Raw genomic sequence first — 53,339 nt, 5'->3', positions numbered from 1 at the left:
CGGAGTCTGCCAGCCTCAGTGCCGTCGGAGGAGCTTCGGTCTAGGAGCCAGAGGACGTGGGTTCCACCTGTAATTTTCTGCTCCGGCCCCTGGTTTCCTCGCTTGCAGAACAGGGAAGTTAAATTCAGATATGTCAGTTTTCCCAACCCTGACTAACGAGACGTGTTTACAAAAGAATGATTTCGAACCAAGGCTTCTCCACCTAACACTAGAAGGCTGTGATTATTAGGACCTGGGTTTATTCTACCAAGATGTCTATTTTTTTTCTTCATCTTTCTCCTTAAAAGGGGGTAGGGAGGGGGATCATTGATATTTGGCTGAATTAAGCTTAAAGAAACAAAATTTAAGTGACAAATACTGTTTCTATGTGAGGCTACCAGAAAGAGCATAAATACTTTAGATTATAAAATGCATATGAAAAAAACATGGGCTTTGGGTATCTAAAACAGATCCCCCTGCCGAAATCAGTCACCTGTGCTTCATATCAGATATTTTATCCTGCTAAAATTCAACCCCTTCAATATCTGAGAAAGGGGAAGGGTTTTTTCTGATGGTAGCTGCTGTTCTGCCCAGCCAAGCGAAGCTACAGAGAGACAATGAGAAAGCTCAAGAAGCTCGTTTAGTTGGAATACAAGGGAACTGCCTCTGTGTGCTATTAATACCGGTTTCTGTTCTCATCACAAGCCTTCCTGAAGGTCGTCAGCAGGCCGACACAGTTGCGTAAGTTACTCGATATCCAAGAGGCCACACTAGGGATCGTTTTGCAGAGCTGTCCAAGAGACGACCAGAGACTGTCCGGCTCCATGACTTGAGAACAGAGATGCCCGGTATCCAAGTGGCAAAAGTATGGTGGCGGTGCTTTAAAAATAACTCCGGGCAAGGAAATGTGGTCCCATGCCTTATCAAGAGAAAACTGGAACCCCAGGAGCATGCAAGAGGCAGATAGCAAGTGCCCTGTGCAGTGCTAAAAGGAACATAGAAGTTTCTGATTGGAGACCTGGAAGTAGACGTAGTGAACTGGTCGTTCTTAACTGGAGGCTTTTTGGACTCACGACTTCACACTGGCACCAAATGGCTCATCTGTTAACCTACTGGCGGGCGGGCGTGGGGGCCGTGCTGTTTTTGAACTTAGAGGAATGATCTTAGTCTCTTCTTAAAACTGGTATAAACACAGGCCACTACGAGTTCACAGGAGCCGTATAGAGAGAGCACCTGCTACACTGGGGGTTCATATCAACCGTTTCTAAAGTTAGAGGCAGCTACGTGCCCAACGGGAGGACGCAGCTGGAACGGAGCAGTTGGCTCCCCAGCTTTCAGGCGCGGGAGCTGGAAATAGCACCCAGGTTAGGAGACGCGATCTCGAGTGGCCGCTGTGGGCGCAGGGAAGCTGGCACTGGTGGCGCATTCCGCGGGAGCTTGAGATGCGTGAATGGTGTGTGATGCTCAGGCCTGACAGAACAAGCACGTTGTTGGAAAACATTGTTACTATAAATTCACATTTACCACTCGGTCCCAACATCCCTGATATGAAGGTGTTTTTTTTTTTTTTTTTAAATCAGTGGAATGAAGCTGAAAGACATTTTGAAACAGATCAAGAAATGTCAGTTTATGCTTGTTTTCATAAATCTGAGAAGTTCGGCCTTCAACATTAAAGTCCAAAATGAAACCCGCGCAGCAAACGAACGGGCATCAGCAGGGCCTGAGCCCCTGCCGCCCCACCCTTCTGTGGCCGCTGCCACGTTTGGGTCCCGCTGTGAGGCATAGCCACGTGCCCTCGCAAAATGTGCCCGTTTCATCGGCCCAGTGAGTTTTCCTTAGGACTTTCCTTCCCAACTCAGGTAGCAGGTTGTTGTGGAGCATCTACTGCGTGCCTGGGCACCGTGCTGCTGAGGGCACACAGCAGTGACTCCGATAGCCGGCCGTTCCCTGTTCATCTTTTATATTCAGATGAGGAGAAATCTCCAAGACAGAATTTTTCAGTTGTGACCCGGTGATTGTTTCACAGGAGAAGGACGCAGTTTACTCGGAGACATCACTTGTTTAACCCGTGTCCCAGCTGCCACCCTCTCGACGCTGCCCAGGGCCACCCCTCCCCACTTTTCTGAGGTTGCTCGGGCCTCATTGCATGAAAGACGGACTCATCTTGTATTTGAACCCAGTTCTCCCGGCGTCCGATCCCGTGCTCTTTGCCTCCCTGGTTTTCTAACCAAGCTGCTCAAGGCCGCTGGAGAGCGGAGGGAGGTGTTTGAGAACGGCTGAGCAGGGGAGGCTCTGCTCTTCCCCCCTTGAACCCACCCCCTCATCCACGGCAGTCCCACTTTCACCAGTGAGGCTTCCAGTCAAGATTTCATTGGAAGATTTCTTAAGTTAAACTTTAAATACCACTTGACTTCAATCGGTTCCTACAACCATCTGTCGAGCCGGGAATCACCGTATCACCTCCTGTCTCGTCCAGAACCCGCCGGCCCCCAGGCACACTCATGGCCAGTGTGAGGGCGAGCGTGGCCCAGAGGTACCAGGACCCCTGGGCAGAGAGCCCACCTCTGCCACTTAGTAGCTGAGACCTCGGGCACATGGATCTGTTGTGCCGGCATTTCCTCAACTGTAAAATGGAGATAATAGTTCCTCAATTTCTATAACAATAGTTCCTCAAAACAATACTATTGTGAAAATTAAATGATTAACATACTTAAAAAAAAAAACCTTGGAAGAGTGCCCAGCATTGTTGTGGTGGCGCAGACCCCACAGCTTGCCTCCCTCTCTACCCACAGAGCTTGGAGCTTAGATTGTTTTGCTCAAAGCAAATTGCTGAATTTCAGTTCCATTCAAGAGACAGGAAATAAAGTCAGTGTGTCTCATGGAAAAAAGATGAGTCTTACAAATTTGACTTCTTTATTTTTAGGTATGCTTGGGAATTATTACTGACAGGAAAATGGAGCTGAATCCAGAAAAATACCATAAAATTCCACAGGTTTAGTTGTACTCGAACTTTTAAACTCATTCCTCAGGTATAAGATAGACTGTTTATACATCTCTAACCGGGTGAGAAAAAAAAGTCTGTAGTTTTTGCTGCTGGCCAAAGAGATGGATTCCCAAACCAGAAGTTGTAATGAACTTGGACTGCCTCCCACCATGACCATGTAACAAAAGTTAACCCTGGAAGCGTGGCAAACAGGGGCCCCACAGAACCCTGAGTGACAGGGCACTGAGGGGGTGGGGTGAAGAGCTGGTTGGTTGGCAGGGGGCTGGGGGGCAGGGTTCACAGCAGGGAGGGAGGCCTCCTGTGGCGGAATAGAAGGGCTTCCTGGGCAAAGGAAGGCAGGCTGCACCAGGCACAGCTCGTTTCTGTCAAGGGTCATCTTCCCACAGAGCCTCAGGGTACAGAATCTCTACCTTGGTGAAGTACAAGAAATCTCCCCTTTAAAAAACACATTTCTCAGCCCTGACTGGCGTAGCTCAGTGGACTGAGTGCAGGCTGCGAACCCAAGTGTCACAGGTTCGATTCCCAGTCAGGGCACATGCCTGGGTTGCAGGCCACGGGCCCCCAGCAACCGCACATTGATGTTTCTCTCTCTCTCTCTATCTCCCTCCCTTCCCTCTCTAAAAATAAATAAATAAAATCTTAAAAAAAAACACACGTTTCTCACTTGAAACCTATATAATTTTATCAATGTCACCCCAATAAATTCAAATAAAAATTTTTTAAAAACACATTTGTAAATTTGTTATTTGGAACTCTGAATGTGCCATTGGGATGACATTCTAAATGATGGTGAGGAGCCCAGATTAGCTCCAAAGAATGTAGTCTGTAACACAGCTAAAACAGTCAAATTAACAATTTTTTAAAGATTTTATTTATTTATCTTTTAGAGAGAGGAGAAGGGAGAGAGAATGAGAGGGGAACACCAATGTGTGGTTGCCTCTTGCACACCACCTACTAGGGACCTGGGCCACAACCCAGGCAGGTGCCCTGACCGGGAATCGAACCAGCAACTCATTGGATTGCAGGCTGGCACTCAGTCCACTGAGCCACACCAGCCAGGGCACATTAACAATTTTTAAAGGGCACAGAAAATAATACTTTTCTTTTGCTAGAAACTAAGGCAAAAAGTAGAACTGAATGAGACTAGTTTGTGTTATATCCTGATGCTTAAAGAAAAGCAAGCTCAACCACGAAAGAATGACTAGACGGAGACTTGTCCCACTGAAGGAAAGTTCTGGGTGATTTTCTTGAAGGACTGGAATTTGTGTTGTTTGCTTTAAATTCAGGTTTTGTTTTGGGTTTTTTTTTTTCTTCTTCTTACCGATAGAAATAATACTTGTTTGTGGTAGAAAATTCAAATAAACCAAAAGAAAAAAATAACCATCCTCCCATACCCAGACAGAAGGGCACTGGTGTAAGTCACTGGGGCTGTTTTTGTTGTTTATCATGATATATGAATTAAATGCCTTTCCGTTTTTTTAACAAAACAAGATTATATTGTGTATACATCTTTGCAGTAGGCTTTTTCATTTAATAAAATTGTTGAATGTTTATGTTAAAATATATTCATCTACTTCATGTTATGGTTGTATCACACTTTGATCAATCTTCTATTACAGATATGCCAGCTCTTCCTACCTTTTTTTTTTTTTTTTTGGCTGCCATAATGGTTTGGTGACAACGCTCTTGAAATACATCTCTGTGTACTTATATAATAATTTCCTTCAGAAGAAGTCATGCAAATGAGATTGTATCAACGGATATGCACATTTTTAATGTTTTGATAACTTTATTGCCAAGTTTCCTTCCAGAAAGGCTAAAATATTAAACTTCCACCAGTCACATGTAAGAATGTCTACTTCCCCATATACTAAACATTGAGTAGTATCAAGAAACTAAGCCCTGGCTGGTTTGGCTCAGTGGATTGAGGGCCAGCCTGCAAACCAAAGGGTTGCCGGTTTGATTCCCAGTCAGGGCACATGCCTGGGTTGCAGACCAGGTCCCCAGTTGGGGCCCTTGCAGGAGGTAGCTGCTCAATGTTTGATGTTTCTCCCCCTCCGTTTCCCTCTCTCTAGAATCAGTAAAGAAGAAAATAAAATAAATAAGACTTCTGCAACAGTGTGGTGGTCACAGAGGTGGGAAAAGAGGCTCTTAAGTCATTTTTGTCAAACAACGTTGATTTTTTTAAATTAAGTTTATTTGGGTAACACTGGTTAGTAGCAGCATGTACTTTCCAAGTGTGCAAGATTAGAATTTGACATCCGGGTGCTCTATTGCACGCTCACCACCTGAAGTCCGCTTCCTCCCGTTACCACATGTTTGACCCCCTTTGCCCCCAGCCCCTTCCCCTCTGGTTACCACCATTCTGTGGTCTGCATCTACGAGTTTGTCTTGTTGGTTTTTTGGTGTTTGTTTTATATCCCACATGTGAGTGAAATCATATGATTTTTGTCCTATTCTGTCTGAATCCACTTAGCATAATACTTTCAAGATCCATCCATGTTGCTGCAAATGACAGTAATTCATCTTCTTTAACAAGTCCTCTGTCCATGGACGCTTCAGTTGTTTCCATGGCTTGGCCATTGTCAACAATGCTGCAATGAGCACAGGGGTGCATGTGCCTTTACACACAAGTGTCTTCATGTTTGGGGGGCACACACCCAGCAGAGGCATTGCTGGACCACATGGTAACTCCAGTCTTGATTTTCTGAGGGGCCTCCGCCCTGCTGGGGAAACAGCCATTGAGAAGACAACGAGGTCGTCTGCCATGAACGGAAAGGGGAGGTTTGAGGGAGACATAAATACAAGAATCACTGAAGGAGGAGCGGGTTTGGGGAGGAAGATGTTCGGTTTGGAAGCATCCGTCTGTGGATGCCACTGGGAAGTCCAGGTGGAACGTCACGGAAGGGGCTGGAAAGGAACGCTGTGTCTTGGCTCTGTGACATTTTGGGTTCCTGCATTGTCGATTGAAAGGGGACAACGGATGCAGGCCAAGCTGCGAAAGAGTCAGTTTGTGCCAACAAAAAAGGCTGGTTCCAATGTTTAATAGTAAGTGGTTAATAAAACAAATAAAAGAAAAATTTATTTTGTGCCCATGATTGTTCCAAATCTGAAGTTCTAACCTGTTGCTTCCATCTTGAACATAAGCTGTTATGATTCATAAATGCTGCTGTGTCTTTCTTTACCTAACAGTAATTATCACGCATGTAGCCATAAGTAAGACTGTGTGTTATTGTGGGAAATCACGCTATTTTGATTCAGAGACCCTTGGCTTTGCCACTGATGTGCAGATGACTTTGGGCAAAGCACTTGCCTTCTCAGAGCCCCAGCTTTCTTATCTGGGAAGCAGGAATAAGGCACAAGGTTGTAATTAGGATCAAATAAATAATTTTTGCAAAGTGGTGTATAAACTACAAAATGTGATACAAAAGAAAGGGATTATTCCTCTTATAACAATATATAGAGTAGGGGTAGTTGAGCGCTGTAGATGTCACTTGAGCTTCAATAAGGTTTCAAGTAAATTACTATTTAACTTATCAAATAAATTCCTCAGAGTAAACTTCTGCTAAGACGGGGATATTTCTAATGAGAAGGTGTGTGTGTGTGTGTATGTGTCCAGAGCTTGATGACTATAGCAGCGTGCTCACCAACCACAGAAAGCTGTTCTCATCACTGAAACCCTGAGCACCTCGACTGTCCAGGAGCCTGGAAGATACGACTGTATTTCACTAGGCTGCAAGGTAATCCTCAGCGGTCAACTTGCACAAGACAACTACACTTGCAGAGAATTCAGTCCGTAGGAAGACTTAGAGAGGACAGAAATGCAGACCTGGGCTACCGCCGTATCTTTCCTGAAGTCCCAGAGGAAAGATTTAAAGCTTCACATGTTTTTCGCTGGCTATTGCCTAAACCTATAAATAGGTCTAAAGCTCATCTGTCTCCTTTTAGCAGAGAAGGGTCAGATTACAGGGGCGAAGCGAAAAAAGTAAAATAAAAGACAGGCTCTTTGATATTGCTAGCCAGTCCCCCCCTCTGCTCTCTCTTCCTTCCCACTGTGCTATCCTAGAAGCAAGGACCCCAGCAACAATGCCTCTGTTGAAACTTACAGGTAGGTGTGCAGACGTGTCTGGAGAGCACAGTGCTTTTCCCAGGCAGCCATGCCTTTAACTGTCACATCTGCTCTGGCGGTCCTTTATTTAGGATCTGTAGCAGCCTGAGGAATACATTTCAGGAAGAGGCAAGACACAGTTTTCAAGTTTTGGGTTTTGTTTTGTGTTGTTTTGTTTTGGGAGGGAGGTAGTTTTCTAAAACTGTCAGGTGGTAGCAACTTTGATGGTCCCAGTAGAAAACTAAGATATTTAGTATCTATCCTGCTAAGACAACCCAAAACCTGTGCTGCCATACTTCTGAGAAGGGTCTATACAATGTCTCTAGCTACAGTATCAGCTGAAAATCAAGAGCATAAGGGAAATATTAACCCAAGCAGTGTATTCTGTTGGTTCACAATCCGGGTCTGTACACGGAGTAAGTCTTTTTCATTGTAAAGGTAACACATGTTTCACATGAAATAAAAGGAGAGATTGCACCAAAAGATAAAAGTAATAAACACTCATTCAGAGAAACTGGGAAATGTAGGAAAGTAGTAACAAAACAAACAAACAAACAAAAAACAACCACAGTTCCATCATCCAAAGATACCACTTTTAACAAGTTAGTGTTTTTAAATAATTTTTACTCACTGATTTTAGAGAGAAAGAGGGGAGAGAGAGAAAGTGAAGAAAGACAGAGGGGGGCGGGGAGAGAGAGACATGTCGATTTGCTGTTCCACTTATTGATGCATTCATGGGTTGATTCTTGTGTGTGCCTGACAGGATATTGAACCAGCAATCCTGGCATATAGGGACAATGCTCTTAACCCACTGAGCTACCCAGCTATGGGCATTGGTGTTTTTCTTTTCAATCTATGTCCTTTGCAAACATAAAGATTTTTTTAAAACACAATTGTGATTATATTACATGTCACTTTATATCCTGCCTGTTTTCTTTTTTGCTTAACATTATAACTTAATCATTTACCATGGTCCTCCAAAGCCTTTCTAAACGCCATTTGAAATGGCTGTATAATATTCTAAGCTTCTTACCTAGTCCCCTAGGTTCTTTATAGTTTTTTTGTAAGTATAAATATACTCTGAGAATGATATTTGCACCTAAAGTTTTTCCCATGTTTAAGGGTTATTTTAGTAGGATAGATTCTCAGAAATGGTTGGTAGGTGTTGCTCAATTATTTACCAAATGAGCTGTTCTGGTTCACCTGCTACCAGCATCTCATAACGGTTTCCATTCCTCTTGACCAGGTGTTTGGGTTTTTTTAAATCAGATTTCTAGAGTACCACTTTATGATTACAAATTCAGAGACATGTTAGAAAGGGAAAGATGGATAAGGGCTATATTCCCAGGGTCTTCTAAAGGCAGCAAAGTGTGGGTCGATGGACGAATGAGCTGTAATAACACATTCCACTGCCCCCTTTTGTTCCACTCTACATACTTGTATTCCAAAGCACTGATTAATAGCCACTATGATTTCTGAAAGTTGTTCATATATTTTATCTTGTTTTATTTCACTTGATACAGCTGAAGAAAAACGTGAGTATTTTGGACTCTTTTTCCTGCCACTTGCCAAAGTATCAATTTTTAAAAGATACTATCTTGAATTCAGAAACATGGGTGTTTTTCAGCAGTGTTTAGTGAATGATACCACGGGAAGCCAACGAAACTTAATAATGACCATAGACACACCCCACAGCCTAGCAAATGAGCTCATGGATTTTTTTTAGTCTAAAAAAAAAATCCATATTTTTAAAAAAGAATATCATTGGACATGTATTTCATAATTTGAAATAAAACAATATTCTTCAGACATAGATTAGCCAGGGGAATCTATGGAGTCTCGCTTTTGTGAGCCCTCAACTCCAATGCAAAAAACTAATGTGGTAACTTTTTGTGATCAGATAGAATAAAAACCAGTTTCAGATAAAACCATAACTTTAAATGTAGGTTCCCCTGCAGCTCAAATTAGACCTGTCTGTCCTTCGGCTGACGGCTCGCAGGCCTGCCTGGGAGTCCGTCCCTGAGACGTGGTGTGGGAGGGGAACGCCCACAACCCGTCTTTCCCGCCCCCGAACACAGCACTGCTGAGAAATGAGCATGCCTTTCTGGATCTGCCGGGTGGAGAGCAAGCATGGTATTCCTCTTCTCCAGTCTGCACCCCCTGTGTTAATGATAATAACCACCAACTTCTGGCTAGGAAGGCGTCATTTTCAAAGTATTTTTCAGTTCGTCTTTTTTTATTATTATTACAGTCTACATTCTATATTATTCTGTTCTGGTTTAATCCTTGTAACAATTCTCTGAAGTTGACATTATTATTATTACTAACACTCGCCTTTTATGGTGATGAACACCGAGGCTCCCAGACATCGCGTGGTTTGCCCAAGACCACCCTGCCATCAGAGAGTTTTTCTCACCCCTCACCCCGTGTTCTCTCCCCCTCCCCCTCTACTTCTTGCTTCTGTGTTCTTGTCTGCTCTCCATCTAAAAGTGGATGTCCTGACCTCGAGACAGTCCCCCTGGGGTGCTCCGTCCTCAGGCCTGGCCTGCCCAGGAAAGAGCTCAGCGATTAGCTACACAAGCCACGGGTGCCAGCTGTCCTTCAGTCCGTGCATTCAGGTTGTCACCAAATCTTATCGACTCATCTTTTGAAATACCAGTTCCCCTCCTTCCTTTCCATAATCGCCACCGCTCCCTGAAGTATTTTTAAAGGCAGAGCTCTTGAATTACGAGTCAAATTTCAGCTGCGGTTACATGAAGTCAGAGCAACTGGTTGATTCAGTGGAAGGCAATATACCAACCATATAATTTCTGGTCGTCACATAAATGACTTCTCGAGAGTAGAGTTTCTGCTTCTCAACTGTTTCTGCTTTCGGAAGACACCACCTTGGTAAAAACAACAACGTTTAAAAACATGAAACAAATGGATGTGTGCAGCCCCAGATTAAAAAAAAAAATAAATGCTTGTTCTGGAAGAGCCAGGTCTCAAACAAGCAGGATTTCAAGCCTGAGCATCCGTTTCACGCGGTCCTTCTTGAGGCCGCCAGCAGCATTGCACCGACCCGGAGCTGCATCCTCATCCTCACCCTCATCTTCATCCTCATCTTCATCATCACCCTCTTAACCAACTGGCCTACTACCATTTGCCCTTCGTGATGCATGGAGCCTCTTCTAACCTCTGCCTGCCATTCACCCTGGAGGTGCATGTGCTTGCTCGTGATGCTCAGGGAGGAATGGCGGCTTCTAGGGGTCAGCTGGCGGTGGGGTGGGGAGGCCTGCTCAGGCCACCAGACATCCCTACTTAGGATGCATTTGTTCCTTCATGGGTCACGGTGCTCGCCGCAGAACTACTCAGAGCACCTGGGGGGTGGGAAGGGCCTGAGTTTAATGGAGCAACAGAGGCGTGAAGTTCAGCCGATGCAGTGGGCTCCTCTGTTGCTCGGCTGAGATGAGACAAGCCAGGATCTGAAGCCTGGCTGACTGACCATTCGTGCTGGCGAAGTTACGAGTCAATGACTGTCATTTCCGACGTGTGCTTCGGCCCATACTAAGTCACACCATTCATCATTTCCTTAATAGCCCAAAGCTAACCCAAAGTACCGATGATCTGTCTGACCGAGGCTCCCAAGTTCCATCACACAGTTCCCTTCGGTGCCTCATTCCCCTCCAAGCCCTTCCACGCACATCGCCTCTCTTCGTGTCACGGCCGCCTCGTGGGGGAGGTTCGGTGGGCGTTTGTGCTCTCACTGCACGGATAAGGAAACTGAAACAGAGCAAGGTGAGGGGCTGGTGAGTGCAGAACAGACACCCGGACCCATTACACTTAAGTTAGGATTGACAACGCGGTGTTTTGGAGACCTGTACGGACGTGGATGGGGCAGGAGTGGCGGGATCTTTCTCTTTGCACGCACTTTGCTTTGTCGTCTTGCAGAGAATGGTTCTGTCTTCGACTGTTGCTCCAAATAGCTGTTTGCCATTGTTATTATTTGCTACCTGCATTTTGCTGGGAAAAACGAGAGACTTTTAGAAGCATTAGAGAGAATGACTCTTCAGATGGGAACAACGGGGTACCTGGAAGGTACAGGGGAACATTTGGTGGACATGGCCACCCTCTCTTGCGGCCCGAGAGTCTTGGGGTTGTTCCTGGCCGAGCTAAAGGTCGCCCTCCCACCCGTTTTAAGAATGGAAAAATAAAAGCAGGTGAAGTCAAAGTAGCTTTCCAAGGCCCACTCTTTATGAAAGCCACGCGTCCATGGAAACGGGGCTCCCCACACGAGGTAGTGCATTTCCGTGGCCCCTTCCCCCCCACCCCGCACCAGTTATCCCCAAGTTGTCAGGATTTGGGAAAAAAATAAGGTGGTGACGTGTGAGAGAAACAGAACACCTAACCTATGAGGAAGAAAGGCCCTAAAGAACAGTTGTTGTTGTTTTTCCGTAAGTACTTAGAGCACTGGTTTTCTTCAGGAGGAAAAACTCCAAGGACCAACAGCCCTATGTACATCTCAGAAACACCAAATATGTATATATGCCGCATGGTTACTACGGCATCAAACTTAGCCCGGCCAGAAAAGGAGGTCTTACATTAAGTGCTAGTCCTGCAAGAACCCAAACCCGTCCTTAGGACCTTCCCGAAATGCGTTCTGAGAATCCGGCCTGTGTTTCTGAGAGTGGGTCTCCGGGCTGCCCACACAAAGCCGCTACAGAGAGAGCTGAGTGGGCTCCACGAGTTTCTGGGACACTGGGCAGGGGGCAGGGGCGCTGGGCCTTGCCCCGGGCGCAGACCCTGGACGGCTCCCGGGAAGGGGCTTCCCTTCTCACGTGTGAACGCCTCTTTTAGAAATCGATGAAGCAATGCGTAGCTTTGCGGAAAAAGTGTTTGCCTCCGAAGTCAAAGACGAGGGGGGCCGTCAAGAGCTCTCCCCCTTTGATGTGGATGAGATCTGCCCGATTTCCCACCTGGAGATGCAGGCGCACATATTTCACCTGGAGTCTCTGTCCGCCGCCACCTCAGGCAAGAGGTCAGTGCTGCGGGGGCGCTCAGCGCCGGGGCACGAGGAGGGGCGCAAGTCAGGGCGGGTGGGCCGCCGTGTCTGCATGATGCTTCGGCCGGGAGGAAGAACTCCCCTCCAAAATTAAAAACTCTCGCCCCGCCCACGCTATGTACACCAGGGCAAGGGAACGGGACTGAAAAGAAGGAAAATAGTGGCCCTCCTTCTGCCGCTCACAACTCCCTTATTCCAAACCCAAGCGGCCGATGGTTGCCACACACACACTCACCTGGCGCCTGATGGGTAAGGAGCTGGGACTACGCAGCCTCCTCTTCTGGCTTCAGCCCGCCTGCTGCACTGCTGCCTGATGTGAATCCTGCCCTCGGGCCAGCTGGGCCTCCTCCTGAGTCCCCCACGTTTCTGCCCTCGGGCCCATCTTCCCTTATTGGAAGGACTCTGCTACTCGGTGTCTGCCAGGATTTAGTCCTCAACCCATATCAGCCACTTACCTGGAACCCCTCCTCACAGCCCTCCCCCAACCCTCCCATCCCAGCTTGAGGGGGAAAAGGTCATTCTGCTGTCTTTCCCTGGCTTTTATGTCTTTGAGGAAAAAACAACCACCCACCTTCTTTGGCATCCCCCATAGGACCCAACATCGGGCTTGGGTCGAAGTACAAACTCATTAAACACTTGTTGCTTTGAAGAAGTCATATTGATTAAGCAACTTGTAAGTGCCAGGTATTGTGCTAGGCATTTTATGCACGCGACAGCTTACAGAAATCCCGTGAGGCAGGCACTGTTACATCATATTTTGCAAACGGGAAGACAGAGGCTCACAGAACTTAAGAAATATTGCACAAAATGACACAGGTAGAGACTGTCTAGCCTGGGCTTACTGCAGTCCCCAGAATGCCTGTTCTGCTGGGAGTGGACACCGGCGAAGAACGTCATGCTGGGAGGCTTCTAGTACCTTCCCTGAGGCCCACGAGTCCAGGGAGAAGGGAACATTGTCCTGTGATAGTGCTTCCCAAATGGAAGACCCTATTTCTAACACCCAGCCCACGCTTTGTCACTTTTTGTCCTCAGAATGAAATTGTATAGTGAAACATCAATTCAGCACAATGAAACTTCCAAGGATGACAAAGATCAATCCTTTCAGTTATTTATTTTTTATTTCAAACCTAGAAAAAAGCGTTTCTTCGGACGGAAGACTGTTAATCTGTCCCTTCCAGAGAGTGCAACGTCCTCCACCAAAATGTCCCACATCGACGAATGCATCGCTTCCTCTCCGACCTACGAGACCGTGCCCGACTTCCAGAGAGTGCAGATCACCGGGGACTACGCCTCGGGGGTGAGTCGCTCCTCTCCCCTGGGGTGCGGCTGCTGGGATGGCAGGCAGGCGGACTGTGTCAGCCAAGTGTCTTCCTCCCTCTCCTGTTGAAGGAGGTGTTAGCTCACCCGCCCTTCGTCTCCCGTTACCGCATTTCAACACCAGTACACCATGACATATTTCCATCTTGCTTTCATCATCCCACGTCATTTCTCTTTCTCTATCTCACTTCCCGTGCATGCAGTGTGTGTGTGTTACAGAATACAGGGGACAGATTTGGGCAAAAGAACCGAAGAGAGCAGCTGCTTTTTCACGGAGCAGGAAAGGGAGCCTGCAGGGGGCTCCTGGGCAAAGATGGGCCCAGGGCAGAACTCGAACAGAGAGAAGGGCAGCAGGCAGCATCCACCGGTCCAAGGAAACAACAGATCGGGAGAAAGAAGGGGGAGAGAAAAGAAGAGAGGAGAGGCCATAAAAAAAAAAGAAGAGATGAGAAAGAGCTGGGAAAATTCTGACGAGCTTATTGCGTTGTAACCAACTGTCCTCTCCAGTTTCACTGCAGATGCTTACGTAATAGAGTGTTGCTCGGGGCAGACTCTGGGATGCCACAGGGAGAGTGAACTCCTGTCACAAACAACGTGACCTGCCTGCCCTGCCCAGAACAGTTGGTCAGTTAATAAATCTCCGCCGGCTGGACTTGCAGAATCAGCATCGCATTGGAGAAACTGCTGTGTAGTCATCAGTCTGTGCTCCAAATATAGTTTTCATAACCAGCCCTGACCCCTTTCGAATGTACCTGACCCACTTAGAGTTAGTCCTGAGATACTTAAAAGCGACAGGGCAGAGTTGAGGTGCAATGCACACTGTTGCTCAGTCATTTTCTGTACGACAACATGGGCCCTCTGCCAATGGCAGGGCGTTTAGATGCTAAATGACCGAAATAAAGTGTTTTGTGGTGACGTGGAAAATGAAATTTGGAGAACTGTAGAGTTCAAACAAACATGAAAATGAGGAGACAAATTGATACCTAAGTGCTTGGGAGGAATGAGACCAGGAATAAGAAGGAAGGACATGGGAGGAAGGACAAGGTGCACAGAGCTCAGGGACAGGCTGCTCCTCCTCCGGAAGCGGAGGGCACCTGAAACCTCGGCCTGGAGTCTTTGGAGAACCCCGTGCATCGCTCCAGCTGCTGCACGGATGTGGCCGAGCTGCTGAGCGACACCCCACCTGGGCGTGCTCTGCAGCCACGTCAGCCTTCACCCTGTGCATGGAACAGAGAGGGGAAGAGGAATCAGGGCTAAGGTCTCGAGGCCCCCGGTCCCCGATAACGACTGATTCAGTTCAGTCACTCCTCACAGAGCACCTACTGTGTGCTAGGTGTCGTGGGCTAGGTGCTGAGGACACGAAGGGAGGTGAGATCTAGCTCTTGTCCTTTAGGAGCTGATAGGCTGATCACCCATTAGGTGGCAAAACAAGCACACCGGTGAAAGCAGGCTCTCTGACCTAGCACCCGTGCCGGGCTCTCTTGGCCAAGGTCAGCAGGTCTTTAAAAAGAGTTCAACAGATCAGAATCAATATCTGGACCCCAGATCATTGGGAACCAGCTTACGTTGGTCCCAGGAAGTGTCTGGGCTCTGACGATGTGCACACAATGGCTTCAAGTCATAACTGCTCGGGCACGTCGGGCTGAGCCAGGAGCCGGGGTGGGGTGGGGGACAAAGACCAGTCTAGGAAATTTCCAGCAGTCCCAGACTTACTCTAGAATCACTCTACTTTTAGCCACAGATAAAGTTCTCTTTAAAATCACCCAAAAGAATGATTTCTCACAGGATGACGTTCTGATCCATTTAAAGCTACAGAAGGCCCTGCGTGCATGTTAGGATTTGAGGGATGCGTGACACCCTGTTCATCCCAGAACACTCCCTCCCTGACCACTGAGTGGTTTGAATTCTCAAGTGAGAGTTATATTGTCTTCCAGTTGTGATATTGTTTTCACGTGCCCATCTTTAAAATGTTCATATGTTACCAGGAAGGAAGGAAGGGAGGGAAGATTTTTCATGTTGATGGGTTCTTTTCATCATATTTGCCAGATAACCACTGCTCTCTAGCAAAAACCAAAAGCATTCACAGGACAGTAGGGCAAGATGTGTCCGACAGGTAAGTTTTGGTAGAAGTGGAAGAGTGAGAAAATCTTCAGGACCTGCTCCGGGTGGGAGACCCGGGGCCCAAGTCAGTCAGGGAGCAGCCCCGTGGGCAGGTGGGGCTCGGCATGAGCTACGGCACCCAGGGCAGCAGGCAGGTGCCAACGATGAGCTTTGTCCCGTCTCCCGTGTTCACAGGAGCGATTCTGATAGCCTGAAATGTTCTTGGCAGGTCACAGTTGAAGATTTTGAAATGGTTTGTAGGGGTCTGTACCGGGCACTGAGTATACGGGAGAAGTACATGCAGAAGTCCTTTCAGAGGTTCCCCAAAACCCCTTCCAAGTACCTGCGGAACATCGAGGGTGAGCCTTGGGTAGCCAATGAGAACTTCTACCCAGGTAAGTAATTTTCTTCTATAATGTATGGAATACATTGTTAGGTTTAACTGCCAACTATAAAACATGCCCCTGGATGATAAATAATCCAGGCTAAAAATATCACAGCCACCTTTGGCCACATTCTGTCCCCTGCCCACGTGTCCGTCCAGTTCCTTCGGTCTGTCCAATCGCTCTTGAAAACCTCCTTCTCTTCACCATCCCCCAGACCTGATTAAAGCCTCCTGTCTCCTTGTCCACGTTGTCGCAGTGGTGTTCCAACCTCCCGCTAAATTCTCATCTCACCCGCCTTTGGCTCCTCCTCACTTTGGAGCCAGTTATGAAAGCACAGATTGGAGCTCATCCTTGTCAAACAAGAGCCTCGAACTGCTCCCCACCACCTACAAAGCTGGGCTCCATTTTTAGCGTAGTGTTGAAGGCCACCACCATCCGGCCTCCCAACTCCGTTTTGTTTACACATTTCTTTTTGGACTTTAGCTCTCCACTTATTTATAAACTCACCCCCTCCATTCCACCTTTGAACTTTGTTCTGGTCCAAGTGTCTCCTGCAGCTGCACTGTGGCCATGCTGTTCCCTGTGCCTGTACTGCTCGCTTTCCCGCCGTGTCCCCAGACACCCACATCCAACCTCATGCTTCCACATGCGGCCCAAATGCTCTCATTCCCTGCCTGCCTCCAGCCTCTGGACGAAAGTGAGCGCCGTGCTTGACTTCCCGCGGCACTTCACTGACACACCTCACGTTTTACTTTCTGCTTTGTATAAAGCCAAGCATGTATTTTAAACACTCCAATTTTAATAATTTCACAGATTTCTGCTGTATAACTATATCACAATTTATTCAACCAATTCCCATTTTTAGGCATTTAGAATTCTGACTTTTAAAACTTATTTCCAACAAGGCTGCAATAAACATCTTTATACCTTTAGGATTATACTTCTAGAATTGAAATTTCAGAGACTAATACTAAAGGTTTTTGAACTTTCAAATTTTTATATTGTTAAAGATTTCCAGTCCTACAACTTCCTCTCTGTAATTCCTTTTAATATTAAATTATATTAACCAGGTGTCCAGATGGGTGACTCACAAAATTAGTCTATCTTCTAAAATAATGACATCTAGGATATTTGACTTGACTTTCTTTCTCCTAGATTATACTTTATCTCTCTAGTATCTTTAAGTTGAGGAAAATTGATATTTGATGTAGCAATATACTGTTCCACTTCCCTTGTGCTCTTTGCCACCCACTTTTGAATAGAAAAAGGCGCGAACGTGTTCTTTCTCTGTTTTCCCTCCCTCTGGTGTCTCGGTCCCACTTGGAAACAAGAGACTTGCTGCTGCGTTGGGTGAGCGCTTGCTGAAAGTACATGGCGGAGCGCCTTCAGGGCTGTGCCACTGCGGACTCTGCACTCCGTGTCTGACTCTCTTAGGTCAAAACTGTAGCAGTGGACAGGAGAGGTCATTTATCGCTGTGATCCCTTCTCAATTCTTTTAGTTTTAAAAGATGGGAAATATAGCCCTGACTGGTGTGGCTCAGCTGGTTGGGCATCCTCCTGCAACTCGAAAGGTCGCCAGTTCGATTCCCTGTCAGGACACATGCCTGGGTTGCAGGCCAGGTCTTTGGTGGGCGGGTGTGCGAGAGGCAACTGATCAATGTCTCTCTCCCTTTCTTTCTCCCTCCCTTCCCCTCTCTCTAAAAATAAATAAATAGAGTCTCTAAAGAATGATGGGAAATACAATTACAGTAAAAATTGTAATTATTATTTTCCTGTTTTTTTATTTAAAAAAAATCTAAACTCCTCTGATGATTCCGTTGATTAAAAAATAAGCACTCTAAATTTAGACTAATAGAGAAGGTTGATTTACATAAGGAAATGATCCAAACTCTCCTTTTTAATTGTAGTTTTACTTTTATTTCTATGCAACTACCTCATAAGCTAATAAAATGCTCTAAATAGGAAGGCTTTGATAACTAATTTTAGTAAATCATTAAAATTATTGGTAAGTGATATATCGATAATGTAAACGGTATTTCTGAAGAACTTGAAAATTATCATCCCACTAGATGAAGTGTCATAGTTGTTTCATACCACTGATTTTTTTTTTTAAGAGAGACTTTTTAAAAAAAATATTTTATTTATTTATTTTTAGAGAAGGAAGTGAAAGAGAGAGAGAGAGAGAGAGAGAGAGACACATCAATGTGCGGTTGCTGGGGGTTATGGCCTGCAACCCAGGAATGTACCCTGGCTGGGAATCGAACCTGGGACACTTTGGTTCCCAGCCCGAGCTCAATCCACTGAGCTACGCCAGCCAGGGGCTCATACCACTGATTTAGTCACCTTTGAGCAACAGTGTGAAAGCGAAACTTCGGTGCAGCTCTGGATAACGAACGACAAGACACCCTGTGTGCACAGATAGGACTGCCAGCGGATGAGATGTCCAGTATTTCATATTTTGCTTATTTTTATGCGGTCGTTCATCCTGTGTGCTGATATATTACTCTGTGTTTTCCTGAAAAAGTCTTCACTCCTCCCGTGAAGAAGGGAGAAGACCCCTTCCGCACAGACAACCTCCCGGAAAACCTGGGTTATCACCTTGAAATGAAGGACGGCATCGTTTACGTCTACTCTGACGAAGCAGCAGCCAGCAGAGACGAGCCCAAGCCACTGCCCTACCCCCACCTGGAGTCCTTCCTAGACGACATGAACTTCTTACTTGCTCTGATTGCCCAAGGGCCTGTGTGAGTGTCCAGTGAGACCTAACCTGCTACTTCACTACTGATGGTAAAAATGGGTGTTTATAGCCCTGGCTGCATGGCCCAGTTGATTGGAGCATCATCCTATACACTAAAAGGTTGAGGGTTCAATTCCCAGTCAGGGCACGTTACCTAGGTTGCAGGTTCAATCTCTGGATGGGGTGTGTATGGGAGGCGACCGATCGATGTCTCTCTCTTTCTCTCTCTCCCTTCTCTCTCTCAAATCAATGAACCTATCCTTGAGTGAGGGTTAAAAAAATAAGTATTTATTAAGTGCCTATGATGTTTAAATGCTATGTTAAACCCTGCATATATGTGATTTCTTTTACTCCTCCCAATGATTGTAGTCGGCACTTTTATAATTCCAGTTTTATCAGCTGCAACTTTGATGAGTTAAGTAATTTGCCGGAAGGCACACGGCTGACGGAGCCAGGACCCAAGCCTGAAGCTGCCAGCTCCAAAGCCGGGCCCTCACCGTGGGCCACTGAGTCCCCCTGACTTGGAAATGCCTTGCCAAGTCCCCCACTATTATTATGTTGGGTGTCGATGAAAACATAAGCCCTCGGGACCCGAGCAAACCAGAATGTTTGTTCTCATAACTGTTTCCTGTGGCGTGAAGGGTCCTTGTGGTTTTGCAATCCTGACTGCTTCCCTTAAGCGTCTGGGATTCCTCACAGTCCTGTGATTTGGTTTTCCACAGTAAGACCTACACCCACCGGCGCCTGAAGTTCCTGTCCTCCAAGTTCCAGGTCCACGAGATGCTCAACGAGATGGACGAGCTGAAGGAGCTGAAGAACAACCCGCACCGGGACTTTTATAACTGCAGGAAGGTGGGCGTTCCGCTGCTCGCTGACCCAATTAGTGTTTCTTGAGCAGGACAAGGAAGATACTGGGTTTTTTCTGATTAATGTCAGGTTTCTGCAGATTCAGTGGGATTTGGTGAAAGCAGGCAGATTATGTCTAAACAGTTGGAAGCCTTTGTATGGGTTTCCACAAAGAAAAATTTACCACAATCTTACCCATAAAAAATTGCAATCCTCAGCAACAAAAGTAACAAAAGCAAATAAAACTTGAAAACCCACTTTTCTGGGATTTGAAAAATCTTCATTCGAGTCCTTTTTCTTCTACTTCCCGACTGTAAGACGCTGGGGGAAGCGATTATATATTTGTGAGTTTCATACCGCTCATTGGGAAATACATCTGCTCGGTCTAACTCACAAAAGGACTGTGGGTATGCAGTGAGCTAATGACTGTGGAAAACTCATCAACTAGAAACACTTTCAAGATGTGTTCTCACCATTTAAGTGGCTGCAAGGAAATAGGAATAAGAAACATATGAGCAGAGATTTGGGACCAAATCCTGCCTCAGCCACCTTTATAACCTTGGACAAATAATCCATCAAAACTCCATCTTATAAAATTGTAATTATAAAAATATCTAACACACACTGGGCCATGGCTTCATCATTTCAATCCTTCCACTCTTTGGGGCTGAAAACTGGGTACCTACTTTACTTCCAGATGTGTCTCGGCAGAGAGGGTGGTCCCCAAGAATCTTGTGTGGATCAAATGTGAACTGGATGTACAGTGACCCAAGAGAAGCAGGCATTATTATTGCGTCCAGCGTAAACTTTCACATCCTTGCAGGGACACGAAAAGGTGCTAGGGGTCATGCCCTGTGGCCCCCCCCCTGCCCCCACCGCAGTGGGACGTGCAGGCACCTTGGCCTCTAACAGGGCAGTGGAGCTGCAGCTGATCGTTGCTGTTCTTTCTCTGAATGTGCACACAGGTGGACACCCACATCCACGCGGCTGCTTGCATGAACCAGAAACACCTGCTGCGCTTCATTAAGAAATCTTACCAAGTGGACGCTGACCGAGTGGTCTACAGCACCAAGGAGAAAAAGCTGACCCTAAAGGAACTTTTTGCTACATTAAAAATGCATCCCTATGACCTGACTGTTGATTCCCTGGATGTCCATGCTGTAGGTTGAAAAGATAATGTCAGTTTCACTCAAACATTCCGAACCCCGAACGCCTTTCTCCTACAGACTCCCCCTTCTCGGAGCCACGTTAGCTTACCTGCTGACTTACCGTGCACCACAGACCATTCTGAGGTTCATTCGTCATCTGTCCCAGATTCCATTCTCGGAGTCCAGCCACCAGGCCCCTGTTCCTCAGGGCCATTCCCTAGCTCTCTGTGTCCCGACAGCTCCGGTAATGACACGCTTGTGTTCCTGTTTCCTGATTCAGGGACGCCAGACCTTCCAGCGGTTTGATAAGTTCAATGACAAGTACAATCCTGTAGGAGCAAGTGAGCTGCGGGACCTCTACCTGAAGACAGACAATTACATCGATGGGGAATATTTTGCCACTATCATCAAGGTGAGAAGGGACCACCGGGTCTATGGTGCCTGGCCTGGTTCTTGAAGAGGAGGAAGAAGAGAAGGTGGAAATGAAGGAGGGAAGAAAGAAAGAAGGAGAAGAGGGAGGGAGGGAGGGAAGGAGAAAGCTTGCTATCCTTGGGGCCAAGCACTACACAATCATAAAAATTCCTTCTGAAATGTCCACTGTCGGGATTTTAAAAGACCTCTCTTCCCAGGATAGAGAAGCTGAAGCTGCAGATTTGGGATTAAGGACCCGGCTGTCTCAGGCTTTGGGAGTTATAGATTCAGGAAGAGCTGGGATTGGAGTCCACCCTCATCTCCAAGATGCCTGGGCGTTAGGAAGCAGGAAGGACAAGTGGAGTTGGGGGATGTGTGTTTGGGGAGGTGGGGGCATATGAAAAGCTGATTTTTTTTTGCAGGTGCCTGGGATATCTCATCACACTTAGTCTGATTTTTTCACTCTCTAGACTTCATCATGTCCTATCAGTCTTTTACCCCCACTTAGGTTCCTTCCTCCCGACTCGGTTCCCTGCGATCTTAACCTTGACAGTTTTCTACCTCTCACATTTCCTCCATTCTTCTTAGTACCCGTCTCCTGTCCGAGACCCCACAGGCCTGATTTACCTGTGGGGATTCCTGGCTTTGGACTCCTCTCTTGGCTTTGCAGGAGGTGGGTATGGACCTCGTGGAGGCCAAGTACCAGCACGCCGAGCCCCGCCTGTCCATCTACGGCCGCAGTCCCGACGAGTGGAGCAAACTCTCCTCCTGGTTCGTCCGCAACCGCATCCACTGCCCCAACATGACGTGGATGATCCAGGTCCCCAGGATCTAGTATGTACCGGCTCCTCGGAAACCCAAAAGCCTCCCCTCCCCTACACGAACAAGGAATGCACAGCTCATCTAGACAGAAACAAGCTTCGTTAAACAGCCCTCAATACTCAGTGCTGCGGCCTGCGGGCCTGGATTTGTTCGCTCTGGGCTCTGCACCCCCGACCACAGACAGAAGTTAGGGAGATCATTTCAGTTCAGTTTTCTAACCAGACGGTTTTTTGTTTTTTAAAGTGCAGGACCTTATGCAGATCACAAACTAACTTATTGAGGATGATTAAAACTTAGCTAGGATCAGAACTATATACATTTTACTATACATTGTCTTTCTCCTGCTCTTCATCTCTGTTCATTCTTCCCCATTGACATCTGTGCTGGGATGTAGCTTCCTTGCATCAGAACCAGAACCGCTTCCACTGTCTGCTGATTGTCTCATCAGCGAGGGCTCAGGGTCTCAGTGGTCAGTGGGTATTTATCAGTGGTGTTACCACCCGCTCATTATTCATGGCCCTCAGAGATGTTCAGTGTCATTGAGTGTTTATCTAACTTAAGTGTTTATATATTTTTTGGCAACCTACCTTCATATTCTGTGTGCCCTGTGACAATGCAAGAATTGTATCCTGTCTCTTTAGCCAAAAAAAGTAACTTTTTGACCGGGATAGTACTTCCCGTCTAGCACTATTAAGGCAGAGAGGCAGTAGGTGTGGTAGTGAGGGGTGTGGACTCTGGGCCCAGACTGGCTGTGCTTGAATCCTGGCCCTACCACTTACTAGCTGTGTGACCTTGAGCAAGTTACATGACCTCTCTGTACCTTGGTTTTATCATCTTTAAAATAGGGTAATAACAGCACTTAACTTACTGAGTTGTTATGAGGATTAAATTAACTAATATTTCCGGCCAGTTAGAAGAGCGGCTGCCACATGCTGAGGGCAACACCAAGAGTTTGTCAGGTTGCCCTGGCGACAGCACATCAGAGTCGTTCTCGGTAGCTGTTCCACGCTCACCCCTGTACGCCACACAGATAAATGACTGAATCTTTTATGTTATCGTCCCTGTACTCCTCATCCTCCCCCTGGGTTTAGCTGTGAAGGTTGGCTTTTCTTACCAGCAAAGGATTTGTAGAAGAGATGGGGGCATGTGGTCCAGCAAGCAGTTGGCACTTCCTATGCCCAGCCCCAGCTGACTCCCTCTTTATGGGCAACCAAGAAGAGTGCCCCGGAGTGGATCTAGGATGATCACATCAGGTCTTTTCCTGAACGTGGTGTTGGGTCCCCCTGTCCTCTCATCCTGGGGCAATCTGTCCTAACAATCCTCCCGTCCTCTTAAAGTGTCCTCATTCTTGCCTCCAGTGACGTGTTTCGAGCTAAGAATTTCCTTCCGCACTTTGGCAAGATGCTGGAGAATATTTTCATGCCTATGTTTGAGGCCACCGTCAACCCCCAGGCTCACCCAGACATCAGCATCTTCCTCAAGCACGTAAGCATGACCCTGCCGGCCTTCATCCGGCTGCCCATGAACCAGCCCACCTGCCCGGCCGTGGTTAATCCTGGCTGCTTCGGGAGCTAAAGGTTTGCCCGAGGGCTGGGCCCCTGCCATGGGACTGAACCCCTCGCACGGCTCGCTTTTCCTGACAGATCACTGGCTTCGACAGTGTGGATGATGAGTCCAAACACAGCGGCCACATGTTTTCCTCCAAGAGCCCCAAGCCCCAGGAGTGGTCGGTGGGAAGTAATCCATCTTACACGTACTACGCCTACTACATGTATGCAAACATCACAGTGCTCAACAGCCTGAGAAAGTGAGTAGGCGAGACCTGGAGCTAGGGGAACCCATCTGACACACCTCTCCCCTCGTGTATGGGCGCCCAGGCGGCCGAGGGCCAGCGCTGCTTTGCTGGGGTACTCCCAGCTGGCCCAAGTCAGACATTTCTTCCCCTGACTTTTTTCTTCAGTTTCTTCAATTATATTTATTTAGGGGCAGGAGTGGACATTTTGGAGCCTTCAGTAAAATTCACAGTTCTTTTTCTTTGGACCTTGACAGTCATTTACAGTAATCTCTGGGCAATTGATCATAGAACCCCATACATTTTCTCCTTCTTGATAGATCTAAGTAAGAATAAATAGAGGAATTTATTATGGGGCTTTTGGAAACCTTTACCCCCTGCAGTGTGAGTAGGGGAAATGATGAAATGCTGATGCTGGTGAATTTCCTGTTGAAACTGAAGATGTTTCCCTTCAGGTAATCAAATCCTGGCTTTCTTCTGTACCTTCACATCCGCTGCTGCCTCTTTTTCAAAATTCTGTGTTCAGGGAGAATTGAGATTAAGATTCGGAATTGCTGTTTTTTCTTTTTTAAAGATTTTATTTATTTATTTTTAGAGAGGGAAGGGAGGGAGAAATAGAGAGAGAGAGAGAAACATCAATGTGTGGTTGCTGGGGGCCATGGCCTGCAACCCAGGCATGTGCCCTGACTGGGAATCGAACCTGAGATACTTTGGTTTAGCAGCCCGAGCTCAATCCACTGAGCTACACCAGCCAGGGTGGAATTGCTGGTTTTGCCAAATCCTTTGAATGCCCACATTAACACCCTTCCAGAGAGTTCATTTTTCTACTGAATTTTCTTGTAGATCACTCTGTGCCCAGAATGGCCGCCAGGCCCTGGTCAGCCGCCTGCCTGCGGTTTCTATAGCAGTTCCATTTCTCTAGGGAGCGAGGCATGAACACGTTCCTGTTCCGACCTCACTGCGGGGAAGCCGGAGCGCTCACCCATCTCCTGACGGCATTCATGACTGCAGACAATATTTCTCACGGCCTGAATTTAAAAAAGGTGCGTCGGAGGCTCTCTTCTCAATAGTCGAGTTTTTAAGCGAACAATTAAAATTGAAACACACTCCTAGATACAGAGGACAGTCTGATGAATGCCAGAAGGGGAGGGGGCCGGGGGACTGGGTGAAAAAGGTGACGGGATTAAGACATACAAATTGGTAGTTATAGAATAGTAAATTTACATACACTGGGCTGTAAAGTACATTGTAGGGACTGCAGTCAATAGTATTATAACAACTATGCATGGTGCCAGGTGGGCGCTGAAAATATTGGGAGAGAACACTTTGTAAGGTGTGTGGATGTTTAACCACTATGCTGTATACATGAAATAATACAAAATAATATTGGCTGTAATTAACAACAAAATTTTTAAATATTTTATTTATTAATTAAAGAGAGGGGAAGGGCAGGGAAAGAGGGAGAGAAACATTAATGTGTGTTTGCTTCTCACATGCCCCCAACGGAGGACCTGGCCCACAATCCAGGCATGTGCCCTGAGTGGGAATCGAACCAGCAACTCTTTGGTTTGCAGGCCTACAGTCAATCCACTGAGTTACACCAGCCAGAGCAGTAACTTTTATTGGAGCTAGTCACCAGTCATTACCAACACTGACATCAGATCAAAGCAGGACAAAAATGGTTTTTGAGATTATTTAGTGCAGCTCATTGTACAGAGGCCCAGGGAAGCAAAGGCACTTACTTGCTCAGGACCACCCGGTGGCGGGTGGCAGAGATGAGTCAACACAGCTCCCTGACTTCCACTTAGAACCCCGACAAAGGATCATTCAGAGGCGGCACAGCTCACCTGAAACCAGTTTTCTGCCAGATTGCTTGTTATAGCATGCTTTAAAATGCCTCTCGTCAGAGTCAGAACTTCCTTGTAGGGAAAAAAATGTTTCTAGGTGAAGCCTTTTGCCAGAGACAGACCATCTAACTCAATCATCTGAAAACTGACGATCCCAAGTCATTTTATTCTAAATAGTATTTACATGTGAACACCGTTCATCTTATTCACCGGGGGGATTTAAAAAACAGGTGTTGGTTTGTTGAAAGCTAAGACTTGAGGTAGACCATGGGGCTTTAACATTTCTTGTTTGTCTTCCTTTTTCAACATCCTTAAATATTTTTTTTTCCTTTTCAGAGCCCCGTGTTACAGTACCTGTATTTCTTAGCCCAGATTCCCATCGCTATGTCGCCATTAAGCAACAACAGCTTATTTCTAGAATACGCTAAAAACCCTTTTCTAGATTTCCTCCAGAAAGGGCTGATGATCTCACTGTCTACAGACGACCCAATGCAATTCCACTTCACCAAGGTACGTGTACGGAGTCATGAGTTGCACGGGCTGCTGTTTCCCACCCAGAATTTAAAAATCAAGTCAAGTTATTTCGTTATTCTTTTTGCGCAAGATGCCATTCTTTTAATGCATTTCTTTTCCTTTCTTTTGTCTCATTTAAATACGTAACCGAAGGAGCCCCTAATGGAAGAATACGCCATCGCTGCACAAGTCTTCAAGCTGAGTACCTGCGACATGTGTGAAGTGGCGAGGAACAGTGTCCTGCAATGTGGGATTTCTCACGAGGTAGACCTGTCTTTGGCTGGCTGGCTGCCTTTCTAAGTTTAGATCCGGTCACCTGACTATTGAAAAATGACTTGGGGATACACGTGGAAAAGAATGATCCTACAAATCACAGGCAGTTGCTGTGGACAGGGGCTAGAAAGAATTATTTCTCTGCCCATGTCATTTGGGCAAGGGAAACAAAATGCACTGTGTCTCAGAAAACCACGCACACTGAGGTCGTGGAGAAATGCTTTTTTTTCCCTTGTCACACCACCGATTGAAGCGAAACAACACGACACGCTGCCACTTCACCCAAAAGCGGTGCTTTCACTTTGCCCTTTTTTGACGGCTCAGTGGGAGAAGCACTTTTAATGGTTTGGTTGTTTCCTTTTGCCGATGGCTAACCAAAGGAAGGAATCTTTGTGGAGGATGTAATTATTGTCTCTATCAGGGTAAAGAGAGACAACAATCATCCTGTTTACTTTTCTCTTACAGGAGAAAGCGAAGTTTCTGGGCAACAACTACCTTGAGGAAGGCCCCGTTGGAAATGATATCCGGAGGACAAATGTGGCCCAAATCCGCATGGCCTATCGCTATGAAACCTGGTGTTATGAACTCAATTTAATCGCTGAAGGCCTTAAATCAGGAGACTAAAATAAATACACCGAATAATAATATGGGTGAGCTTTGCATTGTAGCGTGTGAATAATAGTGGTTACCAGTTACTGAATCCCTACTATAATCCCAGGATTATATTACCGTTCCACTGACATCATTTCATTTAACTCTTTTCACAACTTCAGGAGGTCGGCATTATTATCTCCCCTTGAGGAAGAGGAGTAAACCAAAGTTAGGGAAGTTAATAACCTGCACCAGGGTACACCTAAGTGAGCAGCAGCAGTGGGGACCTAGGTATGTCTGATTCCAGAATCTCCGTGACTTTCAGGCAAAACAGTTATTAAGGCAGGGAAAAAACACAAGCAATGACTTGTTATTGGGAGAACGTAGGCTTTTGGTTTATAGAATGAAACTTGCTTAAGGCGCTTGGCTCATTGAAAAGTCCTTTTGACAGACTATAACTGAAGAGTTTCTTAGACAAAAATAGAACAGGTATAAATATAGAAAATCTGTACTTACGAGTTATTAAGGTTGGTAAAAATTTATCTTACAAAAGGATTCTTAGCTTTCAGGATTTAATGGACAATAAAGTTCCAGTCAGTTGTAGTGATGCATTTTAAATGACTTTACTTACCAAAATAAGATATAAGGTAACTTTCTAGAAATTGCCTGTTATACAAGTCAGATGAAATTCCAATTAGCTGACTATATTTATTGCACATACAAAATCATGTTGCCATCTAGTGGTTGAGCTGATACTTCATTCAAATTATTCAATAAGTACTGATCAAATATCGACTGTATCAGGTACTATTCTAGATACCAAAAATAAGATTTCATTCCTACTCTTAACTAGTTCACAGTGTGAGGCTATAGGATCTGCAGATGCAAAAGTGAAGAAGAGCATTTTGTGAAACATCCCAGACAGTAATGACGTTTCAAATGGAAAAATAATTAATAGCAAATTCCCATCTGTCTCCACATTCTGTACAGGTAACTGTAAGCATGGATGTGATCCCTGTCTGTACGAGCCCCAGTGAAAGAGTCCCCTCCCTGGTTTCTGAAGTTGTAGTTCTGTTAGCTGAGTATTTGTAAGTCCTTTAGAGAAGCTGATTTTATTTCACCTTGGCCTTCTTGTCATCAAAATAATACAAACTGCTAAAGGAAACATTCCATTCTCAGACTTAAAAAGACACTACCATTAGGTATATCTCCATATTACCCACAGAGGGCAGTAGAATACATACATGGTAAGTCATTTATTACATCTATTGAACCCATACCAGATTTGATTTCATACTTGGTATATGTACTCACTCTGCCTTATTTGGCCAAATAATCTTACCGAATACAAAGTTTGAAATTTGAAATAAATTTCAAATCCACTCTATGCTAGCCCAAAATTTCATCTAAGACAACAGTTTGGGAAGTTTTCTAAATATGTAAGGATTCAGTGGCGGGCGGGGGGGGGGGGGCAGGGGGCGGGGAAGACAATCCATGAAGATCAGTGTTCAAAATTTACTACAAACTATACATTTATTTTCTTGTTTAGTCATGGTTTTATAACTGTCTTGTCATGACTTTTTTTTTCCGTCATAGAAAGTGACTCCTGTTCACAACTCAGTTTCCTAATGGTTTGGGATATGAAGCTTTTACTGCTGTGGCTAAATTAGCTTGTGACAGTCATCTGTGATGTGTAACCAAACACCTCTCTTTCTGGCAGTCTTCTATTTTGGTACCTCTATGTGAACAGATGTGGGAAGAGTTTGGTCTGGCGGAGTGGGTGGAATGGGGAGGGGCGAGGCGGGCGGGGTGGTTAGCGACTGCCGGGGGAACAGGCTCAACTCATCCCTGGCGCGCAGCTTTAGTGAAACTGGGCTGCCGCTCGCTGTAGGCACAGCACCCTACACATACCTGAGCAGGAGCGTGTTACAGGCGTAGCGCTTCTGCATTTGTGTCACAACAGGGCGTGGGGCCGACCTCAGGCTCTGGGAGTATCAGAGGCACCCCTGCTCTGGGATTTCAAGGCTCAGGTATTCGGAGTGGTATTTGCACCTATGTTTCAAGTTAGCACTACACTGCAATTGCCCGGGAAATGTTTCCTCCTTGAGCTCAACCAAAGAAACGGTGACACCAGGCCTATTGCGTCCAGTGGCAGGAGACAATTCCATGGTTCCCTTGAGTGGGGTGCTATTTGGATTCACGGATAGGCGTGAAGTTATGTAAAGTCCAGGTCCTTCGCGGAGGGGCCCGTCGGACCGCAGGCACGGAGAGGACCCTCGAGCTTTTGCTAGAGGCCCCCGGCTGGGCCACTGTGGCGACGGTGGCCTGCAGCGGGGTCCGCAGCGTCGCAGCACCGAGGTCCTGGGCAAAGTTCTGGCCCGTACGCGGACTCGAGCGGGGGTGGTTCCCCTCGCTAAGCGTCAGGGCGGTGCCGGGGGCGGGCCCGAGCGTGAGGGGTGGAAGCAGCACCCAATAAGAAAAGGGCTTGGCCAAGCAGGGGCGGGGCCTTCGGCCGGGCCTGCAGGGGCGGGACGTTGCCGCTCCACTCCGAGCGGGACAGACGAGACTTAGCACCTCCGCGGAGGAAAGGACGGGGACCTCGCAGCCCAGCCGGAGCGGCGACGTCGCGGCCCGCTCAGGGCAGGTAGGAGCGGGGTTGACGCGGGGCGGGATCCGAGGCCGGGGCTTCGCGAGCGGGCTGTGGGGCTGTCCTGCGGGCCAGGCGGGAGCGTGCTGGCGGAGGCGTCGGCCCTGGCCGGGCTGTCTCGGCACATCCCGGGCCTCGAGGGACGCGCGGGTGTCCGGTCTCACGGACGCCGGCCTTGGGGAGCTCCGCCTGTCGCACGCGGCGGTTTTGGCGGAGCCGGACTGAGAGTCGCCTCGCCACTCTCCTCCGGGGCGCAGGGGCCGTCGACGCGGCGGCGGCCGGGGGCCCTCGGTCCTCCAGGGGGACAAGAGAGGGAGCGCCCGGCTTATTAGGGGAAACTCGGGGCTTTGGCCAGATGAGCCAGTTTTACCGTCGACAGGCTGAGATGAGGAACTTGAAAGCATTTTTGGTGTTTGTGTGTTTTGATTCTTAACAGAATCTGACAAGCACAACGCTGAAAGTCAAGTAGGGTTTTGGTTTAAAAATCTGACAATGGAACATCTAAGAGCTTTTGAGTAATTAGGATGGCAGAAGATTAGATGATGAGTCAAGGGCTCGAGTCTTGGCCGGGACCCACAGACCAGCAGTGATACCGCGGCCAAAGTGACTTTTGTGGGCCTCCCTTTCCTTAGCTGTAGAATTGGGATGCTCAGGTCTGGGTGTATTCCAAGGGTGGAAGGAGATTAGAGTATTACACAAATATTAAGTATTGTTATTTGATTGTGCACCAGCCTCGTGCACATTGACTAATTGCCAGACATATAGTAGGAACTCTGTAGACCTTTACCCTAAAACTGGAGATTGACCTACAGTGTTTTACATAAAGTCCTAAGTCTCTGTTGACTGTGAAGGTAAACTCTTTAAGCCCATTTTTCCACAAAATCACCATTGTTTGAAGTGTGGTCCACGTTTAACTAATTACTAATGAATTTTTCTAGAATAGCACATGTTATCTGTAGAGTTATTGGATCATTTACTATGAAGCAGGCAAATAATCGACTTTGTTTTAGGTATATAGTTGTAGTTTAATTTACCTGGGAAAGTAAGCTGGCAGTGTTTCTTCAAATCAAGACTTTCATTTGTTTTTTTTAAGATTTAAGGTCTCCAAAACAAAATTAATGTTGCTTTTTCTGTACAGCCTTTATTTTAGACATTTGCAGTTTGTAACCAGCAGACTTACTGGGGTTACTTTTGGGCGTGTTCTGAATTAGTTTCCCAGGCAGAAACCAGGAAATGTAGTAATTGTGTCTCTTGGCCTTTTATTAATTTTTTGTGTGTTGAACGTGGCAGTGGATTTTTTTTTAATGCAGATATAAAGGAAGAATTTTTTTCTGATGTGACAATGGGCAGTTTTCTAAAGCTGGAAATTATATTTACAGATGAGAATTTTAGGTCACTACATACTGAGATGAAGTTAAATGGAGGAATAAAAGGGAAAGGACCTAGTGAATATAATTTTGTGTTGCTTTAAACGTTTTACATGCTTTAAAGGTTCAATGGGAGATGGATGTTTTGAAACTACTTTAAAACCCCAACTTTAAATATGTACTCCAAATATAAATTTTGCTGTGATTTATAACTTGTTGATATTAAAAGTCTTAAGCCTCACATTTGCATTATTTACTGAGCACCTGTTATATTTCAAGGCACAGTTTTAGCACTTACATTGTACAGAATTCAGGTATGGGCAGGATATAACTCTTATACCCTGGAGATTACACTATAACCAGTGGGCTAAAATAAGTACCAAGAAAGCTGTTTTTAAAACTGATAACGACATCCACCAGCATTAATTGGGACCTACTCTGAGCCAGGCAGTGTTCTAAATTCTTTACATGCATTAGCTTATTGAATCCTCACACAACACCATGAGGGGTATTATTATTATGAGCTTCTGGCTGAGAGACACAGAGAGGTTGAGTAACTTGCCCGTATCAAACAGCCTAGGTAGCAGAGGTAGGATTCAAACACACATTTGGGCTCCCCCAAAATCCTGATCTTAACCTCTATACTGAGTTTCAAATTCTCGGAGATACAAATGAAATGAATGGGTATTTAAAAGAGTTCTGTAAAGAAGGTCTTCAAAAAGAAGGAAAGAGAGACAGAGGGAGAGAAAAGAAACTGGTATTGCAAGATAGCAGATTGAAGGCATGTCCAAGCTACAATTTAATTATGCTTGGTATATAAGAGCATTTTTTTTCCCCTGGTGAATGACATGGGATCCTTTTTGTGTCTAGGTTCTCAGTCACTCAGTCACTACAATTATGGCATTATCTTAATAACATAAGAAGTGATTATTTTTCAATAAGTTTAAAATGTCAGTTCTTGGACCATAAGTTAAATGTTAGATTGAAGAAATGAAAATGCTTCCGTATCTTCAACCGACTTATAACCAGACATGTAAACAAGTCCCTACAATTACAGTGTAATTAGAGTTGAAACAGAGATACAGATAGAGCGTAATGGGAACATTGATGGGGGGAAATAATGCTATATATGATAGGGAGGAAGGTTAGAGAGAAGATAGCATATTTGAACTTGGCTTTGAAGGATGAGTAGGAGTTTGCGGAGTTGGGGAGGGAACAGAAGACAATGGCTGAAAATCAGGACTATTACGTGAAAGTATATGGTATGTTTGAGGGATGTGTTTGTTGCTGTTTGTTGTTCCTGGGGTCAGAGTGTAGAGTGATGAGTGGTTGGGCTAAAGGGGGTGGTGCCTGGAAATGAGCTGGGAAAAGAAGTTGCGGAGCTTGGATGCTCATCGCGTTCGGATCACTGAAACTGCTAGAAAGTAGGTTAAGTGCGGGATCTCAGTGCCTCTCATTTGGAATAGATTTGTCCAGTTTGGCAAAATTTAAAGGTGGTTTTAATGCTTTGAAGTACAGGCTATCTTATAAAACAGCATACAGCTTAGGTAAATAAAAAGCTATGACTCAGAAAAATAGAAAAAAGAAGTCCGCTGGTGCCATGTGGTGAAGAGCTTGTGCATCATGCTAAGGACTTTGGACTTGATTCTAAAAACAATGGAGAGCCTGTGAAGGACTTGAAGTAACTAGGGAAAATAATAAGGTGGTATGGTGTGGAGGCTGGATTGGATGGAAGGAGATGAATGAAGGGCTAGCCTATTGGAATAGATAAGAGAGGATGAGGGCCTGGAGTAGGAGAGGAGTAGAGGTGAAGAAGAGAGGACAGTGGAAGTGCAGCATTTACAGGGCTTAGAAACTGACTTCGAAGGTCAACAGAAAAGTACCCAACTTAGTTCCTAAGTGTGAGAACCTGTGGATAGAGGAACTTGTTTTATGTTTTTTTAATGTGAGAGGAAGATGACCATTTCAGTTTTGAGCATGTTGAGGGTGAAGTGTCTATGGAGCATTCAGGTGGAGATTTCAAGACAGAAAGGCAGGCCGAGATTGGCAGTTCAGATTCTGAGTTAGACGGTGGGAGGTAGAACAGATGGAGTTTCCCAGGGAGTGCACATGGAATTGGTGGAGAAGAGGGCCAAGGATAAATGATTCACTTTGAGTGGAAGGGACTGATTATTTATCTATTATTGATTTATTTATGCTGTTGTCTTATAAATTATGATTATAAATATCAATAAAATGTCCTTTAATGGAAGGTATAGCCACCTTTACAAATGAATCCTGTTTCTTTAAAATTTAATTTGGGTATCACTCATTTTTTTCCAAAAGAGTATTGCCCAAAGTATTATTGCAGTTTCTCTGTTTAATAAAAAAATAAAATAAAATAAACTTTATAGTAAATTCACAGCCACAGATCAAGAAAGTTGACCTCCCAGTTCTGTTACAGAATTATTTTTCCTCCACTGTACTTTCTGTTTACCTCGAATCAATGCTATGAAAGTTCATGGTGGTAGCTCTTGGAAGTCAGAGACGGTGTTTTTTTTTGTTTTGTTTTGGTTTTTTTTTAAAGAAATCTTTGCCTCCCATAAATTTAGATTTTTAGTAAATGCTTGCTAGTTGATTCATCTAAATAAACAATCTTATTCAACTTTGGCCTCCAATAGCTTAGCTGTTTCCAAAATTCGTTTTCATCTTCAAAGAAGGAAGGTTCGCCACCTCTGGTGAGACTCAAAAGAATGTGTTGTGGCTTTGAAGGCGTTTTCAGAAAAGGAGCCTCACAGATATTTTCCTAAGTTGTAGTCTCATTAGAATGAGTGTATGGTCTTCTGAGGAAGGGATTGGCAAACTTTCTGTGAAGGGCTAGATGGAGAGTACTTTAGGCTTAGTGGGCCCACACCCGATTCGCCCAAACAGAGCCGTAGACAGCCCTTACATGAACCATCACTGGTTGTGTTCCAGTTAGAGTTTACTTACGGACACCGAAATTTGGATTTCATACAATTTCCACGTGTTGCAAAATAATATACTTCTTTGATTATTTTTTCAATCATTTAAAAATGTAAAAACCTCAGAGGCCGTGCAGAAACAGGGGGTGGGCCACATTTGGCCTGTAGGTAGCCCTGAGGCCTGTCCTCAGGGCTGTTCTTTGAAGGACTTGAATTTTGCTTTTTAATTTATTTTTAATCTTCACCTGAGGACATTTTTTTCACTGCTTTTAGAGACAGCCTAAGGGAGAGGAAGAAATGCCGATTGAGAGAGAAGCATTTGTGGGGGAGGGCGCACCGAAGTATTTGAGGGAATGGTACAAGTGAAGGACGTAAGTGGATGACTTGGTTCACGTTATAGGAAAGGTAAAGGTGACCCCAAGGTGCACACACTGCTCCAGTGACCAGGAAAGTCACCCCCGTGGCTGGGGGAAGGCAGCCTGGGGCTTAGCTGTCTTTACCGTCTCCCAGAGGGGGCTTGTCAGATACGCTGCCATGCCAGGTGCAGGGGCCCCCAGCCTGCGCAAGTTGGTAACGTGGTCACCCATTTCTTTGATGGATTTCACCTTCTCATCCAGGTACTGAGTCTCCATGAAGTTACATAAATGAGGGTCATTTTTTCAGTGAGCAGCTTGTGGAAGTCCAGTAGTAACCGATTCACACTTTTTTCCCCAAGTGTAATGCACACTCCTTTGCATTCAGCCCATTCTCCCAGTCATCACGGTCTGGTTTCTTGATGTCCTAGCAGGGGTGTCCAGCCTTTTAGCATTTCTGGGAGAAATGCTAAATACCACACTGGAAAAAGAAGAGTTGTCTTGGGCCACACATTAAATACTAACAAATACTGATGAGCAAAAAAAAAAAAAAAAGTTTTAAGTAAATTTACGATTTTGTGTTGGTTCGCATTCATAGCCACCCTGGGCCACACGCAGCCTGGAGGCTGCGGGTCGTACACCCCCTGACCTAAAGGAAGATTCTGCCACCTCCTTGGTTCTGCAGCTTTGTCAGTTTCTCAGCATGTTTCCTTTCCTTATGAAAAGGGTGATGAAAATATTTGGCAAAGTTCTTCAAAGCCACATCACCATGATCAAAGTAGGAAGACATGGACAGGTGGACGTAGGCAACGTATGGCTCCAGGATGATATGGCGGTTGATGGAGGCCTCCAAGTGGTAGTTCTGGTGCACCAGGGAGGTGGTCGTCATGATGGGCCACTGAAGACAGGCAGCTTGTGGTGCTGGAGCAGTGACGGGCCTTGGGGAGGTCCGGGCGTGCTGTGAGGAGGTGGCAGAAGGATGAATCTGGGTGGCTGGCTGGGGTAGGGGTTAGGCGCCAAGTTCTGTTCAAGCACTGTTGAAGCAGGAGACCACGCCAACCCTCGGCGAAGACTGTTGAGAGAGACGCATTGACTGGTTGCCTCTCTAGGATCAAACCTGCAACCCAGGCATGTGCCCTGACCAGGAATGAACCAGCAACCCTTTGGTTACAGGATGCTGCTTCAGCAAAGAGTCACGCTGGCCAGGGTTGAAGTACTTGAATTTCTAAGTTTAGGGTTTTAAAAAATATTTATTTATTTATTTATTTATTTATTTATTTATTTTTAGAGAAAGGGAGAAAGAGGAAGAGAAACATCGCTCAGTTGCCTCTCACATGGTCCCAACCAGGGACCCAGCCCACAACCCAGGCATGTGCCCTAACCAGGAATCAAACCAGCAACCTTTTTGTCCGCAGGCTGGCACTCAGTCCACTGAGCCACAGCAGCCAGGGCTCTAGGTTTAATTTTTTAAAAGTGGTTCTCCAAAGCTGTAGCTCCTGTTTCTAAACTCTAGTACTTTTCTTAAAACAGCTGAAAAGTGTTCATTCATTCTCCATTTATTGTATAGAGTAAGTGGAAAATATTTTCCTCACTGATTTGGAACCTGAGATACAGAGAAATAGAACTTCTGCAATATCAGAATCAAAAATAGGTTCAGAAACCTTTTTCAATATTCAGTACTCCTTACTGAGCCAGTAAATCAGTGGTCTCTTGCCTCAGTGGAAGTGGGAACATTGAAAGCTGGGCAGACAGGATGAAATCTTTTGTCTTTTTCCTCTCTGACTTGGGATAAATAATGTTTATCCCAAGGAAAAGAAAACATAAAGTTTTCTTCACTTCATAGGCATACAGCAGATTACATTGTAACCAAATGCAGGGTCAGCCACCTGCCACTATGAGAGCCAATATTGGATGACAGGTGCTGATGAAAAGGAAAGTGGTTTATTTCCAGGTGCTGGCAACTTGGAAGATGGGGGACTCATGTCGCAAAGACCATCTCTACCTTGCACTGGAGGCATGGGTTTTTCTTAGGAGGGAGAGGGGAACAAAGCAAAGAGATCAGAGAAGGGGGTTGAAAAGTTACCTGTGTACAAAGAAGCACAGTCCATTCCAATAGGGCAAGTGATAGTCTGGTGCGTATCATCCTGGTTTGGTCCTCCTGGCTTCATGCCATCCCGGTTTCATGTTGTCCCAGCTTCCTGTCTTCCTGGCTCCATGGATGAAGGTCAGCAAATCTCCGGGAGCTGGGATGCCTGAAGGTCAGCATCTGTATCTTTTGAAGTTAGTTCCTAGGATTCTTCCACAAACATGCCATTTATCTACAAGCTCCATATTAGTCAGAGTCCACATTTAGAGAAACAGTGTCAAAAGAATGGTGGGGTAGGTTACAGTTTCTCACCATTACAATTTTCCACGGTTACAAATCCCCACATCAATTTCTCTTTCATATCTATGGAAGTGAGATAGGTGAGCCAAAACATTTCAGAAAACTAGAAAAATTCAGGATTCAGTTTAGTTTGTTGGGGAAAAATAAAATTTTACAGACAATTCACTGAATTAGAATTTAATATTCATAATTGTATATAATAGGTTTTATTGAAACACAGTTTTTTCCCTAAAATTACCCTCATTTTTATCAAAGAGACTAATTAAGACCCATTCATTTAATGTATTAACTCCAGTTTCAATTCAGCCTGATTATTTGCACAAAGACAATAAGAATAGCAATTGATCATATAGGCTCTCTTAAATCTACTTTGCTGGAATGTTATAAGGAATTTTCAGATTGAACTTTAATTAGCCCAGCCGGGCAGAGAAGCCAAGCCACACAGGTGCCATCAGGCTTTGCCTGTGATATGTATAGATTTGAGTAAACTCAAGTTCTCGAGGCCCTCAAAATGTCTTGAGGTTCTTTCCTCTCCATCCTCAGGAAAACAACCTTAGCTTCTTATCTGGAAAGACTGCCATGAGCCATATGAATAAGCAAGGTACCAGGCCATTTCTCCAAGGGGATTTTATTGACTTCAAAGTCAATTTTTATTCCTTGAAGCTTTTGCTGACATCCAGAGTCTAGGCATGTCTATTTCAGACATGACATTACAATCAAAATCTTAGTTAATAAATCCACAGTTGGATACTGGAAGAAATCGGATTCCTGTTGGATCCATGCAAATATAAATATTACATTACAATATACATATCGAAAATAATAATACTTATTAAGAGTTTCCAAATTCTGGAGAGATCAAGAAGGGAGAAAAATATAAATCATTCAGTATTGCCACAATTTACCAAGTTGTTCTAAGAAATCAATTTCTTTTAAGTAGCAATATTTTCAACAAAGTCAAAAGAACTATAATTATCCTCAGTTTATTCAATCCTAGAATCAATTTTTGTTTATGCTGATTATCTGCCAGCATTACTATGATCGTAGTGATTCCCCAGGGCCCCCCGAACCACCATCTACTTCATAGGTATGATCTTAAAATTTATTCTCATAAACTTATATTTCAGAATAAATCAGAAAATATAACATTTTTGTAAATACACCAGAGTAAAACAATGACTATCTCTAAATGACAAAAAAAACAAACTTAAAATGATGGTTATAGATCAGATTACAATGCAATTGACAAAGGAATTTGCTTTTTTCTTTGTAACAATATTTTAAGATAAAAATCAGAATTACAAATGAAAGTACAGCAGAAATCAATTAATTTGCCCCTGCTGTCAGTTTTACCTGGGGTTTCTGTTAGGAAATAACACTTGGTTTTGGAAAATCAAAGGGAACTTCGTCGTTTTTATTTGTCATTAAAATTATCATTTTGTTTTACCATTTATCTGTGTAACTTTCCTTTCCCTTTTTTTTCTAAGATTTTATTTATTTATTTTTAGAGAGAGTGAAAGGGAAGGAGAAAGAGAGGAAGAGAAACATCAATGTGTGGTTGCACCTGGCCAGCAACCCAGAGCATGTGCCCTGACTAGGAATTGAACCAACAACTCTTTGGTTCACAGGCCGGCACTCAATCAACCGAGCCACAACAGCCAGAGCTCCTTTTCTTTCTTATTTCTTTTTTATCATTTCCATTTCCCTTGTTGAGAATTCCTCCTCTAATGTCCATTCTTCCTGTGCCCCTTTCCTTTATCCTCTTTCACCTTTTTTCACTTCCTCAGTTCCTCCTCTTTTTGCTACTTCCTTCAACACAATCTTTCTTCAACTTGGACAGACCTTCTACACCGTATGCAGACCCTTTCAGCTTTCCTCCCTCTTAGTTCGCCCTTTTAACTCATCTAGAAATAACTAACCCACTTTCAGTTCTGTTTCCTTCGGAATGCATTGCCATAACTTATACCTTTTATTACCAAAACCATGTATTTCCCCCAACTTAATTAGAATCTTCCATATTTATTGGAAAAAAGTAATTAGCATTCTTTTTTAAAAAAATATTTTTTAAATTTATTTTTAGAGAGGGAAAGGACGGGGAGAGAGAGAGGGAGAGAGAGACATCAATGTGCAGTTGCTGGGGGTCATGGCCTGCAACCCAGGCATGTACCCTGACTGGGAATCGAACCTGCGACACTTTGGTTCGCAGCCCACGCTCAATCCACTGAGCTATGCCAGCCAGGGCTAATTAGCATTCTTTAAGCTGACAAATTTATGAATACATATCAGAATTTTCAGAAACAGTTTTTTCACCCCATTGGCAAATATACTCACGTTTTTATTCTTGGTGATTACTGCATTCCTTTAGTGTGCTCAAAAGTGAGTTGTTTCATTATCTAGCGCCCTTGACAATTCTAAGGAGGCTGGAGAAGAGGCAGGGGAGTTAGCAGCCTTGGGCTTGTTCCTGAGACCACAGCTTTGGCGACTCCAAAAGGAGAATTCACAGTGTATAAAAGATGTATTTTTTTCCCTTTTCTTCCTGAGTTTTATTGTCTCTGAGGGGAGTGAGATCTGTTTTCTTCTGTAAACCATCAATTTAAATCTGTTCTGAGTATAATCCTTATGCTGTAAGCCTGAAACCTTGCGTAATAAAGGTCTTACCCATTTACCAGACCTTTGGCAAAACAGTTCGAGATTAAGACCAAGCAGTTCCTTTCAAAACAGACACAAAAACACAATCTAAAGCAAAGGCAAAGTTTCAAACAGGTACTCTCAAACTGAACCCTCTAAAATGAGGGACTGGGAGCTTCCAGTCAAAATACAGGCAGGTAGACACGCTCTGCCTCCTTGCACAACCACGAGAAGGATCACAACTAGTTTCAAAATGAAAAACACCCAGAGCTGCCAGGAATTGAACTGCAAATAAATCCAACAACCAAAGATTTAAAGATGCTACATTCATCCAGATGGGTTGGAGTGGGGAGCTGGGGTGGAGAGCATGCAGTGTGGTGGCAGCTGGTGGAATGGGCGGTCCCCCATTCACATATGGTAGATAAAAATCGGGGGGACACCTTGTGAGCCAGTGATCCCAGCCCCAGGCCAGACCACACAGCCCAGGGTTCCAGCGCCAGGAAAAATAAAGCCTCATAATTTCTGGCTGTAAAAACCAGTGGGGTTTGGGGCAGTGGAAGAAACTGCCAGTTTCTCAGGAGAGCCAACCAGGCCAGCAGCTGGAGGGGCGCCAGTTGCATATGGAAGTGGGTGAAGTGACTGGCAAGGGAATGAGTGCCAGGCAAGCCTCCAGAAGTCAGCCAGCAGGGGCAGTCCCCTCTTCGACCCCTCCCCACACACGGAGCCACAAAGCTGTGAAGCAGGCTGCCCACACTGGTGAATATGCAAGGCTCCGCCCGGTATAACTTAACAGGTGTGCTAAGACAGGGAGTCAAAGCAGCTCTACCTAATAGCAGCTCTACACAGATACAGGGAAGCTGTCAAATGGAGGAAATAAAGAAATGTGGCCCAATGAAAGAACAGAACAGAACCCAGAAAAAGAACTAAACAATGTGGAGATAGCCAACTATCAGATATAGAGTTCAAACAGTGGTGATCGGGTTGCTCAGAGATCTCACTGAGTATGGGAGAAGCATAAGGGAAGAAATGAAGGCTACACTAAGTGAAATAAAGAAAAATCCACAGGAAACCAGCAGTGATGGGAAGGAAGCCAGGATTCAAATCAACGACTTGGAACATGAGGAAGAAATAAATATTTGACCAAAACAAAATGAAGAAACAAGAATTCAAAAAAAACAAACCAAATTTAAGAAGACTCTGAGACATCTCCAAAAGGACCACCATCCAAATTACAGGGATGCCATAAGGAAAAGAAGGATGCAAGAAATTGCAAACTTTTTTTGAAAAAATAATGAATTCCCTAATTTGGCAAAGGAAGTAGACACACAAGTCCAGGAAGCCCAGAGAGTCCCAAACAAGTTGGACCCAACGAGGCCCACACCAAGACACATCATGATTAAAACACCAAAGGTTAAAGATAAAGAGAGAATCTTAAAAGCAGCAAGAGAAAAACAGAGAGTTACCTACAAAGGAGTTTTCATAAGGCTATCAGCTGATTTTCTCAAAAGAAACTTTGCAGGCAAGAAGTATTCAAAGTGATGAAAAGCAAGGACCTACAACCAAGATTACTCTATGCAGCAAAGATACTATTTAGAATGGAATGGCAGATAAAGCACTTCTCAATGTAAAGCTAGAGTTCATCATCACCAAGCCATTATTACATGAAATGTTTAAGAGACCTATTTAAAAAAAAGATCAAAACTATAAACATTAAAATGACAACAAACTCACAACTATCAACAACTGAATCTAAAAAACAAGAACAAAAACAAACTAAGCAAACAACCAGAATGGTAACAGAATCACAGATTTGGGGGGGTTATCAGCTGGGAGGGAGAAGGGAGAGAATGGGGAAAAGGTGTAGGGACTTAGAAGCATAACTGATAGGAACAAAATAGACAGGGGGAGGTTAAGAACAGTATATGAAATGGAGAAGCCAACGAACTCATATGCACAACCCATGGACTTGAACTAAGAGGGGGATTGCTGGAGGGAAGGGGGTACCGGGCAGAGGGGGCCAAAAGGGAGAAAATTGGGACAACTGTAACGGCATAATCAATAAAAATACTTAAAAAAATAAAAGGAGGAACTGGGACTCTTGCCTTAGACTATAATGTCACACCAACCAATACCACACATGACCCTGACGAGATCCAAATAGCACGAAGCCCAAATGGCAGAGACAAGAGCTCACACCACGCAGTACAACAAATACCTTTACAAGGTCCAAATGGCACAGCCAAAATGGTGGAGACAGAGATTCCTGGCGTATACAGAAACAGCGAAGATCAAACCAAGTCCCCAAAGACGAGAAAGCAAGCAACGAATAACTGTAACCAAGACAGACAGAGGAGAGCTCTCAAACCGAAACTCACTTCCTCCCTCGGAGGAACAAAACTAACAGAGATTTAAAAAGCAGTATGATTCCCATGCAGATTTCTCTGAACAACAATATTACACATCAAAAACACAACTATTAAGATTGGAGCCAGTCAACTCCCCAGATTGGAACCTGTGGACTCCCCAGAGACCTGTTTCCTTTCCCCAGCAAAGCATTTAGAGGCAGCTGATGCCCGGGGAGGTGGAGCAGGGAGAGTCTCCAAGATAAAAAAAAAAAAAAAACCCTCTCATCAGCTGCTGGGAAGTTCCTGCATTCTTGCCATGGGGCCAGCCTGCCACAAGAGCTGAGATCCCCAGCAGCCCGGGCCCTCCAGGCCTTAGCAGGGTCCACGTAGTCCCATCTGGGGCACCAAAAGCTTTAACCAACCGCAGGTCTCACTGCCTGCTGCTGTGAAAGTCAGGACTCCCAAGGCAGGTGCTGATGTAAAGGAAAGTGGTTTATTTTCAGGTGCCAGCAACCTGGAAGATGGGCTCATGACACAAAGCTCATCTCCTGGGAAGATGGGGGACTCATGTCTCAAAGCCCATCTCCCTCTCTCAGTGAAGATAGGTTTTTCCGAGGAGGGGGAGGGGAACAGAGCAAAGAGACCAAGGAAGAGGGTTGAGAATTTCTCTACGTGCAGTCGAGCACAGTCTGTTCCGATAAGGCAGGTGTCGGTTCAGCGTGTATCATCCTGGCTTAGTCATCCCAGCTTCACGTCATCCCGGCTCCATGGATGAAGGTCAGCAAATTTCCTGGAGCTCGGATGCCTGAAGGTCGGAATCCATATCTTTGGAAAGTAGTTCCCAGGATTCTTACAGAAACATGTTACTCATCTACAAGCTGCATTTAGAGTCAGCACTGACAAAAACAATGTCAAAAGAATGGTGTGGTGGTTACAGTTTCCCTCTGTTACAATATGATGGAAGGATGAAATACATGATGGTGAGATTAAAAAAACATTAAAGGACTTTTTCACCTCTTGCTATCCCAGATATTTCTCTTTGTACCTATTTTTGAGGAAGAAATTCAAGATATTGTTTTCTCTATAAATCTTAAGATTCCTGGTTAGCAGCCTGAAAATAGCATTTTTAGCATTCAGTTCAGGTAGTATTATTCACTTACATTAGTTAAAGATTATTATTTACGCTCTATTTTTTAAAGATTTTATTTATTTATTTTTAGAGAGAGTAGAAGGGAAGGAGAAAGAGGAGAGAAACACCAATGTGTGGTTGCCTCTTGCATACCTGCTACTGGGGACCTGGCTGGCAACCCAGGCATGTGCCCTGACTAGGAATCGAACCAGCAACCCTTTGGTTCACAGGTGAGCACTCAGTCCACTGAGCCACACCAGCCAGGGCTTATGCTCTATTTTTTAAAGTTAGATTTCTGACTTTCATGGCTTTTTCATTACAATAATAAATGTTTACAACAGAGGATGTGGAAGAAAAATTATTCATTTTTCTTTGAAGTTTAAATTCATAGAAATGGCATATTTGTAGATTTTTTCTGTGTGTTAAAATTTAGGACAGACTGGGGTGGCTATGTGTGGGAGGCGCATCTGTTTTATTCTTGATGCTACTTAACAGAGATGTGCATTTTTCTCTCTTTCCAGTGGACTAAAACAAAAAACCTCCAGCTGTCTAGGATATTTTTGAACTTATTACTTAGCAATATGAAGCCTAATTTTGTATTTAAATATTTATCTGCATTCTCTGATTTAATAAGAGAGTATTAAGGCTGAGGGGAATAGGGCCTGCTGGAGGAAATGACAGTTCGCTCTGCGACAGTATCTGCTGCAAACCCTCTTTGCCCTGGTCCCTGCTTAAGTGGGTAGAAGTACCATGGACCAGAGAGGAAAATGATGTGAATTAGAGTGATGGGCAATTTGATCATGATCATAATGCAGTGATGATTATTACACAGTTAATTTGCATTAACCTAAGTCAGGGTCAAGCAAAACGTAGCCGAATTTTATCTACTGTTGGTAAAAATGGTGAGATACTAGCTAAGCAAGGCTTCTTTCTGAACTTTAAATGCATTCTTCAAGTGCAATATTGTTAAGATAATTGTCATTTAAATGTAAACTAGATATATATGCCCTTAAAATTTGTTGTTTAATTGAAAGACAGCGTGAAGTAAAATAAAATACAGGGGCATGTCCAATGGCTGCCTCTGGAAGTGCAAACGTGTTGAGGAAATATTGACGTGAGGAAAGTATTAAGACTTAATGAAGATTATTTAAAATATGGGTTAATCAGATGTGTCAAACCTGACTGAAATGACAGACTCCTTGTATTTAATGTTGCAAATGAAAGTTTAAAATCCTTAAAATTAAAAATGATTCTTTCAAACATAGCATGCTGGACTTTCCACTCTTTTAAATATTTTCAAAGAAAGAAGAGAATATGAAATTGTCTCAATTTCTTTTTTAGGCAATTGAAAAAGATTCATTATCGCCCTGGCTGGCATAGCTCAGTGGATTGAGCGTGGGCTGCAAACCAAAGTATCACAGGTTCGATTCCCAGCCAGGGCACAGGGTTGCGGGCCACAGCCCCCAGCAACCACACATTGATGTTTCTCTCTCTCTCTCTTTCTCCCTCCCTTCCCTCTCTAAAAATAAAAATAAGTAAATCTTAAAAAAAAAGAAAGAAAGAAAAAGATTCATTATCGTGTAGTTGCCTGTTAGTGGCATAAGAGAAAAATGACTACATATCTCTTGAGGAAAGTAGTTGCTAGAGTGGATGTTATGTTTATGGCTGTTGATGATAAATTAGCTGCAAGTGGAAGATCGCCCACTTAGCAATGACATGCCAATGTTCCATAGCATCACGGGGCATTCCAGCAATGCGCCTAAGATGGCTATGGTCTGGTGCGGATTGCACCATCTAAATTGATTAGATCACTGATATTATAAGTTGCATCATGCTTTTACTTTGTCAGATAGGGTGTCAAGATAATTAATAAGGAGGATTTTTGTGTGTGTGTTGTTTAAACTTAATCACAATGGTATGGGCATATTTACAGAGCTTAAATTTTTTTTAAGTTTAAGTAATGGAATAGAAAATGGGATTAGAAAACATAGAGGAGTCATTTTAAACATTGTTTGAAGCTGCTGCTAATAGTGCTCCCCCTCTCCCCCAGCCCAAGGCTCTCACTTGTGTTTTATCGGGAGTTTCCCTAAAAGCCCCCTTCCAACATTCAGGGACAGGGAGGGGGGGAGGGAGACCACAGGCAATAATCAGAGCACTACACCTGACAGTGTAGGCATCCGCCTGCTTTATACCCTCTTTGCCCTGGTCCCTCTTAAGCAGTAAGAAGTACCATGGACCAAAGAGGAAAATTATGTGAATTAGAGTGATGGGCAATTTGATCATGATTCTGCATATGCGGGCGGTGGGACCACTGGTCTCCGGCAGAAACCCCTCGGCGTGAGCGAGCGCTGCCCACAGGCCATTGCTGGGCTCTCTTTCTGTTCTGTTTGTTCCAAGGGCTTACAGCAGTCTTTGGCGGTACTGTTTTATATATCTCAAAGCTTTGGTATGTAGAGAAAGCCCTCTGGGTCTCATGGATGTATTGAAAAATATTGGAAGTTATTAAATACAGGGTCCAGCACAAATAACGACCCTTTTTTATTACAAAATCTTTTATTACACAATCATAGGCATGTAATTCTGTAACATAACAGTATCACACTCAAGCACACCGTATGTATGTTAGGTGAAATGTTCAAAATAAAACTATAAATTATTACACCTGTATTATTACCCTACCAACCACACTCAAGCAGGCGTTGCTTCTGCCAGACCGTATATATCAGAGGAGGCTTGCTGAGTAACCAGGTTTTTAAAATATTTTACTCAAAGCTAATTATACCTATTTACTGCCACAGCAGTTTGAGAGTTAAGAGATAAGGAGCTAAGCAGATTGTACAAATCTAGAATTTTCCTGGTTGAAAGGCATTCTCACTTGGCAGGTATTGTCCCCTATTTTTGAATAACAAATTTTGCATGCTTAAATGATACTTTTGGCAATCTGGTGAACTAAATTTGAGTGATCTGTCAAGGGTTCCAAAAACACTGTGGCGAGTGAGGCTTTGGCACCGCCTTTCAAACATCGTTGCCACATCTGGGAGAGTGTTCTCAGTCAGGAAAATTAGGACAAAATAAAGTTTAGCAATACTGGCAAATCTCATTTCTCTGTCTCCAAAGTTTTAACTATTATTTGTCTGAAGAAAAATTGGCAAGATAAAGCATTTGGCTAAAAGGTTCATTTGCCCTGCATCAATACTTGAGTTTGATGGGTGTTCCAAGAAGAAAATGAATTCTTGCACCGTAGTTCATCATTTATGCTGAAGATTGACTATATGACATTGTTCTTCATTGTTTTTTATTCAGACCAAAGGAAGAATATAATCCCATTTTTACCATTCCCAACAATGTGTTGTCTCAACTAGGATCTGCAGCCCTGACCCAATTCAAAGCCAAGTATGTGAGACTCTGTAGTGACTGTGACAGGTATGCAGCCCTGTCTTTCTGTTTTTCAGATTGGAATTAATAAACAGGAGGGGTCCCCCACTGCATTACGTTGACTCTTTTTTGATTTGGGGATTTTTAATGTAGTAAATAATGATAAAATAATATTTGATACTAACTTTATGTTTTACCTTGTATATAGTGAGGGTCATTATTGTTCTGTGGAGTTTCTGTTTAAGGGTGTGTGTGTGTGTGTGTGTGTGTGTGGTGGAGGTCAGAAGCACTCCCCAGACACTGGCCTGTAGCACAACAGAAAAAGGATTTGATTCAGTAGCTGCTCCTTCTCTCCCACGAAGCAGGCTCGAGACCCTTGGAAAACCATGTGTGTTTCTGTGTTCCATAAAACCATACCAGCCTACGCTTGTGCTGTTACTGCCCATAGGGATGCCCTCTTTGAGTATCCATTCCCTCCCCATAAAGTTCTGATTGCTCTCTCTACCTCCTCCCCTGTGGATATTGTGTCCCAGCTTTCCTTGTGTTGATTGTCTCTCTCAAACCCAGTTCCTCCCCACAAGCACGCCTCTCCTCCACCTGGTGCCCTGGACTTCAGCTTTGCCCTCATCAAATCACAAGGGTCCTGGGCTCCACTGGTCTTCCCTTCTGCACACCAGGGGCACGGCAGCCCCGGACTGCACATAACTGCTGGTCTCCCTGCCGCTGGCCCCGCTTCCCGTTGTTCGCTCTGTGCCCAGCTTCAGGAGGGGGAGGAGACCACGCAGGCCAGACCGTCTGTGCGTCAGTCACGTTTGCGGGCTGCAGGTCAGTGTCCACCGCTGATCTCACATGACTCAGCTCCCTGGTGAGCAGCTCTGAACGATTGTACCCTCGAGTAGCCGGGCTCTTTCTCTGAATCTTAGCATGAGGATTCTTATTTTCACAGGGTAAGTTTATGTGTCATGAATAAGCTTAGCACACTCGGTCTGGGTCTTCGTCCCACTCACATGCCCTCTCACCTCCCTTTTAGTGCCCTAAGGACGTCCTTCTTACGCCGCTGCTGATGCCTCTTTCTGCCGTGAGACTTAACTTGCCCTCACTCTGCCACCAGTTTATTGTGTCTTCATTTTTTTGCTATAGTTTGTTTAATATATATGCATATATATGTATGTATATTTTTCCCCAACTTTAAAGTGATGTATTTGAAGTCGCTTCCCTTTTTTTATTTCATTCTCCTCACTGACTTTATTTTTATTTAAGATTTTATTTACTGTTAGAGAGAGGAGAAAGGAGGGAGAAAAAGGGAGAGAAACATCAGTGAGAGAGAAACACTGGTTGCCTCTCATACATGCCCCAACCGGGGAACCCGCAACTCAGGCATGTATCCTGACCAGGAATCGAACTGGCGACCTTTCGAGTTGCAGCACGACACCCAACCACCTGAGCCACACAGTCTCCTCTCAGTGACTTCAACATCTCAGTTTTATTCACACTTGCTCCATTTCCTCACTGTTCTCCTCCTCCCCAAGCTTTAGCTGCCTGTTACCTGACCTCACTGTTCTTTTGACATCATTTATTTAATGTGCTGTTGCCAAATGCAAGGACCCTTTGCCGTATCTCTTTCTTTTTAGGACATTTTCTTCCCATGTTATCTGTGATCTACATTTTCCTGGCTCTGTTACCTCTCACTAGTCTTTCTCCCATTCTTTATCTGAGTCTCTTTTTTTCTTTTCATCTACAATCCCTAGTTGTGATTAATGTTCTCCAAAGAGTTAGTCCCTAACTCTTTACCTTTTTAAAAGTCTCTGCTTATGGAACGTATGTATTCTCACTGCTGTTTTCCCCATGATGCCCATTTTAAACGTTCTTTACTTTCCTTAAACTGTTGGCTTTTCCACCTGTCATTTAACTCTTAGAGGATAATCAGGCCATCAGAAGGGAAGTCCCTCAATATACAGCCCCTGACTCTGCAAATGTACCTGCATCCTTATCTTTCTTTCTTCCCTCATCACCTTCTGTCCCAATGGAAGAGCTGTCCCTCTTGCACTCAGATGCCAGTGCCTCCAGCTCCCATCAGAGGTCCGGCCCCCTCTCCTTCTTGAGATTTCCTCTCTTGTGTCTTCTCTTGTCTCTACTGACTCCTTTCCACCTGCTGAGAACTAAACAGGCTTAGTTCTCTTCTGTGTTTTTAAAGTTCCCCTGTACTCCATGTTGCTGTCCTGCTGTCACTCTGCTGTCCACTTGCCCACCGGGGTAACCTTGAAAGGGCAGTCTGCAGTTGCTCTTTCCCACTCACGTCTCAGTCCACTGCGATTCCCCCTCAGCCGCCTTCCTGCCCGAGGCCCTGCTCTCGCCCAGGTCCTGGCGACCAGCAGACCCCCAGGTCCTCGCCTTTGATCTGTGGACAGTGCGTCTGTCTCTGTGGAGCGTTCTTTGCTGTTTGAAAGATTCTCTTCCTGTGGCCCCCATGACTCCACACACTCCTGGTGTTTTCACCCACCTTTTAACTCCTTCTGTGACTTAAACTGCCATCTATGCTAGAAGAGGACCGACCCGCCATAGCCTGGAACTGACCCGTTTCAGGTCAGTAGCATTTGGGGTTGATGAAGCCTAGCTCCCTCAGAGCACGATGATCCCTGAGGGGCGTTTAAAAAATAATAAAGTATGATTGTATAGTGACAAAGGATGTGTGATTTGGAATGAAAGTAATAAATTTTATTTAATAAAGCTTAACTACTGTCATTGCGATTTGAATTCCCACAATGTCTTATATGAAGTGGGTGCTCAGTATGTATTTGATGAATCTTTTTAAAAATAGGTTATTTTTTTAAAACAAATACTATACAGGTGATTTGTGCTTATTTTTTAAATTAGAAAATACAGATTAAACAGCCTGGCTGGTGTGACTCGGTGGATTAAACACTGGCCTGCAAACCAAAGGGTCGCTGGTTCGATTCCCAGTCAGGGCACATGCCTGGGTTGCGGGCCAGGTCCCCAGTAGAGGGTGCGCGAGAAGCAACTGAACATTGATGTTTCTTTCCCTCTCTCTGAAATAAATAAATAAAATCTTTTAAAAAAAGAAGATACAGGTTAAAAAATTCAACCAGAGATCTGCCATCCGGAGATAATCTATTAACATTTGGCATATGTACATATTCACTTTTGAAATTTATTTATTCATATGGAATTTTAAATTTTAAATTAACTCATGTACTCAGTGTTCAATACCATTCTTCCTTTACTTTGAACACGTTATAACTTCATAATATTTCATTGCATGGATTTACCATAGTACATTTAAGTCTCCTGTTAGAAATTTAAAATAAATTATTTGAAATTTTACAGTATTCTAAATATATATCTTTGTGAGTTTGTGCAATTATTTCCTCAGGATAAATTATTAGCAGTGATATTTCTGCATCATTGCATGTGCCCACTCTTTTAAAAAGCATTTGTTAAGGTTTTATTTAATGTAGAAAATATAAAGAATACAATTTAAAGGACCCTTTTTTCCACCATCCACATATATTCTGTCTTAACATTAAAAACAACAACAAAAAAAATACATAATCCCGGTAATAAAAAGCTCAGGCATTGTAGAAAGCCATAAAATGAGGAGTGAAGACCTTGCTCCCCTACCCTAGTCATTCTCACCGGTCCCGTTGTTGGCGATTTCTTGTGCGTCCACCATAATTCAGTGAGCGGGGCCCATAAAGTTCAATCTTGCAAAACACTGAGTCATGTTATGCAAGGGTAACAAAAAACAGTATCTTAAAAACATGGTCTAATTCTATGAAAAGTACCAACGGGAAGATAACGAAACACTTTCCAACACAGCCTGCCTTATGTGAGCTGAGACCGTCTGAATGATCGCAAGGTGATCCCTTCCTGACCTTCAAGGAAGACAGCCCTCCCACCCCCACCCCCACTTCAGAAATGGGGCTTGGACAGAGATTAGGAGTCAGTTGTAGCATCCCAGCCCGTGTTATTGCGTGGTGTGAGTGTGTGTGTGTGAGTGTGTGTGCAGGTGGGCGTGTGTGTCCTTTATCAAGTCTGTAGAAAAGGAATCCTAACTAGAGAAAATTTATTTCCTCTTGCTTTTTCTCCACTTTTATTTTGGACATCCTCCCATATCTGCAAGTAAATCCCTACCTCGTTCTTTTGAGTACTTGCATAGTATTCAACCAGGGTCCTCTCTCTGATTAAGTAGTTCGTGTGTTGCACACAGGTACCCAGCTGGGGGGCTGAAATCCGGCCGAGGTCCACTTGTCAATGCAGTGTGCCAGTCTGCCCCTTCCCACAAGGGTGCTCTCCTCCCCCCACTCTGGCCCTGGCCCTGATAACCCACACCAGGCCGCCCATCAGCCTGGCTGCCCGCTTCTGCTCAGCACCCGCATCCCTTCCGGGGCTGCCCCTCCATGGGGCTGCCCTCTTTACCCTATTTAGGTCCTGGCAGCCCACGCTGGCAGCCCTCCTACACAGAGCCCCGCCCCACTCCTCCTGCTCTACTGCTCTGGTACCCTGCTGGGGGCCCTCGTGGTCCTCAGCATCAGGTGGGGATGCTGCCTTGCTCTCTTCCACTCAGTGGCTTCGGTGTGTATTGTTCAGGAACAAGAGGGGGAGAAGTGCGACAATTTTGATCTTAGTAATCACTTGGATTATTTCTAAGTGATAATGTCGGGCCTGAGGTTAAAAACATTGCAGACCTAATTCTACCCCTTTTAAGGGGAAATTTGAGAGTTAGATGTTTAATAACTGTGTAAATGCATTTTTATTCTGTGTTGCTTTTTTATTGTCAAGTGAGATGAAATATTCAGTGAATGTATAATTTGGAGTTGTGATCTGAAAACTTGAGAAATCTGGCTTCTGGCTTTTGGCTTTAGAATGAGATAGGATGTTACATTGTACAATGGATATGAATATATGTATTTAGGAGAGCCTGCCATGTTTTTGGTTTTAAAACCTTGAAAAGTGCATCTTTTTATGTAACACTGAAAAGAAAGCAGGATACAATTACATATACACTGTAATTGCAGCTGTACAAAAATATGCTTGTGAAATAAGACAGGAAGGAAATATACCAAAATATACCAGTGACTATGACGAATGTGGTAGGTTTACAGATATTTTCCGCCTTTTTCTATATCTTCAGAATTTCTAAAATGTAAGAGTATTACTGTATGACTTTTGAAGTTTTAAAAAAATTGCTTCTTTTTAGTTTCTGGAATTTTTTTTCAACCTTTGAACACTCTAGGAAGTGAGAACTTTATTGCCTTTATCTTGCAGTGTTTTGCCAACTTTGAGTTTGAGATTTAAAGCCCAGGTTACTTTGAAGTTATTTGGAGCTGTTTGTAAAGCTGAAAAATTACAAGTTGGCACAAGTTACAAGTTACTTCTTTAGGGGTTTTAAAATGATAATTAGATTAAAAAGGTTAAGATGAGCTTCATATGGAAGGCATGCAGATGGCCAGTGGGCATATGAAAGATGTTCTCCATCTGTAATCGTCAGGGAATGCAAATCAAAACCACAATGAGCGAGCGCCTCACAGCTGTTAGAATGACTCTCATCAAAAAGACAGAAGATACCAGGTGTCGGCGAGGCTGTGGAGGAAAAGGAACCCTCGTGCACCGCTGGTGGGAATGTACATTGGTGCCGCCGCTGTGAAAAATAGTATGGAGGTTCCTCAAAAAATTAAAAGTGAAACTACCATATGATCCAGCAGTTCCACTTTTGGACATTTATCTGAAACAAAAACACTAATTCAAAAAAGATATTTACGCCCCACTGTTCATTGCAGCATGTTATGTACCATAGCCAAGGTGTGGAAGCAGCTAAGCGTCCATGGATGGATGAATGGATAGTAACTGTGATACATATATCTTGCCTTTTGTGACAGCATGGGAGGACCTCAAGGGCAGGATGCTAAGTGAGTAAGTCAGACAGTGAGAGACGAATACCACATGATCTCACTTATATGTGGCATCTAAAAAATAATTAAAAAACAAAACCAAGCTCATAGACGCAGAGGACAGACTGGTGACTGCGGGGCAGGGGCACTGCAGCAAAATGGGTGAGGGGTCAGAGAGCACAGACTTCCAGCCGTGAGCTAAGTAAGTCTCGGACGCACCGACCAGCTCAGTGACCGTGGTTAGCAACACTGCATTGTGTATTCTTCAAAGTCCTCATGACACGAAAAAATGGGAATATTTGTGTGACTGTGTGTGGTGACAGATGTTTGGGCTTCCTGTGGTGGCCGCTTCACAAAGATATACAGATATCGAATCATTGTGTTGCCCACCTGAAACTAATGGAATGTTATATGTCAATTATACCTCAAAAAAGTAAACTTCACTTAACTGTATAGTTACTAACATTGCTCTAATTAATAAAAGTGTACAGTTTCTTGTTATTAAAGTTAATTTTATATGTAATTTTCCACATCGTAGCATTTTGTAGAACTTACTCTTCTACCAGAACATTGCATTTGACCATTGTGCCTAAGCAGTCTTTAAAATTTATCTCTGGGCTGAGTCTTTTTACACCGCAGCTGGGGTGCATACCAGTCCCTGTGTCCCTCCTCCCTCAAGTACGTGCTCAGCACTCCGCGTGGTCATCTTGAGGTTCCAGTCCCTGGGTGTGAGGTGGGCAGGAAGTACCTCCTCCTTTCCCCTTGGGAGGTAGGGACACACACACACACACACCCCACCTAGTTTCTTTAAAGAAGCCCTCTCTATTGTCCCTTGTAATTCTTAACAATTAACGAATTATAATTCTCATGTAACCTTCACAGGGGTAAGGAACTGATGCCAGCAGAGCCGGCTTCTGGCTGCCCCACTTTATAAGCCTTGCATTTCTCTTTAGAATGTGAAAGTATTTGACTCCTATTGTTTTGATTTTGGCCTTTGAGGTTCCTGCTGAAACTCAAAGAGGACAGGAAAAGTTGCATTGGACATCCTGTTGTATTAGCCAATATTATTGTTATGTCTACCCACAAACAAGTAATACCTGGTGGTTAAAAGCACAAGCTTTGGAGGAAAGAGGAACTGAGTTTGTGTTACCTTGAGTCACTTAACCAGTTCAGCCTGAGAAAGTAGGTTCTAAGCACATGCTTAGAACATGCAAACATTTAATAAATAATAATTATCATCATTTAAAATGTCACATTACTATGCAAACATACCTCTTCTGCACCTCCTGGATTTTTTTTTTCTCTTTACATTTTATTTGCTGAAAATATTTGAAGAGTAGTAA

General features: G+C 44.4%; 1 protein-coding gene and 2 pseudogenes across 1 annotated transcript; 1 reads left to right on the top strand and 2 right to left on the bottom strand.

Moving 5' to 3' along the window:
- The first annotated feature begins 6,978 nt into the window (after window positions 1-6,978).
- On the top strand, window positions 6,979-26,978 carry AMPD1 (adenosine monophosphate deaminase 1). Its single transcript, XM_028502890.2, has 16 exons — window positions 6,979-7,091; window positions 8,615-8,626; window positions 11,928-12,108; window positions 13,264-13,429; window positions 15,779-15,944; window positions 18,460-18,679; window positions 19,395-19,524; window positions 20,484-20,678; window positions 20,947-21,078; window positions 21,748-21,911; window positions 23,258-23,384; window positions 23,543-23,706; window positions 24,614-24,734; window positions 25,875-26,048; window positions 26,205-26,315; window positions 26,790-26,978. The coding sequence occupies exons 1-16, from the start codon at window positions 7,070-7,072 to the stop codon at window positions 26,946-26,948; spliced, it is 2,244 nt and encodes a 747-aa protein (XP_028358691.1). The 5' UTR covers window positions 6,979-7,069; the 3' UTR covers window positions 26,949-26,978.
- On the bottom strand, window positions 26,555-26,670 carry LOC114489281 (annotated as a pseudogene).
- Window positions 26,979-34,238: 7,260 nt separating the features above from the next.
- Window positions 34,239-35,128, bottom strand: LOC114489149 (annotated as a pseudogene).
- Between the last annotated feature and the right edge of the window lie 18,211 nt (window positions 35,129-53,339).

This window comes from Phyllostomus discolor, chromosome 14, assembly GCF_004126475.2.
Source record: "Phyllostomus discolor isolate MPI-MPIP mPhyDis1 chromosome 14, mPhyDis1.pri.v3, whole genome shotgun sequence".
Lineage (NCBI taxonomy): Eukaryota > Metazoa > Chordata > Mammalia > Chiroptera > Phyllostomidae > Phyllostomus > Phyllostomus discolor.
Note: the sequence above shows the minus strand (reverse complement) of the source record. Positions and strands in the feature narration are given on the sequence as shown.

Coding starts and splice junctions, on each gene's coding strand:
- AMPD1 (XM_028502890.2), top strand. CDS start 7,070: ATGCCTCTGTTGAAACTTACAG. Junction 19,525..20,483: donor ACTTTTATAACTGCAGGAAG/GTGGGCGTTCCG, acceptor ATGTGCACACAG/GTGGACACCCACATCCACGC. Junction 26,049..26,204: donor TGCAATTCCACTTCACCAAG/GTACGTGTACGG, acceptor ACGTAACCGAAG/GAGCCCCTAATGGAAGAATA.